Genomic DNA, 72,089 nt, shown 5'->3' on the forward strand with positions numbered 1-72,089 from the left:
TAATGCTTGATATTCCCCACCCCAATCGGGTTGGACTCTTTTGATTTTGTGGTTTAGTTGTAGTTCAACTTTGGATTTGAATTTTGTAAAGGTTTCGAACACATCGGACTTGTTTTTCAGAAAATAAATCCGAGTATAACGTGTGTGAGGATCAATAAAACTCACGTAATACTTGTACCCATTTCGTGATAAAACAGGTGATGGCCCCAAAGGTCACTGTGGATAATTTCAAGAGGGTTGTTAGTGGTGTTGTTGGCTTGGGAAAAAGGTAATTTGTGTGCTTTTCCTTGTTGACATGCAGAACGTAAATCAGAATGTTGTGGCAAGGCAATATTGCAAGAAGAAATGATTTTTTAATAATTTTGACGGTTGGGTGACCAAGCCGCCTATGCCAATGCATTACATCATTCTTGCTAGTGTTTCGAACACTTTGATTTAAAGGAAAAGACTGAGAATGTAAAAGCCTAGATGAGCCATAGACCACATTCACACATGGGTTTGAGGTTTTTAGGGAATGAGCATAAAGACTGGACTGATTGTTGTTGGTGGCCGATTTGTTGTTGAAGGTTAGGTTGAAGGGATACAGCCCGTGCTCAAGCGTTCCCCGAAGAAGTACATGCTGCGTGGTTTAATCCTTTACAAGACAAAACAAAGGGTGAAACTCAAAATAAACAGAATTGTCGGAGGCAAGTTATGATACGCTTATGAGGTTCTTGGTGGTTGATGGTAGGTGTAACAGGTTTTTAGAATGAATTGTTTTGATGATTGAGATATATGTGATGGAGAGCTAAAAGAGCAGGAAATATTAGAAATAGATAGGCTTGTACCATTACCAATTTGCACTTTGTTGTTTCCGCGATACTTAGTCCCGAGGTTGATGTTGTTCAGGTCATTGGTCACGTGATTGGATGCGCCAGAATCAGGGTACTACACGTCGTCTTCAAGCTGTTCACTTGGTGAGAATATGGTAGCCAGGGCAGTGGGGTTGTGGCCAGTATTTTGAGTATTGTTGGACCCACCATCGTTGTTGGTGTAGCTTGAGAATGAGTTGTTGAACCGGTTGAAGTAGTGAGCCGCATAGTGACCTTGTTTGCCACAGATCTGGCAAAGAATACGACTGAAGTTGTTCCTTCCTTGACCGCGTCCACCACGTCCCCCTCGTGTGTTGGTGTGCTAGTTTTGACCGGGTCTAGGCGAGAAGTTCGAGTGACGCCGTGGCGAATTGAGTGAGATTGACACTTGGGAGGTGGGAATTCGACGAAGGGGTCGTGCCACGGTCGAGACGAGCTTTAAAGCTGAGCAATGGGGAACTGACATCGTTCAGTGTGAACGGTTCAGACCTGGTGGTTATGGAGACAACCACGGGATCGTATTCACTCCTCATGTAGAATCTGGTCTTCGTCTGAGAGCGTGTGGCCGGCGGAGAACAAAACATCAATGCAAGACTTCATCTTCGAGAGGTACTCACGCATTGTCATGCCTCATTTCTTCATGGTCTGAATCAAAAGCTTGGGTTGTAGGATCTTGGCTTTGGACTGACCGGCATAGGCTTGCTCCAATGAGAACCAGATCTGGTGGGCGCTGTTTAGGCCGACGGTGGTGACGAGGACTGATTCACAGATGGAGGGGAGGAGCCATAAAGCAAGGAGTTAGTCGTGGCGTTCCCAGTGGTCAAATGCTGGGTTATGCTGGCCGTTGATTGTCTATGGTGGTAGGGGAGCAGTAGGGCTTAGGATCTCAGTGAGTCCATGGCCTCGGACAGCCGTGAGCACTTGTTGTCGCCATAGAAGGTAGTTTGTGTCGGAGAGTCATATGCAAGGATCGAAATACCGTTACCGTTTCTAGCTTTCGAATTTACTGGTAACCCCCGGTACCGTAAAGGAATACCGGAGAAAGCAGAAAAAAAAGGAAACCGATACCGTTGAACTTACCGTTACCGTAGAGGAATATCGTCTAATACCGTATTTACCGAGGGGAATTCATAAAAGAAATATACAAAAAAACATACAAAGTACGTAGGATAAAATTCATAAAATTAAAAATAGTGTAGAATGTTTCAACACAATATAAAATTACAAACACAACAAAAAGTAAGTTCAATAGTACAAACCAAAATGATAAAGTTCAACGCAATCCATCAAATATTATAGTTCAACAAATTCAACATAAAACGGATATAAATGAAATGACTACTCATAGCGACCATATGCAACGATCTTATACGCACATGCACGAAAGTACATGTCCAAGTGATAGTTGTACATCGGCCATGCGTGTAGCGACTCGAAATTTTAAGCTTAATGTTGTAAATTAAGTACGTCAAAAGGACGAGAAAATTATGTAAATTAATTTCTAAGAATTATTTTCATCATTTTGGGTTTGGAATAATGAGTTTATCGAATTAATTTGAAATATATTAAGGTAAGGAGAAATCTCGGAATAAAAAGGAAGGATTTATCGAGTTCATCTCGAATAAGAAATTATTTTCCGATGAGATATTCCGGAATTTAATTTGAGAAAATAAATTCTCAAGGACGAGAATGAATTCCGAGAAACCTTAAATAAATTTGAATAAATCGAGAACGAATGAGAAAATTCTCGGTTCAAATCATTTAATTAAAAAGTTCGATGGGTTATGGTTTTAGTCACAAAATTTTGTGACAAGGACGTGGTTGTAATATTTTTCTGGGCTCAGTTGAAATAAAATGTGGAGTTCGGGGTCAGTTTACGAGCGGTGGAGAATTGAAGATTTTCATGAGCAAATATGGAATTCTCATTTCATATAAAAGGAAATTTTTTTATCCTCTTCCTCATCTTATCTTCTTCATCTTCCCGATTCTTCTTTCTTCTTCTCCTGGTTCTCCAGCCGCGCGACAACACCTGCAAAACCAAGAAAAAAAAAATTAAACAACAACTCCACATCACCGGCCGACCATCATCAACCTCACCTCATTCACTCTTCCTTTTTTTCCTCACCCGTGCTCGGCCAACAGCTCCAGCACCGAGCCATCACCGCGGGCCTAGGCAGAAATGGTCTTCGTTGCGTCGAGAACTAGGCGGGTCGGCGGGATCCGGTCGGGAAGTGAGAAGTTTTGGTGTGGGTCGCGGCGGTTTTTGGGCGAGCTCAATCCGTCCCAAATGAATTTTTTTAAGGGAAACCGGGTATTTATACCTTTTTTTTATTTAACTGGACCGGACCGGGAAGTGGGAACCGGGTTCCTCATTGGTTCCCGGTCCGGTTCTCCCGGAACCACCGGAAACTTCCGGTTTTGTTGGTTCCGGTGTCGGGGAGTTCAAAAAGGGGGAACCGGACCGGTTCACGTCCGGTTCCCCAAGGATTTAAAACCCTGGTCGTATGGTGAGGACTTGGTGGCCAGGGTTGATTATGGGTTGAGGGATAATAGGAATGATGAGTTGAACGTTTTATGGTTCTTCAAAAGCAGGGTTGGGAATTTCTGGGTTGAAGTTTGGGTTTTGTTCGGCCATTTGGTTGATTAGGCTGATAACAGCTCTGATACCATATGGAGAAAGTGATAAAGGCTATTGAAGGCAATAAAGGTAAAATCAGCTTTATCAATTCTCATTGCTGTTCTTTCCTTCTATACACAAACATTGATATCAATATTCTAACGAGGGAATTAATAAGAGACAAAATTATTCCTCTGTGATGACAACTATTGACAGCTCTCCTTATTGTACGAGGAACCTGCCACCCAATCAGAAGTCTCCAGCCTGAATATTAGGAGTGTATTGAGATAAGACCAGCCACGTCAAGAGTTTCCACGTCATCATTTTGGAAGATGCTAGAAGATATCAGATGAGATCAGATGGGGTGACATAAACGACATTGGTTTGGTTCAATGTCGTTTATGATGGAGAAGAGAGTATGTCGTTTAACCCATCAGTTTTAACATCCCGTTCGCATGGTATACTTTTATCGCATGAGTAAATCACACAAAAAGAGTATCTCCACGAGATATGTGAGCAACAAAAATTAATATGAATTATATCTCATATATTACTTTTTATGTATTGTGAGTAAATGATATTTAATTTAATAATAATGAAAATATTAGAATTATGATGAATATAAAATATTTGTGAGTAAAAGAATAAAATAATAAATAATTATGGTATTTGCTGTATATTTGCGATATTTATGTTAAATTTGTAATTTATCATTTTTTTAGGGGGTAAATTTACAGTCCGTATTTGTGCCATTTTTAAATAGTATACCGTGTGAGGCTTATTAAGGCGGCGCAAAAAAATCTGGAAAACCGTAAACCGGACCGGGCGATTGGTTTTTAGACCGTTGGTCCGGTTTTAAACGGTTTAAAATTTCACCGGTCCGGTTTGAACTTTTAAACGGTCCGGTCCGGTCTAAAAATTTTAAACCGCGGTTTAGACCGGATCGTACCGGTTAGTATTTAAATAAAAAAAATTATTAAAAAAATATGTCTCCGGTCTAGAACGGTCCAAAACGGTCTAAAAGATAACCGGACCGAATATTATGTAAGAAAATATAAATAAAAAATATGTGTAAATAAAATACGGTCCGATTTAAAATGGTTTAAAACGGTCTAACAGTTCAAAACGGTCTAAATACAGTTTAAACCGGACCGGACCATTTTAACCGGTTTGGTCCGGTCCGATTTTTTTTTCTTATTTGGTCCGGTCCGGTTTAATTTTTTTTAAAACCGTTTAAATCGGTTCGGTTTGATTTTTGTGTTATTAAGTTATATAGCCACGCGGCTATAATGAATTGAGATATAACCCACTTTTTGTTAATTTATTGTAAATAGGCCAAGTGGACTTATTAAAGATTAGTAAAAAACTTATTTAACACAACCAAACATGTAAAAAATAGGTAGTTAATAAGCTGCCACGTATGAAAATTGGTTATTTAAAAAGTGTTTACCAAAAGTTGGCTAATTTACAATTCATATTATTTAGGTGGCTTACGTAGCCAATTTTTTGTTGATTTTTTTGACCGGTTTTAGACCGGATCGGACCGTGCACACCCTAAGGTTTATAATCCCTCACATAAACGACATCCATTTATTTTAAAAATGAGCACACGAAGAACGATATGTTTTGTAAGGGACTATTTAATTAACAAAATTAATGCCACTTAAATAAAGAAATCTATATCCGTTCCACGTTGTTAAATTTCGTGTGCAATTTAAAAACTAATCTCCCGGGTGACAGACTCACGGTGAGGCTTCGCACGAGCATGAGCTTTGTACCGTCTGGTCGCTCGAGAACAGTATTCCCAGCCTTAACGTTGAACTGGGTCCGAGCTGGCTTGTTTTCAAATGGTCTTTATTAGAGACTTAGAAGTATAAGATCGAGTGAGAATTGAATTTATGTTAGCTTATGTGGCAAAGTTATAATTGTTTTTAGAGTCTAGTCATAAATTAGCTATAACTAACTTGAGTTGGCTGTTTCATTTCTTTGTGTAATAAAGGTATGTTCTCGACCATTCTATTCATTCAATCAATGAGAAATGATCAGTCGTCTTTTAAGTTCTCATTTTCTCTCGACCAAGAAGCTCAATCGTATTAGTTGAAACCACAGCCCTAGGATTAAGAAATTTGTCAACTATTCTCTTAATTATTCCTTAATGCAAGTACAATAACCATAACCAATATTTGCAGAACAGTATTAATTAAAGGCATTTTATTGTCGAATTGTGTATTCTTACACACACGAGGTAACGATCATTTTACAATTATATACTTTCTATAAAAATTAAAACGTCTTTAGCTGAAACATGATTTCTTCGTAGCGAAAAATATAAATTAGGGTACATAGTTACTAAGATCTGAACTAAACCTAGGAGCGATATTTGTATTCAAACTAGGAATCACAAAATTCGTTAATTATTATTCCTTTGAGTTAGTTTACCGGAGTACGGACAATCCCTTGCAATAACTTAAACCTAATTAGCTTGATGCATTTTTCTTTACACCTAGCTAGATACGTAGCTGATTTCTCTCTCTCCCTCTCTCTCTCTCTCTCTCTCTCTCTCTCCATGTATATAAATATGTGTATATATATATATATATATATATATATGTATCTGTATATGAGGGTGTTTGTAGGTACAAAGCCAGGTCTATGTGAGCGGAGATATAGCCACCCTCAATTTGGAAGGAAAAATAATTAGTGGTGCATATCTTATTAATTAGTTTCACAAATAATAAATAAGTAGTATATTTCTATCTATGCACATGAGAATGTGAACACAAGTCATTTTTATGAGAGCCAAAAAAGTATTAGAAGGGGCTAGAGAATGTAAGTAGACCCCATTTTTTATATATCATATTTTGTTTGGAATCATTATGGTAATATCTAAGAAAAAAAAATATAAATTAATTTAAATAAAATAGACTGAAATAAAATAAACAAATAGAAGCAACTATGCTCGCCTTAATTTTGTTGAAACTTAATATATGCTTTTCATTTACCCATGCATATTATTTTAGGAAATCTATAACATATATGTGGAATCACAAATCTTCGTCGTTATTAATGTTTTAATATGAAAATACTTAAATTAGTTATCCAATGTTATAAATTTGTACTAATTTAAACCCCCCACCCTCTGTGTGTGATAGTAATGGTAAAAACAATAGATAATAATATGATATGTCCCTTTTTGAATATCTCTTTTGTACTGAAAGCTAAAACTAATTGTTTCATTAAATAAGTAGATAGTACACTGGTGCACATTTTTCTTCATATCATTGATTAAGCGCGCGCGCATATATATATATATATATATATATATAAAATTGCAGAAATATTCCGTTTGATCTAAGTCCTTGCAAATCTTGAAACAACTAGAATGTATATTATAGTATAAATAACCACAGTGATGACCTAGACAAAAATTATCCACATACGTATATTTATACGGCCACTTCAGATCCTGGCTTCCTTGAGTTTGACTTTGAAGGTAATATCCTGATTCTCTTTGCGACGCGTACAAAATCCCTGCCACCCCACACGTATGTATATACAGGATATATAATTAGTCTAGTAATTAATGGATGATTTTAAAACACTGCAAAAAAAAAAAAAAAACTTTAAAAAAAGAGTATTAAAATTGAATGTGTATAAAGAAGTTGATCTATAAGGGTGTTATTTTTTTTTACAGACAAGACAGCTTACAAAAATAAGACTGAAGTAATACACATATACATGCATGTTCTAATTTTTTTTTTTTTTTTTAAATATCCATGGCTTGATGATCACTTGGTGGCGTGACTTATCTGAAGCTTGTTTAAAGTCTCTCATCCATATTCCAGATATAAATGCGAGAATAAAACCATAATATAGAGAAATTAAGACAAATAAATAATTTTACAACCACTTAGTAGCCCTATAGTTAAATATCAACCCATAGAAGAGCAATTAAAGTTTAAACCTCAAATAGCTTAGCTAAAGTGACCAGACCCTGAGGTTACCTCTTCGAAATGATAGAGGCTCAAATTCTAAAAAAAAAAATGTAAATAAAAGACTTATTTTGAAGACTAATTAAAAGCTATATACTCATTTTAAATTTGAGGTTAGATATATCAAATATAATGTATTTTGTAATTCATATGATATAAGAATAAACTATTCAAGAGAGAGAGTGAGAGAGTAATAAAGTTTCATCCTTTTTCTTCGCTATAGATCTTATATGTAATATATAGTGATATTTAATACATCAATTGATGAGCTTAATAAATAAGAGACGAGACATAATAATTATATATATATAAAAAAAAAGAATAAAAACAAAACTAACAAATAATTCACCTCCAACAGAGATCACCAGCAAGAAGAAGATCATTCTCCATATCTTCATAGGCAACGAGATGGCCAGGGACGGCGTTGGAGAGATCAAGATCATCATCAGTGACGTCATCATCGTCATTATTATTATTACTATTATCAGCGTTATCTCCGGCGAACATTTCTCTTAGGGCTTTGGCGAGGCTCGCGTAGCTGTCGTGCTTGTGGAGACTGATGCGCTGGCAGATCGACCGTCCTTCGAGGACCACCGTCACCGCCGGGACCACCGCCGAAACCAGATCGTCGTTAGGGCTAAAACCGTAAATACTGCTATTACTGATACTTTTTCTCATCCCATTGAGGATGACTTCTTGTAGTGATGACTGATGTGAATGTGATGATCTCCTTTTCATGGACAGGCTGTGTTGTTGCCTTTGGGAATGGTCGAAGCCATTCATGTTTCTCTCTCTCTCTCTCTCTCTCTCTCTCTCTCTCTCTCTCTCTCTCTAAAAGCTCTCCTTTTCTTGTGTGTTTATGTGTAGCGTGACCTGAGGGAAAGGAGGGATATATATGTATGGAGATACGTGTATATATATATATATATATATATATATATATATATATATATATATATATATATATATATATTACAAGGCCGGTCCAAACTTACCGGTGACTCTAGGGGATTCAATATTTTGGGCCCTATATTACTAATAAAAATTTAAATTTTCAGGGTTAAAAATGTAAATTTTTTAGAAAATGGACCAAAAGTGTAAATTTTTAGGGTAAAAAAATGTAAATTTTTTTAAAAATTATCAAAAAGTGTAAAATAATTTTTTTTTAGGCCCATTCCAATTGAGGGCTCAAGGCATAAGTTTTGTCCGCCTTAGGTCAGGGCCGGCCCGTATATATATATATATATATACACACACGTACGTACATAGAGGAAAACTTTTGGCTTTCTGTGGGATCTACGTCACAATATAAAATAAAAATAATCTCTCTCTCTCTCTCTCTCTCTCTCTCTCTCTCTCTCTCTCCGGAGTGGAAACAGAAATGGTTTAGTACATAGATTGGATAGGCCATGGTAGAAATAGTTTACATAAGCGATAGTGGCTTTTTTTTCTTCCCTTTCAAGTACATCTTTGTATGTCATTTCATTTATAATCTCAAAAAGAACAGATCATATACATTCGCCAACTGCCATAAAAAAAATAAGATAAATAACCAATTAAAACGTTTGAAATTGCTATATAGATAACGTTTCGTAAATTTTAGGTAAATAACCATAAAGATAACGTGACCTAATAAATAAAAGTGGCTATTTACGTCTGTAAATATATGAAAGTAGCTATTTACCTAAGATTTACGAAACATTGGGTATTTAGCAATGTCAAACTATAAATGTGACTATTTATCTAATAGACCAAGAAAATATACTTTTTGCCTTTTTTTTTTTTTTTGTTATGTTCTAAAGTTTTACTTATTCTACCCAAAAAATATAGTTGAGATTTACAATTGTAAGAATACTTTACTATAAATCCTATCAACGCCAATATCGCTGAGTTTAAGTAGTGACCACATTTTCCATTGTGTAGTGTTTATCGACCACGTTCTCTAATATTTGTAAATGTGCTCAATAACTATCACCCGTACCTTACGAGTTAGGCAATTTTCGAGTCCTCGTACTTTCTACTAGGGTACTTTGAGTTATGGTTGTATAAAGAATATTGAATTAATTTTTAACCATTTGTGGGGATATTTTTCATTTATCAGCTTACACCAACACTTTATTATTGGATTCTAAGTGGACTCACTTTTAGTGGTTAGTATGCTATAATAATCATAATACTTCATATTTATATGTGCATTGTATATGTTAATATTAATATTTTGAAAGGAAAAAAGATGTTTTAAAATTTAGTTAATGATACTGAAAGTCCTAGAGTGTTGTCGGAGAGAAAAAAAAAAACGGTTCTAGAGTTTCGATTTCCATCACCACTCCCAGTCATTGAGACTAATTTTTGGCGTAGAAAAACGAAAAAATCTAGACTTGAGGGAGGTATTTATTGTCTTCTCTACATTTTATAAACTTTTTTCGAGTTCATTGTCACAACAAGATATATATATATATATATATATATATATATATATATATATATATATATATTACTTTTCACACAGTCTAAAACTCAAAGTCGTCATTTGTCCTAACCATGCAGAGCCTGTCATCACTACTACATGTTGTTAGAGATTTTCTCTCATCCGAAAAACATGAAGGCCCGACCCAAACGAAAAAGTATGCATGGTAGGTCCGGTCCAAAAAACGAATGTGAAAGATCAAAAGTCCAGCCCAAGAGGCTGAAAGATCCAATGAGGGGTGCCTCGACCTTTTCTTCCATGTAGGGGGGTCTCGATCTTTTCTTCCAAGCAGGGGTGCCTCGACCTTTTCTTACAAGGAGGGGTGCCTCGACCTTTTCTTCCAAGGAGGGGCTTCTTGACTTTTTCTTCCAAGGAGGGGCGCCTCGACCTTTTCTTACAGGGAGGGGCGCCTCGACCTTTTCTTTCCAAGGAAGGTGCCACGACTTTTTCTTCCAAGGAGGCGTTTGGCTTTGCCTCTGCAAAAAGAAAAACCCCAAGTAAATGACGAATCTACCCCAACACCCACCACCTCACTATAAATACTCAAGACAAACACATGTCAAGGGCTGACTTTTTCTCTCTATAACTAGACTGTGTCAAATCCTCTATTCAGCCATTTCTCTCACTGAAACAAATTTCAGGCCAAAATCAAGAACGAAGAGAAATCAAAGCCACTCCACTCACACAATTTCATACAAAAAAAATGGAACAATATACTTCCATTCTCTCTAGAGTGGGAGAAGAAAAACTCACTGTCTCTCAAAACCCAAGGCCCCCAAGCCAAATTATGTTCCCTTTGCAAGAGTGTCTTAAGAACTTGAGAAATTAATTCTCATGTTCTTCACTTGATAAGGGGAATATTTCACCACTAATCTCACATATTCGAAGACACGTGGTCAAGTCCGTTAATGTCACGTGTCCATAAGTGTTAATCCAAAAACGGCTTAACACTACAAATATGAAATTTAATGTCGCTTTTTAAATGGCGCTAAGCGAAAAAAGAACTGTACAAGCATTAAAATCCTTTATGATGTTTTAACTAGAGAAAAAATTGCCATATTGGTGAAAAATCCACGTCTCCATCCTTCGATCAATCGTCAGTCGACCAAGTCTTCTGTGGAGGGTTTTTTTATTCTTTTTCTATTGTTTGATATTATTGACTTAGATTAAGATGTGTTTTCGTATCACCGGATCTTCAATTGACGTGGTTTTATTTTCATTCTTTAAATCTGAAACTCAGATACAAAAAAATGATTTATATTATACAGGCATAAATCATAAACAGTGAATTTTCCAAAAATTCAACAATAGTAAAGATGTAAGTTTATGTGGTTGTACGTGTTACCTAAGATATATAAAAAAAAAATAAAAAGTACAAATTTTGTTGTAATTATGATTGGCTATTTTTTTTTCAGAAGCATACAACTTTTAATTAACGAGTACCGAAATTTAACATATCGGTTTAAAAATATCCAAAAATTCAAGAGTTAGATCAATGAACCGAGTGTTCTTTGGTCCTGTGGTCCTGAAGTCTTGCCAAAAGCAGCAAGAGAGTGGGTTCACGAATCAGAAGTTCGGTTGTAAAACAAAAGCGAAATTAAAACTAAGCTGTCAAAATCTTCCACCAAGTTCCCTGTTTCCAGTCTTAAGGAACTGTTTATGTAGGAGCTATTCTAACAAAAAAGTTGATGATGATAGAGAGATTACACTATCCTATAGCTATAGCCAATTTTTATGGCTTTTTATATGTACATCTAAAGGTGACGTTCAAGACAGCGTGACTCCTAACTTAGGCGAGACTAAAATGAATTTGTTTTTCGAGGGGCTAATTTATAAATTTTAAAGGGTAAAAATGAAAAAAAAAAAGGGTAAAAAAAAAAGAAACAAAAATTGAAAGGGGGGCTTGAGCCCTTGCTACTTCCGTCCCGGGTGACGTCCGCTGTTATATAGAGTGGAGGTCCACTAGATCAAGAAATAATATATTTCCTTTCTTATAATTATTTTTGTTGATTTTTCATCAATTTAATAGCGCTTTTATTTATATAAAAATTTTGTCTCAAAGATGCAAAATCCAGTGGGAGATTGGATTGGGAGTGAAAGAGTTTGGCATTGGAGGTGAGAAGTTTCTACGGTAGAGCAACATGCAGGAGCCAGTGGGTCTCTGCTCAATGAGGAGCATTTCCGAAAAGATGAAGGTGGGCCATAGTTTTCTCAATGGTTAGCAGCGGGGAAGATTTTGGAATCAGTTGGTGAAGGTTTTTCCATGGCTTGCTCACTAAAGACCGAGTGAGTGGTGAGCGTTTCTTTTTCTTGACAATCTCAAACTGCCATTAATTTAATTTATTTTTCTGTTGTTGAACGCATTTGATTTTTGTTGTCGCTGAAAATTGAACAATGATTGAAGACTTCGGGAGGTTTGACCCAAGGCTTGACCAATTGGCTGCAGCCGAGCCGAGTTTGTAGAAACTCGAAAGTCACGAGTTCCCTCTCCTAGATTAAGAACGTTCTTCATTCACCGCGGAGACCTGAGAGTAAGATGAAGAAGAAAGTAAAGTAAGATAGTAAGGTGCAGAGGCGTTGCCTCTGACGCGCACTCTGACGCTCAATATTAGTCTGATTGCTATGCGCGAGGTACGGGCACTGTGCGATATTCTTTGAGAGTATGTTATGAGAATCTAGCTCAATCAGAGTGAAAGCAAGTGCGGAGGATCCTCGACAACGTTTCATGATCTTGGAATCGAGTTTTTGTGTTTAGAATGAATTGTGTAATTTTTTTTCCCTCTAGATGAGGGGTCTATTTATGGTGAGGATGAAGGCTGAAAAACCTTCCCAGACGAGTGCATGGCGCACGCGGCGAGCTTCTCTCAGCGCACCGCGTGGCGTGTGCCTCATATCAAGAGGTGCACGTGGGAGGGATCGACTAGAGCGCACGGCGGGCTTCGCTCAGCGCATCAACCCGGCGTGTGTGCCTTCTGCGCGGCACGCGCTTTTGTCTACGAGCGTGGACTCAGTTTGGGTCCACATTAGGTGGGCTTTTCGATTATATGGCCCTTGTTGGATTTAATATTTTCGATTTTTCAAAAACAACCAACAACAATTCTTGTTTTTGTGTTTCTAACATTTTTATTGTGTTTTATTATTTTGAAGATCGAGCAGCCATTTTTTAGATTTTTCAATTAAATTTTTGATCGTACACTACTTAACATTCATTTTGATAGTATAATGAAAAAGCAACAAATTTCTCATATTCTAGTCTGTGCTATAAACTTCCGTTCCTCGGAAGCTTACACACGATTTGTGTGAGAAGTGTTAGCATAAATTACACTCAAAATCTAACTCGAGAGTGAAATATTATCAAGCATATATTGCTTAAATATTTGCTATCATTCTATTTCTAATTTTTTATTTTATTTGTTTTTTAGAGTATCATGCTCATCTCGTTTTGTCTTTTTTTTTTTTCCTTTTTTTTTTTAATATGTTCCAACTTGTTACTACATCTACTTGGTCTAAGCAATGTCATGAAATAAACAATCATTCTTTTTTCTTTCTAAAATATAGCATTCTATTTCTTAGAGAGTTGAGAAGCTGCTTTAAGAAAAAGCAAAGGTATAAAAACAGATTTGACATCGAAACTCTCACAATCGTCAATCGATATTTATACATTGATTAATTTATTATAAACAATATTTATAAATTGAAATGTATGGGCTGTTGGTTGTGGTGCCGACAGCGCTACGGTCGCCGAACGCTCACTACTTTGACTATTATCACATATTTATTTCTGTGAAAATAACAAAAAACAATAAATTACTATAAAGTCTCACACGAACAAATGCCGTATATAACACCGTTTTCAGCGTAATAATGACCTTACGGCTGTCATGTGTAGCTATTGTGAGATCTTATTTATATGAAGCAGTGCACAGAACTTATATAAACACATTTCATATAAGGTTTTATTTTTAGTAAGGAAAATGGAAAATAAAAAATTGATAAATTATTGAGTAAAAATCAAATTATTGGGTTTGGGAGTTGAAAAACCTGAGGCGAAAAGTGTAGATATTTATTATTTTTTCTCATTTTTATATTGGATGTCTAGAAAATTTGAAGGAATAGTCATGGAAATGAATTTATTCCTAACAAGAGCCTAAGCGCCCCTTAAAAAAAAAAATTATTTACCTTTTTTTTTATTAAAATTTACAAATTAACTCTCTTTTTTAAAAAGATTACTTAAACCCCCTATAATTTTGGAGTCTAGCTCCGTCCCATCCCATACCAAAAAAAAAAAAAAAATTACTTAACATATACTGAATATTGAATCTCTTGTCATCGATTTTACGTTTATTCTATAGATTCGTCTCTTAGCGACTAGGTATTCGGAGCAATATTAAGAAAAGCAGCTTAAATGATGAATCCCTCATTGACATGAAGTACTTGTCATTTTTTTTTATAGAAAAAAAACTAGTTGTTGTTCGAATTAAGGAATAAATATATAAAATACTATAAAATTCATGAGATACAAGATTATAATCAGTATGTGTGCCTATAATATAAATATAATAGTTGACGCAACTATTAATATTACATTTGATCAAAATACATATAAATAAAAAAGATAAACAACTAAAAACAATAATAAGAACTGGGATCACATTTTAACTAATTATAACATTTATGTAGGATCGAATGGAGAAGTCGATGATTTTATAAAAGAAGTTTTGAAATTTTGGTTACATGACGAGGATGTACAATTCGAAGATTAAGTATTCGTATTGGCTACAACTAATCGTATGTCTTATTTTATTTTATTTGTTTTTGTGAGGAATGATTGTATTTTGAAGTTTTATTTTCCTATGACTACTATGTTTGAGATATTTTTATTTTTTAAGACTTTTTTTTTATCTTATGATTATGTTTTTGATAATTTAATCACAATTAATGAAGTTCAGATGTCTAAACACAATTAAATAAACCATTAAACACAACTATTAAATGGGTTTAATTTAAACGGATATCGATCTAAAAAAGAATAAATGGTCGGATTTAGATTTAGATTTCAAACACGATTAATAAATGGTCGGATTTAGTTCTAACAATTATATTTGCAAACACAATTAACACGACACGGTTACGACACGATCACGAAAATGCCATCCTTGGTTTTCATACTCACACACTTCTTCATTTATTGGTTTATATATGGTTACCATATCTTTATTTATTTGAATTTTTTTTCTAAGAGCTCTATTTTATAATGTAAGTAATTTTTCTTCTCTTTTATTTTTTTCACAACCCGAAACATATTTATGACATTACATGATCATTTTTGTTCTAAAAGCAAATCAATACACAAAAAGAAAAAAAAAAAAAAGTACAATAACACAAAAAAGTTAAAGCCTCAAATAATCGAATTAGAAAGATAGAATCTGAAAATTCAATGAAAAATCACTGGAAGTCAATTGATGGTTGTCTTTTTCTCTTTTGTTTTCCTCATATTAGTGAATGTGATTTAATGTGTTTGTATCTAAACCTCCCAAACAATCAATAATGCTGAAGAGTAAAAAAGTTTGGGGATCATAAAAATTAACATAAAAATGGAACTTAATTTATCAAATTTCACCTCATAGTTTAAGCTTCAAACACTTTTTCAAAGGCTCAAAATTAGAAAATACTATTTCCTCAAAAAAAAAAAAAATACTACAATATGTAAAGTATATTCTCACACTCCTAGTGTAAAGTCACAATAACGTCCAATTGTTCGAGGCTTTTAGTCCCAATAATGCCTAAGTGAATTCATTACCTTTTTTTATAAGGTTTTTACAGTTTCACATTGCTATATAGCAAACGTTTCGTAAATCTTAGGTAAATAGCCACGTTCATGTATTTACACATGTAAATTGACGTAAATACTCCACCATTTTATTTCAATGAAAGGGCAAATCAGGAACGTCACGTCATGTTTGTGGCTATTTACCTAAGATTTACGTAACGTAGTGTATATAGCAATTTCAAACCTTTTAATTAGCTAATTACCGAATTTTTTATTTTTATAGTAATAATAAATGGGCTTTATTTTATTTTATATGACCAACATCAAATGGGCCAAAACCAAAGAGTAAATTGAGTCTTATTTGAATAAAATTTGATGCCTAATAATGACTAAGCGGTGATACCTAGGATAGCCTAGTGGTAATTCCACACCACCTCCTGTGTGGAGGTCGTGGGTTCAATCCCCTCTGCAGCAAAGCTGCCTTAAAAAAAAATGACTAAGCGACATTTAGCACCAATTAAACAACTTCAAAAACGTGAGAATTTCAATCTATCTAAAGTTTAAAAAATATTAAACATATAACCAAATAAATTACGTGGCATATTTTTTTTATTTTTGTCTTTTTTTAATTTTTTGGAATCAATTTAAATATATATATATATTATATATTATTTTTGTTAATTAATTTTAATTGTTTTGACTCCTAAAAATTATTTTGAGGAAGTAGTTATTCTCTTTTTCATATCTATCAAGCTCTCTCTCCTATATTTTGACTCCAAATTCTCTCTCTCTCTCTCTCTCTCTCTCTCTCTCTCTCTCTCTCTCTCTCTCTCTCTCTCTCTATATATATATATATATATATTATTTTTTTGAGGGGCTCTCTCTCTTATCTATTGATCTCTCTCTCTCTCATGAAATTTTTTTGGCCGACTTTCAGATTGTATGACACAATCAGTATAAGATATAGCAAAACAATTGTGCTAAAGTTGGTTAACTAGAAAGAAAAGAAAGGCTTGACATTATCGGCGTAGCAGTGAGATTGGAAGCCGTGCATCAATCTTCTTCCCATATTTTATGTTATTATTATACTATTTATATGTTATATAATTCTCACTCCTTTCTAAACCTTTTTATTTTGGTTTTTAATTTTTTAATAGTGTTTTGTTCAACATAGTAAATACGTGTTAATTAACATTAATAATTTACTAGATTTCAATTGTATTCGAGTTTATCTTCTTTCAAAATCGTGAATAGTTTATCACATTAATTATTGATAATGAACAGGTTACTTGTTTTCTTTGATTTTTGGGATTTTTCTTCTCAATCGTTGTACTTCAACTCAATTAATTATTGTTAATAATCGTCAATAAATTTATACATTTCCAGATTTCGGGTCATAGAAAACAAAGAGTTAAGATTTTTTTTTTTTTTTTAATTTGGAAGGGTTGTGTTTTTTTTTCTTCTTAATTTTGTGAAATAATGGTATGAGTATTAGTGCTTTTTAAATATGAGAAATAATTGATTGTGTTTATTAGGGAAGCAGTTATTTAATTTATGGGATTTTAATTATTTTTTTTTCTATTTATGAAAATAAAAAATTAAGGATATTTTGGTAAAAGGTTATCATGTCATGGCTAATTAGCTAAAATTTTCAAAACATTGGCCATATTGAAATTACAACGTTTTAAAATGGTTAGTTATCTAGATTACCCAAAAATAAAAAATAAAAAGGTTTGGGGCCTTTTGTTCCTCAAATTTCGTGGGCCTTAACCGATGGCTTAATCGGCTTCACAGTCGGGCCGACCCTAATCCATATTAGCTTCTACACTTGGATCAACCTCTTGAACGTAAAGCACTGAATACAGATGCGGAAACTAAATTATAATGCAATCGTCTCTTCCAAAACCCGATTTGTAGAGTGTAACTGTCGAATCCTCGTTCATTGCCAAAAGACATCCCTGAGAAGAGCCAGCTTTGTTGCTGCGAACTTGTTATTCGTGACGTTGTATATTCTCCTTCTTTGTCGAAGAACAGAAGTAGAATTCGCCTATGAGCTGACCTTTTGATGATTTCTTTCGTTCGATTATTAAGGTTGAGTACTGAGTGCCAATTCGAACAAAAAGCTCCAAATTGTACACAATTTTTTTATCGACTCAAACTAGGTCCAATTAATGGTATGGACATCTATCCCAGCCTATCAACAAGAGAAATTTCATTTTGTAGACCCAATAGTTATGAAAATATCTCAATTAGACTCCATAGTTGAGAAATATCCAAAATTTGACTTTTGTACCAATTTTGGATAAAATTACCCCCAACCCATTAAAACCCCTCTCTTTCTCTTTCTCATTCTCACTCACACTCACTCTTTTTTAAAAAAAAAAAAAAAAAAAAAAAACGCCCCCCTCTCCTCTCAAAATCCGACGAGACCCGACCACCACCTCCACAAATCCGACCTCAACAACCGAAACCGACCGTCTCCGACCATCATCTTCAACCTTTCTTTCTCACTCACACTCACTCTCAAAAAAAGAAAAAAAAAAAAAAAAAAAAAAAAAAAAAAGCCCCCCCCTCCCCCTCTCAAAATCCGACGAGACCCGACCACCACCTCCACAAATCCGACCTCAACAACCGAAATCCGACCGTCTCCGACCATTATCTTTAACCACCATCTTCTTCAACCTCTCAAGAACTCAACCACCACCATAAATGTCAAAAAAGTTAGTTTTTTATGGTTTTTTTTCATGGTTTTAGTTGTGTAGGATGATATAATACAAGATAATTAGTTATTTAAGTTGATTTATATGTGATTTAGAGGTAAAACTAAGTTTTAGGGTTGTCGAATTTCTGGAAATTTTGGGTACCCGACGAGATCCGACGGGATCCGACGGTCTTCAACGCCCATGTCCGACGGGATCCGATGGTCTTCAACGAGATGGGATCCGACGAGATCCGGCCGTCTCCGACTTCTGACGGGATCCGATCGTCTCCGACCTCCTACGCTGTATTTTATTTTCTTTTTTCAACGTTTAGTTGTGTTTTTAGTAGGAGACAACTGGTTCAAGATCATGAAACGTAAATTTGGTACACAACGTAAAGAAAATTAATTACGTTATAAAGAATGAATCAATGATATTTTTTTTTAATAATTTATTAGTTGATTTTTTAAAATTATTTGTTATATATTACGTGATTAATCTTGTTATAATTCGTGTTTTAGGACAAATTGACGTTTCTATGTGAGTAATTTTCCGGGTCGAATCACATATAGTGGTTCGGAAATCTTGAAGATTGTGAAAGAAAAATTCACCACTCTTGATCTACTTCAAAGGATTGCTGAGACTCCGTTCGCTCAATTCTTCGAGGCGATGACGCTAAATTTCTCTACGGTACTCTTACACTATCTTCTTCTTCGAAAGATCGAGTCAACGAAAAGGGGTGAGATTCACTTCGGATTGGGAAATAAACGCGTGAGATTCGAAAGACTCGAATACGCGTTGATCAGCGGATCCAGTATGGGAGACGGTCCGACGGCGGAGGAGCAAAACGAGCGAATGAGTGATAGGCTCGTGATCGATCAATTGAACGGCGTGCGAAACGCCAAGTTCAAAGTCTTGATGAACGCGTTCAAGACATGTCAAGATCCGGAGGACGCGTACAAACTCGGATTGTGCGTGTTTGTCTTTGGGTATCTCCTCGGAGTAGAACACAATAGAGTCATCAACGACAAGTATCTCTACATGGTTGAGGACTTGTCGTTCTTCTATTATTTGCCATTGGGGAACATCACGTAGGCAGAGACTTTGTCCGCCCTCTAGGTGGACTTGAACCGCTACTGTGTAAACCAACGGACAAATCCGCCAAGAAAAGGACAATTACCGAAAATGAGCTTCGAAAGCCCGTTTATTGAAGGCATAAGCGGCATCATACAGTTTAATGCCACAATGATCGGTCTTGAATTTATGTTGGACATTTAGTTTGAGACGATGGAAGCATGTTCCATGAGGGATAATGGGGAACACCACTTCGACGCCATGTATGATGCTACCATGTCGATCGGATATGAACACCAACTCTTCAACGTCTTCACCGATAGCTTCTCTCAACTTTCTAAAAAACCAAATCCACGAAGCATGACACTCGCTATCTACTACCCCGAATGCAAGTGGATATAACTGAGAATTAGCATCCATCGCAATTGCGCATACACTACGACAAATAAGCCTTTCTGGTGCGGAGGGGCATTAGGTGCGACAAGTCGCACCTAAATGGGCAACAGGTGCGTCTTGTCGCACCCAAAGGTCTCCAAAAAATGAAAAAAAATTCGCTGATTTTAAGTGGTATTGGGTGCGACTAGTCGCACCCAATAGTTTTGAAAACTTTCAGGTGCGACTAGTCGCACCTGAAAGTCTTAAAAAAAATAAGCGCTCAACTTCTCCCCCTCATTTTTTTCATTTGTCTGACGTGGTATTTATTTATTTTTTTTTTTTTACTTTCAGGTGCGACTAGTCGCACCTATTATCTTTTTTAGGTGTGACTAGTCGCACCTATTTGAGTATCAGGTGCGACTTGTCGCACCTGATTACTAGGGTTAGTTTTTAAAGCTGCGTCTTCTTCATCTTCTTCACAACAGCCCCAACACCCAACAGCCCCTCTCTATCTCTCTCTGCGACTCTCCTTCCCTCTCTCTCTCCCTCTGCCACTCTCCCTCCATCTCTCTCTCTCTCTCTCTGCGACTCTCCCTCCCTCTGCGACCTCGCTCCCTCTCTCCCTCTCTCTTCTCCGAGCCACCACGCGTACCGGTCTTCTCCGACGTCCAAGTCCGCGCCGGTCCTCTCCTCCGTGCCGGTCCTCCGCAGCCTCTCTTCCTTAGGCATCAGGTGCGACTTTTGTCGCACCTGATGCCCATATTTGTAGTAGATATAGCAACTGTCCACCGTATTTTGTCTTAAAAAATGCACCGTCTAATGATATGACCGGTCGACAAGACTTGAACCCTCTACGACTCGCACCAATAGAAAATAACGTGTATTTGAATCTATCGCCATCTTTCACAAACGCCGTAAGAGTCCCTGGATTCTTCTGCATCCAACATGTATAACCAAGATGGTAACTTCTGATAAGATTCTTCTGGCGTACCCCTTACGTAAGAAATTGCTTTCTCCCTTGTTCTCCAAGCTTTCAAGTACGATATGCCAACACCTCATCTTGTCTTGACTTCTTCTCTTACGTTGTGCTCTGAATATTAAGCCATGGAGCTAATGTTGTACTTATCTTTGAAGACGTGCCCAATAGCCCAAGGTACAGCTCCTCTATGACCTTCTATTCGAACCACACGTGCGCAAGAATGTCTACTCTCATACGACGTTATTTGCCACATATCAGACCACTGCACAACACCCATCAGCTTCTAAATGCACATATCATTTTTGCATATGACATACCATCTCTTTTTTTAAGACGATTTCACTCTAAACTCAAAATTATTTTTTAGAGCAAAAACATGAATCTGTTGTTTCATCTGTTTCTTTGACTCAAACTTTTTCCCAAGGTATATATCTTATGTGCTACCTATTGCATATAATCAATGGTTATAAAATATATAACATAACATTTGCCATATTATAAGTAGATCTCATTATTTTTATTACCTGTGGAAGAATATGACAAACAGACTTGGACCTTCATTACGTTCTTCTTTGACAACATCATCGGCTGTGAAGTTAGGGGCTTCCCATGAATAAGGCACGAAATCCGTTTGTGAAACATCTTTACGAGGGTCACGTGACGGTTCACCTTGTTTTGATGGTTCACCGTGTCCTGATGGTACTGCAAAATGTTTAACAAAATCTTTGTATTCTTCATGATTCGCAAATTACTCTTCAAATTCTGTTTCTTTGTCACTGTTGTGTCCATCTTCTCTCCAGTCACTTTTATCTTCGTCAACCTTGTTATTTTGTTCTTCATCATGTTCCTCGTTGTTGTGATAATAATCTCTGTCATGCACGTATACTTCATCATCTCGATCGGTGATTATCAAATTCTTTCGTCTCTTGTTGAGTTCAACACGAGGCAACTCTTCATTGATAACATTTTTTTCCTTCATCTACTTTGTTTGCACTTAACGCTATGATTTCTTTCGATATCAAAGTTACACAAAGTGTATATTTTCTACGACTTTTGCACTTCGTATAATACTTAACATCAATATTGTCCTTCAACAAAGCAGGCTCAATCGGTATATTACCCGCTTCATATGGAACTTCTAACTTTAAGTCATACTTTGATCTGTCTATATCGACTCTATTGTACACCTTGTCGACTAACCCCGTGTACGTCGTCTCTTTCGAAACTTCAAGAAGAAATGTTCTTGCGTTTTTGAACACGTATAAGTGTCCATTTCTCTCCCATGTGTCGTTAACCATCAATAAAACTGCAAGAAATATCACATAAATACATTAAATAAAAAAAATACCGGATTTTTTCATTTTCATGGGACACTGTCGGATCCCGCCGAATCCCACCAGATCTGATCGGATTTCTGGCAGCCTGTCGGATCCTGCCAGATCCTGTCGGATTTCTGGATCCTGCCAGATCATGCCAGATCCTGTCAGATCTTGTTGGAATTTGAGCTTGAATTTCATCGGAAATAGTACTTAAATTTCATCATAAACTATCGGATTTCATCGAAAATAACGTTAAATTCCGGGTTCTTTGACCTAAATCTTCCAACTTTATTTTTCTACACAAACTATATTAACATAACTATAAAAGATGAATGAAAGAGCATACTAACCCATTTCGACGGGATTGAACGAATTGGGTACTCGAAAATGATGAAAACGAGAGGAAATGAGAGAGAATGAGAGATGAAAAGAAGTAGGGAATGAAGTGAAGTGAAAATGGTTATATTACCTTGAAATGGTATTTTTGTCCAAAATTGGTACAAAAGTCTAATTTTAGATATTTCTGAAATAGTGAGTCTAATTGAGATATTTTCATAACTTTTGAGTCTACAAAATGAAATTTCTCATCAACAAATACATGAATATATAAAAAAGATTATTCCTAAACTACGACATGTTCAATATTTTTGGACCAAAATATAATGTCAAAATTAATCCAAAATTATAACTTTCTTATATTTGTTGATACAAAACTACCATCAATGAGATATTTTTTATTTTTCTTTTATATTTCATATTTCAAGTTTATTTACATGGTCATGAATAATCTATCTGATACATTACTATTTTTTTTTTTTTTTTGAAAACCTGGAAATAAATCTGAAAAAAATAACAAACAAACCAAACGAAAATAAACTACTCACATCCGAAATGAATTTCGTTTTGAGTCTTCATTTACTGACGATGATTTAAGTTTATTGGTCATGGCTTTAACTTTAGGGTTTGGATGTTTCTTTGTCATTCCAAAGCTCAAAGTAATCTAGTTCATATTAAACTCTTAACTAGAGTTCCTAATCCTAATTTTTTCTCCTAATCCTCTCTTTTCTTATTCGAATTTCCTAATCCTACTCAAGTTTTATAATATATATATTTCCAATTAAATTAAAAATATGAAATAATATATTGAGCTCAACATATAAATCTAGGTATGATCTGAAATCTATTTACTTGTTCAAGATCTGAGATCATAAAACCTAAAAATATTTTGCCCCAATATTTTTTTATAATATACCACTATTGTTAATCCAAATATATATATATTACTTTTTCATATGTTGATATAAACATTTTAGCCCGAATATTTTAAATACTAAAACGGCGCTACTTGAAGAGAAGCCAGCCTCTAACCAAAAGAACCGAAGATGCCAAACTCCAACGTTATATATAATATATATTTAGATATATATATTTATATATTATTTATATATATCATTGTAACTGTAGCATATACCAAACAAAGATCATAGTCCGTCGTCTGAACCTTAATGGTTCACACAAACAAAATTAGTGCCCAAAAGCTATTGGCCTAAAACATATAACATTATTGTTTCATAATCTATATATAAATTACAAGAACCAAAAAATTTCACATAGGAAGAGAATCAAAAGAATCACAGAACCGCTTTAATTTTGCCAATGAAGGAGCGTCATCGTAAATTAATATTCGCCCAATCAATGACGGATTTCCATCCATCCAAACACCATATTCGGCTCGGCCACGAATGGAATGAATAAGTTTATCACCAAACATCACGCAGATACCTCCCATTCATTTGCAGATTTTTAACCAAACTTTCGGCTTTCGAACTGTCGAGCGATCCCTGAAATCCCACATATATAAACACATTAGACTAGTTTATTTACTTGTTAACAAATCTAAAGGCTAAAAGTCCAAATTTCTCTTGTTATAACATAATTATCAAGGGCTTTTTCTCAAAACTACATTCTATGAAGGAAAAAAAAAATAGAAAGTAATGTTTTTATAGATATTATCAAGTATAATACAAGGGGATGAGTTGAAATTGAATTAAATAGTAAAGATAGGAGAGAAGTAAACTTAAGGGAAGTTTATGATCCGTTTTGAGAATGTAAGAGACATGTGATACATATGAAATTTTGGTCAACTATATTTATAAACGATGCGAAAGAGACATACCTGCTCTTGCGCAATAGTGTGCAAGACTCGGTGGACATCTCTGGCCATGCCCTTGGCGTCACCGCATACATAAACATACGCTCCTCGAGATATCATGTCCCATATTTCAGAAGCCTGAATTCAGAAGCATAGAAAAAAAAAATCAGAAACCGTAATCAACTGAACACAAATTCCAGCCTAGAAATATAAATTTGAACCCGGCAAGTTGTAACCTTTTGCATCATTTTATGCTGAACGTATTCCTTAGTTGATCCTTCCCGAGAGAATGCAACGACTAGATCAGAAAGGGCGCCGGTTTCCACAAAGTTGCTCAATTCGTTCTCGTAAATATAGTCCTGCAAATTATATGTATAGATTAATTAAGACATGAAGCACGCCATAAAATTTAAAGAAAAAAAAAAGTTGTAATTAATGTGATAAATGTGCGCGTACCATTCTACGGTTTCTGCATCCAAAGAACAATACAGAGTGTCCCAAATCTGCTCCAGATTCTTTGAGAGCTAATCTTTCCTGATATTTGGTCCGCAAATGGGTCAGAAACGGAGAAAAGAGACAAAATAACAAAACTCATAATACAGAACGAGTCTAGATGATATGTACCTGGAGGAATCCTCTGAAAGGAGCCAATCCGGTGCCGGGACCGATCATGATTATAGGTACACTATTATCTGCAGGAAGTTTAAAGTTTGACTGTCTAACGAATATAGGCGCCCAACTACAATCATCGCTTTTCTCACGGGGCACTGCATTCTGAAATATAATATAAAAAGTGGCATTATTTGGATTACGTCCATTGATATAAAGTTGTACTTGTTGTAGTCAATACAAACATATACATTCAAGCTGTATTCCCAAATTTGAAAACGGTTGTGTCGAAGGCAAAATGGGTACCTTCATCCATGTAGAACACACTCCTTTGTGAATACGTCCAGCAGGTGTTTTCTCATGTACTAACGCACAGGTAACGTGAATCCGAGAAGGAGCGAATCTGTTGTAATAATCGAGAACATGGTAAGAACAGAAACCGAGTACTACAACGTAAAGCAGAGAAAGAATGCAAATACTCAGATAAGGAAGACAATGACATTTGGGGCACCATGTTTCAAGTGTTCGAATATATTGCCATGGGCGTTGAAAATTTCTTGTTATGTGCTTTTTTCAGTTGTGCCTCTAATGATTTAGGTTTCAAGATCATGCAAGAGGAGAGAGTTTAAGATTAATAGCGGTCCTCTTACTTTGGCGAAGATGAAATTGAATAGTATCTGGGCTGTAACCGCGGAGCCACTGCTGCAAAGAATACACCAAGTGGAGGCTTGGCTGAAGGAAATTCAGCCAGGACTTCAAGCAAGCTTCTCTGGCTAGCAACGACCCATTGAGAATATTCATCCTGCATTAATATGTATCACGAGTTAAGGCATGTTCATAGTAAAGAAAACCGAGCTGGACTATGTGAAATGAATAGCATTAAAATTACAAACCTTCCCAGCAGGTGATGCAAGATGTCTTAATCGATCAGCTTCAGCTGGATCCGAAGCATGAGCAGCCAAAGCAAGCAGAGCCGACTGGAGCACAATTTATAAAGGAAATTAGGATGCAAATTACGTAAACGTTCGCTACTAGCAATTTATAATAATGAACAAAAATTCTGGGCCTAAAAAGTAATCAAAAGAAAAAGAGATACTAACCTTCTTAGGAGAGTTTAGAAGATCTGCATAGCGCGCCAGTGCTGTTCTTAAGGTGCATGGAGGGAAAGGAGGGGGCAAGGAACTTCCACTGGCTGGCGTACCATCCTCTTTATCAGTGTGAACCGAAAAGTATGTTTCAGGTGACAGGCCTAATAAATTCACAGCCTCTTCAACAGTTTCGCTAAGGTTTTCGCAGTAAACACCAACATGGTCACCAGTCTCGTACCTGAAAAGAATAAAGTGATAGAATTCCATAAATGTAAATATTTGTAATTATGGCTAACTCATATCTGTTAAAAAGTCGGCCAAAACAACTTACGAAACACCACTGCCAGAAATATCAAATTCCAGATGAATGCAAGAACGATCCGATTCGGGAGTGTGAAGTTCCTTTCTTATGGCGACATCAGCCCTATAAGAAACAAAACAGAGCTCACGTCAGAGTAAATATAATAAAATTTGCAGAATTAATCACGCATTCTATGCTCCTCAAAATGTATCATTTAAACTTACCGGCATGGGTGCTGAGCATCAACAACAGCGTGACCGTTTGCATTAGCCCAGCTCTTATTCTCGAGCTGTGGGTCAATAGGATCAAGAAATTCTACACGGTATTCCAGCACAGCAGCAGTGTAAGGAGTAGAAGCAGTTGTTGCGTCATCCTCGTCCCTAAGCAACTGATCCAACTCCGGCCATACCAGTTCTCGCCTATATCGCACATAAATCAGTGCGAGGAAACGTATTAGTTTTCAACAGATTGCAAAAAAGTGAACTATTTATTCCAAGTATTGGAAGTTATCTGTACCACGCAGTGAAGTCATCCTCAATGCATTGATCATCATCGCCAAGCCCCACTGGAACAAGACGCTGAGCACCTGGATATACATATATTTGAAGAAATTAAATTCCATTAATCACTGGCATTAAGTTCACCAATATGATATCATGATATCTCACTAATAGAGAGCTGTTCATCACAATCAAGCATCAAACTTACCTTGTTCGACAAGGATATCATCAACGACCTTGGCTACCTGTCGTTCACACAAGTACAGATATTTGAGCTGTGAAAAAAATGAAAAAAAAGGCAACCAGTGGATAGAGTAAAACCAAATTATTAATACAAACCTTATTAAAGTGCTCATACTGTCTGTTCCCAAGGCCAAACACTCCGTACTTCAGATTCTTAAAGCATTCGCCTCTCTCTTTACCCTATCAATGACGCCACAATCACACCTCAATAACCAACATTCATATAAACAACTACAATAGAATACCGGTTCACCAACTTCTCAAAACAGCTCTTAAGCTCAATTATTATTTTTTTTACCTCAGAGAACCATTTGTAAAATCTGGCGGCATTATCCGTTGGCTCACCATCACCATATCTACACATAAACAAGTCAAACCAAACCGAATCACTCACCAACCAACCACATAACGTTAAGAAAGATTTGATTTTTAGACAAAAAAAAAAAAAATTAAATTTCGCTATATGGAAACTCACGTAGCCAAGAAGAAGAAGGCAAAGCTCTCTTTCTTCAATTTCTCCTCATATTCATCGTCATCCGCGGCATAATCGTCCTGAATCACCCCATCAAATCACAACGAATCAGCAAAAGCCAAAAGCATCGAAATCAAAAGGCAAAAAAAAAAAAAAAAGTGAAAATTCTTCGAAACGTACCATATCAACAACTTTAAAAACAGCTTTCTCATACCGCGATTTTGCCTCGTCAGCCAAAGCCTGTCGAATTAAAGGCAGCCAATCAACATCGAATCCATAAAATTGGAATCAAAATGAATAAAAACAAAAATGAAAGAAGAAAAAATCCCCGAGACCTTAGCGAAACCCTCGGCGGTACCGGTCTGAGTGCCGAAGAATATCGTGACCTTCTTCTTCCCATCGTCGACCTCATCGTTTTCCGGTACCTTGACAATCAGCGGCTTCGGGACCTCGAGCGGCCTCGCCTTCTGAGAGCCGGATCGCCGCCACACCAGGACGACGACGCAGCCGATCAGGACCGCGACGGAGGTGGTGAGGATCGCGACGAGCTCGCGATTCTCTAGAATCAACGCCGCGATATCGCCGGCTCCCGCGCCGGCGGAGCCTCCGGCGGAGGTGTTGGAAGGGTCGAGCTTGCCGCCTCTGATCAAGGCGGCCATCAGATCCAGAGGCGAGAGCTTCATCGAGCTCGAGGACGAAGATTCCATGGCCGAGGACGGGATTTCCTGATCGCCGGATTCAGAGCAGCTTCGTATTGGCGGTGGTGATTCTTTTCTCTCGTCTCTTCGCTTCTCTTCTCTTCGCTTCGCTTCGCTTCTCTTCTCTTCTCTCTCTCCTTTGCGTCGCTGGTGGTTGGGGTAGTTGGAGAGAGAGAGAGAGTTATGTTATGAAGAGAGTGAAATTGGAAGGGAAGGCTTATATATGTGTTCGTGCGTAAGCGTCTTTGTGTGTGTGTGTGTGTTTGTCTGTGTGGGTATTGTGACCAAACCAAACGCTTACCAAACCCGACTAGTCAAACCCACCTAACACCGCGTCTAACCATGGTTAACACACACAAACACTCTCTCTCTCTCTCCGCGTATTATATTTTATCTTTTTTTTTTTTTGGAAATAACTGAGTTATTTCACTTTATCAAAATAAATAAAATCCAAAATTTAATATTTTTATTTTTAAAATCAAGAGAGAATTATTTTTTTATTAAATTACATTTTTTGTGCTCGTTTTTATTTTAAAACCGATTTATCACGTAATTTTTAACATCGGTAACAAATACAAAATTATGTGATCTATTTGTTCTACATTTTATAAGTGATTTGTCACAAAATTATAAATTATGATTGTTATACAACTTATTTAATAATAAAATTGTTCAATTTTTAATTTTTTATTTTAATCAAATACATGTATTTGATAATAGTTGTGTTAAAATCTATTTTTCTAGTAGTTACTAAAGATGCAAATTCTTTTAAACTAATCTTTTTTATTTATTTTTTAACCTAAATTAACCGGTTAAAATTAACCGAACGGTTAATTTTAACTGCGATTTCGGTTAAAATTAACCGTTCGGTTAATTTTAACCAGGTTAATTTTCGGTTAACCTAGATTATAAGACTTATTAAATAAAAAAAATAAAATATATTATTTTTCAAATTAAATTAATTAATTTAACTTTAATTATAATTAATAATATCTATTAACAAAATTTAATTTAGTTAAACTGAAATTTATTAAAATTTATATACGAATTTATAATAATTTTTTAAAAATTAATTATATCAATTTACTAATTAAATTAATTATAATGAAATTAAAGGCATTAATTTCTTAAATAAATTTAAATATTGAATAAAATATATTAAAATAATTCGGTTAATTCGGTTAATTTCGGTTAACCTAATTAAAAAAAATCGGTTAAACGGTTAACCTTTAACCTAAATTTTCGGTTAAAGGTTAACCTAAGTTAATTGAATCTCTTCTTTTAGTAGTTAGTCATTGGAGTAAATGCGGCTTGTTACACGTTTTCCTCTGACTAGCAAAACATATCTCTTCGGTTTTCTCATAATTCCTTTAATATATATATATATATATTTTTTTAAGGCTACTCTAATACTTATCATATTAAAAGTGATGAAAGCACAAATTTAGAAAATATCAGTTTAATTGAGATGTTATCCATTATATTAATGCTTATCGTTTCTAGTTAGTCAATGGAGTAAATGAGGTTTGTTACGCATTTTCCATTTTGTAGCAAACCTATCTCTTCCGTCTTCTCAAAATGCACAGCTAGTCTTAATTATAATTATACTATACTCATCTCATACAGTTTCCAAAGGTAAATATTTAATAACCATGGATTTTTTTTTGAAACATCATCTTCTAATATGAATTCTCTTGAACAGGGTCTTGCTACCAAGATTAAGCCACCGAGTATTCATTCGTAAATAAAGGTTTAATTTTTTTTCTTAGCTCAAACCAAATTAAACCATTATACTTTGTACTATAATCAAAGCTACCCATTTTGCAATATAAAAATTACAAATCTACGAACACATAAAATATCTATTTTTGAATTTTTTTTCGGAAGAAAAAGAAATAAAAGATTACAAAACTATTGTATCTAGAAATGAAAGATCTCGATCCTTTTTTTATTGAATTTTATATCATCAAGTATGGTTTCTTTAGCACATGCTTTATCGTAGTCGTCCATAGAAGACTTTAAGGTCTAAGTGAAAAAGGAGGGAAAAAATGTAGATCACCAGCAATAAATTTTAAAATATAATATATATCTAGATCCCACATTCAAAGTAGAGCAGCAAGTTTTAAGACTCTCCTAAACTATTGAATTATATGGACATCATTGACTTCCCAAGAACTAGCGGTTTCACGTTTAGATTACTTGAAGTTCTAATATAGTCGGCCATGTTTTTTAGCATTAATTTTCATGGTATTTTATAATAAAATTTAAAATGCACAGAGCAATGCATTAGAATATGTGTAAAACGTTGTAAAACATTTGAATATAAGATACAGCACTAATTTAGAGCATATTCAACATCAAAAGCTAACTACATATCAAACATTGGGCATTTCCAATGGGCATCTTTATTTTGAAGATTCTCAAACTTCAAAATATAAGAGTTTAAAAGTCATCTATTCTATCGCAAGTCCCCTTTCTCTCTCCAAACGTGAAACCAAAAGTAAAACCAGCAAACCCTTGAGTTGCTAGAGGCGCCGCCGCCGCCCCTCGAGGACCCGGCCGCCGTTGCTGCGGTGAGATCCGACCTGAAGGGAGCCTTTAGAGCATTTCTCTTTTTTTTTTTTTAGCTTTTTCTTGTTTTTTTCTTTTCCAGATCTTTTTCTGCATCCTTCCGGCTCCGCAGCTCCGACGTTCTTCATCGCCCGGGTCAGGGCCTCACGACCTCGCATCCTTCCTTCCGGAGCTTCCTCGGGCTTCCGTCTTTGGGTGGCGCGTTTTCGTCTCAATCATCGGTGTCGAAAGCTCTTCTCTGCCGCTCGTCTTGGGGTGTTGGCTGCGGTTGGGCTCTCCGCGGCGTCGATCTTGGACAATGAGAGGTCTGCTCCCCCAATCTCCTGCCTGATTTGTGTGAACAGCAATAGCAGTGTGTGGTGCGGGTCTTCGGTGATGGCGCCAACGATGCCGCTGCGTGACTCCTCGATGATGGTGTCGGTGCGGCGACAATCCTCGGCGGGGGAGCTGTGGTGTAGCTTCCCGGAGCCAGCGACGGGGACCCTGCGGTGTGGATTTGCTTTAAAAAGATTTGTGACTCTTTTATTTTGTTGTTGTGTTTTGTTTGGCTTGGTTTATTTTGGAGATAGATTAGCCGTCGTCCACTATCTCATTGTGGATTTCCTGTTAGGTTTTGTTCTATACAGGTTGAAGAGGCATGTTCTTTGTGGTCATCGGACCAAAGGTTGAGTGGATCTTTCCATCAACCACTTTTGGTCTTGTTGAAAGAGCCGTATGTGTGCTCGATTATTGTGCTCGTCGTTCTTCCTCTTGTCGGAAGCATGCACAAAACGTGCGATTACCGGAATTTAGTGTTAGTTTCACTTCGACTTAGGTTTGATGTGATCCATGTACTAAGGTGTTTTCTCCTGTATTGATGGGTTTTTGCCCAATTTTAATGAAAAATCTGTGACATTCAAAAAAAAAAAAAAAAGTCATCTATTCTGATTCTAATGGAGACTCTCAATTTTATCCTTATAATTTTTTATATATTGCATATTAGTCTTCAATATTTTATAATATTATCATTATTATACTTTAATACATAATATTATAACATACTTTAAAAAGTTTAATTAAACATAGATTAAAACATAAATTACACACAACTAATAATTTTGTTTCTATACGAGATATGAGAAATAACATGAGGGAATGTTGCGTAGTCAAAATATCTAAAGGAAATGTTATAAATTAAATGTATATTTAGCTAATAACATTTAGCCTATTTTGCTTGTCAATTATTTTATATCTTAATTATTATTATAGAACAATTAGACTAATGTCTCAATAGTCTATTTTTCTTTAAAAAAATAACATAAATTTTTATTTTATTAATAAAATAACATATTAGGTCCACAGCAAATTAATTAACTAAATAGTAAATAAATTTTTTTAATTAATTAATTTATTGCGAGTTTGATAAGTTTTTTTTTAATAAATGATGACTAGTTACAACAAATTTTTGTTATATATTATTTTTCAATATTGATAAGTAAAAAAAAAAACAAAAAAAAAACACTTTATTGAAGTCAACCTTGACCTCCTTATTTCCAAAGTATACCAGAAAAGACCGAAAAATTGTAGTATATATAATCATTATTAATAGTTTAAGGCGTAAAAAATTCAACATTTTACAATTGAAAAAAACGATAAGCACATGATGAAACATGTAAATATTATTATCCATGCATATTTTATGCTTTTTTTTTAAGTATAAATAACTAAATAAAACACTTGGGGCTTTCATTTGAATCTTGAGGGTCATTAGATTATCAGATCAAAGTTTCTAGAAGCATTGACACGATTATATAATAAAGAACCTACACATGTGCTATAAACGGTTATTAATTCACAAACCATAAAATCAACATACTAAAACTGAGCTTTTAAGAATATGGCAGATCGTTTTGATTAAAAAATTACAGTACAAGTAATAATAAAGGTGAAAAAATGTAAAGTCAATAAGGCTCATTAATTAGATTAGAATGTCGTAACAAGTGCAAACACATATTTTGAGATAACTGGTTTTACGTAATCCACGTATTGAAACTTGTAGGTATCCATAAGGTGCAATAAATCCAGGGTAGTAATCTTTAGTTGGAAAAGTTGGAAATGTGAACCAAAAAGCTCTTAAAATGTTTGAAAGGCCACACAGCCTCTCGTATGTATATATGATACGTGGGAAGATGGTTGTCGCAAAAAATAAATGGGTTGTCAAAGCTCAAATTATTTGGGATTCTGTGGGGTAATATTGAAAGCTTGGGGAGCAGTACGAAATGTCATTTTCTATCAAAATTTCTTTTTCTTGATAGCACATTTCGTTTAGCTATTTATAAATAATTTAAAAAAAACAGAATAAGGGTAGAGGGTCCGACCGAACTAGACATATAGTTTACGGGGAGCTAGATGAAATATCATATTATAAAGGAAAAATAACACATTTTTACCCTGTGTTTTAGTGAAATGTCGAGTTTAACTCTCGGTTTTCAAAAATGTCGAGTTCATACCCTCTGTTTAACTAAAATGACGAAATTGTACCTCATGTTTAACTAAAATGACGAAATTATATCCTGAAATAGACAACAGTGTCACGAATATTCTTTTTATTGACTTTTCATTGACGTTGACTATAATATGTATATATAAACACCAATTATCTTTATTCATTCGCGCCATATATGTAATTTATTTAAAAACTAAAAAATAAACAACAGTCTCTTAATCGTGAAAAACACAGAAAGATGCAAATGGGTAAACATCGATAGTTGATAGTCATCAAAATCGCATATTCGAACAGAGAATCCAGGATTTAGAGTTACAATTCGAACACGGAATGAAGTCATTTCTTAGGAGGTATGAGTTTTATTATTTAATTTCAATTTAAGGCTATTTTTATTTCAAAATTGAGAATTTGGAAGTTAGGGCACTGATTTAGATTTGATTTGGTTTTTCTTATATAAGAGTTAATATCAATGAAAGGGAGATTTGTGACGCTGTTATTCATTTCAGGGTATAATTTCGTCATTTTAGTTAAACAGAGGGTATGAACTCGACATTTTTGAAAATCGAGGGTTAAACTCGACATTTCACTAAAACACAGGGTATAAATGTGATATTTTCCCTATTATAAAAGGGGTTAATATGAAAAAAAACTATTTATAAGAAGTTGAAATTTGAGTCCCTCTTAGGCCAAAGATAATTATGTGCCAGTGTCTGACACATTGAGCCTATATATAAGTTCATAAGTCAATTTAAGACTCAAATTTTAAAAGTCAAATCAATCCTTGAATAATATAAAGAAGAGAAAAAAAACACCCTCTTTCGCATCATTGTTTGGGACGATCCGCGAATATTGATTAGTGAATTTTATACATATTTATTGTTTACTTTTAAGCTTGAATCGAAATATTTTTTTTTAATAGTTTCCTTTGTTTTTATAAGTTCTTTATGAGCTACAAGTGTTTTGAGGCTAATTGAGCAATTTTGAGATGATTCAAAGGGTTTTCGAATAAGTTAGAGCGGAACAAGAAACACGGTGTCCTCTTCTGCATAATTTTGAGATTCTCTACAAAATATTATGGATGAATTCTTCCCACCATTGGTTAGAACTTTCTCTTAGCTTTTCAAAAATATTTATCTTAAAAAATAGGACATCGGAGCAAAAATTTATGGGCATTTTAAGTATTAGAGTGCGTTACGGACATCAGAAAAAACATTCAGTGCGTTCCACGCGCCTATTTTGAGTATTACTTCCCCAAGACCCTACTTTCCGATTTTGACGAGTTTTGGACTTATTGATCATATCTAAAGGCCCAAATCGCTCCGAAAATCACTCAAAACCATGAATATACTAGTTAGAACCCCTAAAAACACAACTTTACTTTATTATAGGTTTTAGTTTTCTTGTTTGGTTAATTGAGAGAGAAGGATAAACAAAGAAGGAGACTCGTTCCACCATCATTCATCACTGCCACAACCACCACAATTCAGCGTTTTTTTTTTCTTTCTTCTAGTCTATTCTTTGAAACTCTCGTTTACGTTTAATTGTTTTAATTACTTTTCATGGAGTTTGTTTACTTACTTTCTTCTTAAGTTACTCTCGTCGCCATGATCTATTCCCCTTAAGGGTGATGGATAGCTTTGCTTGATTATGGTTCTGGATTTCATATTTATTTTATTGAAGTGTTTTTCGTGTTCATCTTCTCTTTTGCTTTAATTAATTATAGCTACTGTCGTTCATGAATTTAAGGATTGTTTAACTTCTCGAGAGAGATAGAATAATCGTGCCAGTGATTTAGATAACTGTATTATATTCCTATGACTAGAGAGAGCTAGGATGCTACAGAGTCGTGTGTACGGTCTTGATTGTAATGCTTGATGAGTTTTTAGGAATTAAGATCGAAAGATGAATGTTTCAGATATTGACATAGGTTGTTAGATGTTCGAGAGATATCTAGCGATATTATTATGTGAACGTGATTAGTAAAGAGAGAGAACAGAAAGATCGTGCTTAATTTTAGGAATACCGATCATTGGAGAGTTTAGTGAAGCCATTGCCTTTGCCTTCCTCATATCTGTTCACCCATCAATTATTTTGTGTTTTGTTTATTTTCTCATTTTTTAGTTAATAATGACTCTTGTTCTCTTTGATTTCAATTCGTTTCTAACTCATTTAATTTTTTGTTACATAGTACTTGTGGGATAGATTCGTACTTATGATTATATTATTTATGCGACTACTTGCACTTGTGTATGAAAATACTGCAACATATATCCACTGATCCTCTCCTCAATTTTATACGCCTGTCTAAACCGTCCATCACGAGAGCCGACACATAAACCAACCTCGACCCATCTAAGGGACTGACACAGAAGGCCAGCCCTGCTTATCCATGGGGATGGCACAAAAATTGACCCTGCCTAACCATGAGGGCCAAAACAAAGGCCAGCCCTAGCTTGTCCAAGTGTCAGTGCAGAAGATAGGCCATGTCCGTACAAAAATAAGAAACCAAGGTCGACCCCCGAATGTTTAATCTTATTTGTTTGAATTTAAGTTTGGTATTGAAATTTTATTATTACTTAGTTAATTTAGCTATTTTCGTAATATTCGTCACTTTTACAACTACTTTGGAATTAATTAAAGTCTTGCTAATATTCACGAGTATTAAGTTAGTCCCCGTGTGATCTACACTGTTTATTTACAAATCTATATTACATGAGCGATCCTTATACTTGTGTCGTAAAAATTGCAACAACTGTCCATCCACACAGTTCCCATGATACAATTTAAGAAAATTTTCATCGGTTATCATGGGCCTACGATGCGATCAGCCATCAATGACGGAATGTAAACACACGAATAAATATTTGAATCGGTCACGAAGATATGTGACTATGTCAATTATAGTTTCAAGATTTGTTGTATTGATCATGTACTTCAATATAGACAAGGTTGGATAGATTTTGGCATCGGTACCATATGAAGACTCCAATGCCTTCGCATTCAAGCACAAATCCCTTTTCCATGCTTACACCTTATTCTAAGACATGAATTCCTTGATGTCAGCTGGTCTACATATTGACCTTGCATTGTCAATAAAATTGTGTTTTACGCAATATACAAAGAAAGCCTATGTATCTTGAGGATGGTTGTATAGTCTTGAATTCGTAGAACACTCAAGGATATAATCAAGCTTGTAAATATTTGACGACTATGACTACAATGTGCATTATAAAAAAAATCACATCTTTATTTGACGCATATGCGCTCGTTCGATTAATTAAGTAGCTCAAAGTGTCAAATGACATTTATCATCCTCAACACATAATATTACAAGTTTGTCGAATTAGAGATTATCACTTTAAAATTACGTTAGTTTGAGTTACATACAAGTGTTAGTATACGATTTTGATGAAGTATGACATAGTAGGACTCACGTGTCAATAAAGTGTGCAATGTCGTATGCACAATACCAACATACAAAGAGTATTTGACTAGTCTAGCTCGCTATTCTTCAATTCCAAATATGTCGACATGGGATGATTGCTACAAATATATGCGGTTGCTACAAATATTTGATGGAAGGATATTACTAACTCACTCTGTCGTGTAAGCAATATTTGATGTATACTTGAAGGTTTATATTTTTTTTAGTTCATCACACAACAATTTTAAGAGTTCAAGGTACGTAGTGTATCTAAGGAGAACCATAATACACATTGCACCATTAATCTTTATATGGGGTCTACCCTTGCAATGAAGAAATATAAACACACTTTTCATATCTGCAATAGAAAGAAATTTTATCATTAAAATAAAATATGAACTATATCCTTAGGAAATTTGCGTATTGTCCTAACAACTCGATGTATCCATCCAGACCAACAAAATTATGATAAACACTAAAATTATTGAAAGAAAAGATGACGTTAAAGCATTGTGATGAAGAATCCGAAGGATAATAACGAGATTTGTACTGCTGTCTAGATTTTGGATATCAATTTATTCTAATTTTGGGAGTATTTTTGTCTTCGAATATTTTTTCTCTCCTAAAAACTCCTACAAATATAAAAAAAATCATTACCAGAAATGTCTTTTTGAAAAAGCAGTGCCAAAAACACTTTTACTCAAGTTCATTCTTGTTTTCTTTTAAATACTAGTTTAAAAAACACGCTACGCGCGAGTCAGCAATATTTTAAAAAAAAAGTGAAAAAGAAAAATAAGTAAAATAAAGTAAGTTTAGACTTTTAATTGTATTAAATATAATATACATTAAAAAATTATACAAAATATATTGATAAGAGAGGGAGGAAAAAAATGAATATACATACAAAATTATACAAAATATATTTATGAAAGAAGGAAAAAAAAATCAAAATCGGAAGTAAAAAAAATCAAAACCGGAAGGGAAAAAAAATGGCTCCACGTGTCGGTGCCTGGCGGCACCAGAATTCAAGTTGAAATAAAAATATATACAAAATATATTGATGAGAGAGGGGAAAAAAATTAAAGGTCGGGAAAAAAAATAAATGATAATATATGTTATTGATATAGTTTAATATAGTATTAGTAATTATGATTATAATATACATAAAAAAAGTGAAATTTGTTGTAACTAGCCAAGTTTGTCATTCTTATTGGGGGAATAGCCCAAGTTTCATTTTATTAAGCAAATAGCCCATATTTTCGGCTCAGACCATAACGCCATTGGTAAATTTGCGAATAGGTTAATTTAATTAACCTACTGGAGTGAGTTAGGTTAATTAATTAACTTATTGGTTGAGTATTAGTTTAGGTTCTGATTTTTTTGTGAGTAAAGTTAATTTACTAAATGATTGAATTCGGAATTAGGTTAATTAATTGAATGCTTTGAATATCAATTGACTTAAGTTATGATTTTTGTAAATTTTTGGTGAATTTCAAATCATTCACGAATCAGTTAATTAATTAACCTAACTCACTCCAGTAGGTTAATTCAATTAACTTACCGCGAATTTGGGGGTTCTAGGGTTCGTTCCTGGAAATTTCAACGCAGACCACGTGCTCGCCGGAAAAACCAGAAGAAAATGGTGGCGAAGCTTGAGAGTCGCAAGGAACCCCACCGTGCGAGACCGACGCCGGATCTGGAAGATCCCGAGCTCGAATTGGAGGCCGTTCGACTCCGATTCCGACGGAGCGGATATTGGGAGGTCGAGATTCTTCATCTTCTTGAATCGCCGGCTGTCCCAGGTGTTCTCGAGCGCTGGTATTACGACAGCGGGCTTGGAAGCCGGGGCTTGATCGCCGGCGTTGAACTCGGTGACGAAGCTTCTGGAATTCTGATCCGTGCCTTTGCCGTCGTCGTCGTCGAAAGTCTGAGAACGTTTGATTGGGTCTGGTAACATGTGTGTGTTCTGTGAGAGAGAGAGAGAGAGTTGTGTGAAAGGGTAATTTAGGTAGTTTAGATTAGTTGGGCTATTCCCTTAATTAAATGAAACTTTGGCTATTCTCTTAATATTAATAGGTTGATTTGGCTAGTTAGCAAAATAGCCCTAAAAAAAATACAAATATATTGATGTTTGGAAGGGAAAAAAATCAAAATTGGAAAGCAAAAAAAAAAAAAATCAAAATCGGAAGTAAAAAAAATATCAAAATTGGAAGGAAAAAAAATGGCTTCCACGTGTCGCTGCCTGGCGGATCAAGATTCAAGTTGGAAAAAAAAATATATACAAAATATATTGATGAGAGAGGGAAAAAAATTAAAGGTCGGGAAAAAAATAAATGATAATATATGTTATTGATATAGTATAATATGTTATTAGTAATTATGATTATAATATACATAAAAAAAATATAAAAAAAATCAAATTGGAAAGAAAAAAAAAATCAAAATCGGAAGTAAAAAAAAAATCAAAATCGGAAGGAAAAAAAATAGCTTCTACTGTCGCTGCCTGGCGACACCAGGATTCAAGTTGAAATAAAAATATATACAAAATATATTGATGAGAGATGGAAATAAATTAAAGATCGGGAAAAAAAATGATAATATATATTATTGATATAGTATTAGTAATTATGATTATAATATACATAAAAAATTATACAAAATATATTGATATTTGGAAGGGAAAAAAAATCAAAATAGAAAAAAAAAAACTGGAAGGCAAAACGCAAAAAAAAAAACTGGAAGGCAAATAAAAATATATACAAAATATATTGATGAGAGAGGGAAAAAAAAATTAAAGATCGGGAAAAAAATGATAATATATGTTATTGATATAGTATTAGTAATTATGATTATAATATACATAAAAAATTATACAAAATATATTGATATTTGGAAGGGAAAAAAATCAAAATAGAAAAAAAAAAAAAACTGGAAGGCAAAACGCAAAAAAAAAAAAAGGAAGTTGAAATAAAAATATATACAAAATATATTGATGAGAGAGGGAAAAAAATTAAAGATAGGGAAAAAAAATGATAATATATGTTATTGATATAGTATTAGTAATTATGATTATAATATACATAAAAAATTATACAAAATATATTGATATTTGGAAGGGAAAAAAAATCAAAAAAAAAAAAACTGGAAGGCAAAACGCAAAAAAAAAAAAAAAAAAAAGGAAGGCTCACTGGAAGGCAAAAGGAAAAAAAAATGCCACGTGTCGTCTCGTGGCGCTGCCACGTGGCGGCACGAGAATAAAAGTTAGAGAGGCATTGCCTCTTATTAACTATGGTAAGGATGAGTTGCGCTTCGCATGACTTATTAAGCTTGTTTAGTTTTTAGTTTTTTTTTTTTTTTTTTTTTTTTTTTGTAAAAGCTAAATCATGTTCAAGTATTTGTTAAAATTGCTTTTTTTTTTTTTTTTTTTTTTTTTTTAACTTGAAAAGTGATTTTAAATATTTTAACTAAAAATCTAAAAATTACATTTTGAAAATTTTGTACATAAGACCAACTCCACCCGATAACACCATTTTCTACTCTATTTTATAGTACATGTCACATCAAACACTATCTCATCTCCAACCGAACTCTATTTTTTACACCAAATTGAAATATTAATTTTATATTCAACTTTTTCTTATTTATTTATATACCCTTATATTTATTTAATATATTTCAATTATACCACTTATTCATTATTTAATAATAAAGTATTACTCCATAAAATTATTCAAAATAAAAATTAACACAAAGTAAACTTAATATTTATTAAACACAAAATACAATACAAAACAAATAACATAAAATAAAATAAAAAGTACAATTACACATTCGAATTAGAATATCCCTCCCACAATGAAAATGAATTTAAATAGAGTATCAGATCCTCATGTTCGTGCATTTTGGGAAGCTGAACAAGCCAAGGTTTTACAAAAGAGAGTCGAACAACAACAATCTCAAACACCACTTCCTAATTCCGATTCATATTCGCAATATTTCACCGGTCTTGGAGGATTCGACGCTAATCTTCCCGAGTATTAGTTTATGTATTGTAATTTTATTTTGTTGTATTGTGTGTTTTTTTTTAATGTCTTTTTTTTTTTTGCATTTCGATGTCGTTGTAATGTTATTTCGTTTCGGTATTAATATTAATGCCATTTTAGTTTTTCCAAAACTCCAAATTTCAATGTTGTATTTTAAAATATTGTAGTATTTTAAAATATTTAATATATAAAAATAATTTTTGAGATAAATATGAAATAATTTTATAAAACAGTGACAATTGAGTAAATAATAAATTTTGCAAGGACTAAATAACAAATAAAAATTGTTTTTGGCGTAATGAATAGTACTGCGTCAAATATAGCGCATCACAATAAATCAAATGCACTTCACGCTATTGTGGCGTCTTGTTTGACGTTCAGTTGGAGTGATTCATCACACCAAATCAAAGTTATACCGTTCGGTTGGACATGGTCTAACTTTTGCTTTTGAATTTTACTTTCTCTTTCCTAACTCATTTTTTTTTTTAGATTTGTAAGTAATTTTAATTCTAATTATCTTTATATTATCTTATCAAATAATTTCTTTTATATAACAAAAAATTATAATTTATTTATTACAAGCTATAGACACACACTTTAATATATTTTTTATGTATAATTTTATTATTATTATTATTAATTACATTTTATATAAATAATTATTATTTATAAATGTTGATATATATTTTATCAAACACTAAATCTGCTTTCGTTGATAACTACAGCTATTTTATAATAGTTTACGAAACATTTATCTGCTTTTAAAAACAATATTTTTTCTAACATCATATCTAAAAACATTTAAAAATGGACAAGTTAAGCCAAACGGAGCCATGGTGGAACGTGGAGGAGGGTATTCTTTTAATGTTTAGAAATGTCAATTTTTTTTTACTGATATGTCATTTTTTTAAAAAGCGACATTTATGTCAATTGCCATTGTGTACATTTTCCTTGGTCGTATATGCTTATTGGGCCAAATATCATCAACTTGGTCCATGTTTCGTTAAGGTATTGAGCAAAGGATCTCATTGAGTAAACAACCTTAATATTATAAGTGCAAAATACCAGAGATACCTCATTTTATAGAAATTTTCCGAGAATATTTTCTCTCTTGTTCATATTATGAGAATAAATTATTTTTACAGTATTTTTGTTTATAGTTTTATTTGACCTTTTTTTTATAGTTTTATTTAAAGTTTTCTTAGCTCTTTATGAGTTCATTTAAAATGATGATAAAAAAAATCATCTAAAAGCTATAGAGAAATATATTTTTGAGATCTTTAATTTTTTTTTTTTAAATATTCAGGAAATTACCATATCTAAAAAATCGATATTAATATTTTTGAAATTTCCCTGTCATAAATGAACATTTATGCTTTTAAGTTTCCTTGGCCGAATATTATTAGAGAAAATTACGAAAATAACAATTTTAGTGTACAACATTTACAAAATAGCAACTATTTTAAATCTTAGAAAAAATAGTGTGTTATCAAACGCTAAATCATTATTTTTCCTATAAAGTTAAATATAACAAAAAAAAAAGAAGTAAACAGAGTTTTTAAAAACAATTGTAAACATCAACAAAAATGATAATTTGCAACTTAGAAATATACTATTTTCACTTTAAAAATCTTAAGCACGCTATTGTTGCGATAAAATACAAAAAATGGATACTAGAAACGAAGACTGCATTTTTTTTTTCTGACAATAATACCACATATTATTAAGGGCTTGAATGAAATAGCTAAATGGGTCACAACGAATTGCTGGACAGAAATTATCTTCTTAAGCTGAACGAAGAGAGTTTTGATCTAGGCTCAATTTGGAGGTAGTGTTTATTTTATTTTATTTTAAAGGGCAATTTGGAGGTAGTTGTCTAGTACTACATCTATTATCACCCGTAGCAACTTCACTAGTCCATGGTGTTTGATTTTGGAGCAACAGAAAAAAAAATGCATTACTCTTTTGCACTTTATTTTAATATAGAGTTTTTTTTTTTTTTTTTTTTTTTTTTTTTTTTTTTTATATATGTAATTTTGCAATTGCCTTTTGGTTTTTTTTTTTAATTTCTTTTAACTTATTTATATTTATTATTTAGTTCATACATTATAGTTTTTTTTTTATATTTTATTTTAACGTATTGACAATGAGAAAAGAAGAAGATTGACATAGCAGGGGAAGGAGAACAGAAGAACACGGACAACACTAATAAATGCAGTTGTGAATGTGGTGGCCAAGATTCGAAATGCCATTTTTCATGTCATTTCGAACCTCTTCATATACGGAAATCCGACACGTCGACGAAAAATCGAATGAAAAAAATGTGAAAAGACAAATAAAATATAATTTTCGATGAAAATCGAACGAAAATATTGTTTTGAATATGTTAATATACATATACATATATATATATATATACACATATACATATATATATATATATACACACACACACACACACACGAGATACATATATCTTTTAATTTTTAAACTTAAGCTTTTTTGCAATATATTTTATAATCTTCAATACGTAATTGTTTTAACACCAAACTAATATCCAATATTCCAATTCCCACAACTTGTTAATTTCTAGAGAAATTGTCATATCTATCACCATTTCAATAACATTTTCCAATAATCCACTAAAACATAATTTTGGCCAAAAATACTACTTGGCTTTGTGTGGAAAACCCAAAATACCCCTCACTTTAATATTCCTTACATTTTGACCAAAATCCAAAACAATTAATATTTATCTATATTTTGAGAAATCGGTGAAGGTGAGATTTTGAATAAACTCGGTTAGGAGAGAGAAAGAGAAATAAAATCAATTAAATGAAAAAATAATTAATAAAGATAAATATTAATTGAGTTTTGGTTTTTGATCAAAATGTAAGGAATATTAAAGTGAAAGATATTTTGGGTTTTCCACAAAAAACCAAGTAGTATTTTTGGCCAAAATTAGTTTTTAGTGGATTATTGGAAAATATTATTGAAATGGTAGTATATGTGACAATTTCTCTAATTTCTATCCCATATAACGTATTTATACATAATATACAAATTTATACATATATATATATGTGTATATATCTATGTATTATATATATAATAAATATTTCTTAAATCTAGATGAGATTTTTAAGTTTCTGTGTGATATATTTTTTATAACATTAATTTATAATGTTTTATAAATTTATTATTTATTATTTTTTTTATTAAATTTATGATAGTATAAGATTTTTTATTTACAAACTTATATTAAACTTATACATAGTATAACAAAGTGAAAATGTAATTGAGTCGTAATTTTTGAGCGCCCTATGCGAGTGCAAAGAGTTCGAATCTAGGAGTTGCAATTCTCACCTTAAATTTTTAAGCGAAAGACAATGGTAAAGTGAAAAAATTTGTACTTCGTCGGCCGTTTATGTTCCAGCATGGCGCCACCGTCGAATTCCGCCGAATTTTGTCGGCATTTAAAACACTGGTGTCGACTGAAAGTAAAATAATAATATTCATGATAAAAAGAGGTAGATATCTAAATTTTCTTTTTTTAAAAACATGGCTTCCACAATGTTAAAAGTTTAGAAGAATTTTGAATACTTCTGCAAATAATAATAAGTTATTTGTAATTAACTAGACTACTTTAAACATGTGATTTTGAATCTAGCCTACGTTTGACAATTTTTAGGGATATAGCCAAATGACTTATGCGACAATAATAAAGGTCTGATTTGCCCTTATTTATTAACAAATTCGTCACTTTCTCTCTCCTATTTTTTCAAATATTATTTTTTTACATAAAAAAATTCGTATCTTTCTCATACGAACTCGAAATTGAGTGATTTCAGATCCTACAAATTTGTGGCGTCGAGATCTTCAAAAATAGACTCATTGTGTTTGATGAAAAATTATGTTTAATGTATCATATTTACGTTTCTATTGATTTTTTTGATAATTTCAAAAAATTTGAGTTATTTCCATATTTATGATAGTAACGTGATTTTTCTACATCTATGGTATTAAATATGATTTTTCATCAAATACAATGGATCTATTTTTGAAGATCTCGACGTCACGAATCCGTAGGATTTGGAGTCACTCAATTTCGAGTTCATATGAGATAGATATGATTTTTTGAAGTTTTTATGTAAAAAAAAAAGTGTCAGAAAAAAATAGGAGAGATAAAATTACGAATTTGTTAATAAATAATGGCGAATCAGATCTTAATTATTGCCACATAAACCTGTTGAATAGTTCCCTAAAAGTTGTGAAACGTAAGCTAAAAATAAATTTCATAGTTTTATTTTGACTATTTTGCTACACTGCCCTAATAATAATCTAAAGACTAATTTATATTTTGATTATTACGTATTTTGCCTCCTCTTTGGGAGTATATATTTTTTGTTCTCTCCTTTATATATTATTATTATTATTTTTTTTTTAGAAGTCTCCTTTATATATTATTCTAAAAGCCAACCTTCTCTAATGTAGTTCTCATTACATTGACTTCGAAAAGTAAAGCGAAGAAAAGTAAAACATCACAAATTCACATCTTCCCGTACGACAAATAGTATTTAAAAATAAAAATATAAAAAAAAGCTTATGATTTTATTTTTAGTACTTGAAAAAAAAAAAAAAATTCTAGGCATTTATTCATTCAATAAAAATTCTCTCTACACCAACACATCCATACAAACAAACAAACAAACATTTTTATACATTTGAGCAAACCTTATATGTCTCTCACGTCGCTCCAACAACTAAATTTATAATAAACGAAAAAAAATGAAGATGGAAAACAACGATGACCAAGCATTCGAACCCTTCCCTCTCCCCCGGCGATCCTCCTCTGAGCCTCAGGAGTTTTTCGAGTTCTTACACGCCGGAGGAGAAAAACACGCCGTCTCCTCCGCGGAAGACATAATCTTCCGCGGCAGACTCGTCCCTTTCCGGGAGCTTCCTCCGCCGCCGGGAACTTCTTTTCCGAGCCTCCGGCGGAGATCAGAGTCGCTCTCGGCGATCCAGAGCGGCTCCGCTTATTCCGCCGCGGAGGCTGTCGTGATGAGGGCAAGCAGGTCTCTGGACTACCAGAGGCTCCGGCGATGCGACCGAGCCTCCGCCGCCGATAAGGCGTCGCCGTCGCCGAAGAAGCCGCCGGCGAGGCTGAGGTGGCCGGCGATGCTGATGTTTGGCGCAGTGAAGGTTCCGGCGGAGATGGAGCTCGGTGATATCAAGAGCCGCCAGGCTCGCCGGAGAAATTCCTCCGCCGCCGTGGCCTCCGGCGGAGCGTCGTGGAGGCTGCTCAAGGCGCTGAGCTGTAAGGACCATGCAAGCGTGGCTGTAACGGCGTCCAAGTCGCTGCGTATTTGAAGGGGCTAAATTGTCATAATAATTTATTTTTGGGTAGTTTTTGGATTTGGAGTTTGGGTGGGTTGTGTCGGGGCATTATGGTTATCTGAGGTAATTATTTGTTACTTGAAGTAGAAGTTATATAAGGATTTTTGTACAGTGCAGTACTGTTTAGTATTTTGGAGGATGTATAATTATAATTATTTATATATATGTTTCAAAAACGAGTATGAATATGGATCACGATATGCATATAATATTTTGTAATGATAAGTCGCTCTCTTCTTCAGGGTCTTTTTATTTTATTTTTTTGGGTGTATTTCTCTCTATCCAACTTTTAATTTAAAGTCAATTCCTTATGTTTTTGTTGGTTGGACTCTGTAAATGAATTCACGAGAAATGTGAGAGTTCCATATCATATATATCATTCAGATTTATAAATTCTTCTGAATGATGTGACATTTTATTTATACAAAAATTTAGGTACCAAACATGACGTCTTGATAGTTTTTGTTTGTCATTTCATTTTATTTACGTCAACTTAAACGTGTAAATATGTGAAAGTGACTATTTATCAAATATTAATTAAATAACAATTTTAAAATGTAAATCGGACTAAAACTTAATGAATCCTTCTTTATATTGTGAGCATACTATTATATGACTTGGCTAGTTTTTATGTGTATTTCATTTCTCACAGAATTCTCATTCGCTTTATTATCGACTTACTTTACTTGTGATTAGTTTGGTTCTTCAACAGTTATGCTTCTCCTCAAAATCCTTTTGATCATAATAATGCGATCATAGCATGTGCTTTTTCTTTGACATGGACTAGAATCAAGTACGGTATAATTGAGACTTAGGCTATAAGTTAATGTCCAATAATGCTTATCATTTTGTATAGCATGCGGATCAAATGAATGCGAATTAAAATCATTGCTTCAAATATCACAATACCTAGAATCATACTGAGTGCCGGGTCTTATATAATTAATTAATTACAATAGTGAATATAGACACGATAGTTGTTAATAGTCCATGCAAATTAAAGTCGAGAGCTGAGGTGGAAAGTATTTTCGTTGAATTTGTGTTTTCATTAAAACCCTTGCACTTGCTTAGATCACTATGACTCGAGTTCTCTTGAAATTTTCTTTACAGAGGCAGTGTTTGGAAACTAGGTTGGTTGATATTTTACACTCTATATTTCTACGACAGTTGATAGGAAGCTGGAATATGTATTTGTGTAACCGTACCTATTTATTACAAGTGGGTCCAGGGGTTTGATTCTTCTAATCTCGTGGAGGACTTTGAAAGAGTAGCTAGGATTGGTCAATTTGATTTATTTATATAGTAACTATTATTAGCTAAGGCTTTGTGTTATTCTATGGTGCTGCAACTATTTTTAATTTTTTTTTTTAATTTTTAATTTTTATTTATTTTTTATATTTCTTTGGTTACACATCATCACATCATGTAGCGTAAATACATGACTTTTTTGTTTGGATAACAATCGTTCCAAGGTTTTTATATTAGAAGAAGGGCATAACATTCAATATATTACGTATACAAATATCGTACTTTTAACAACGAAGGATGATATTTTAAGATAATGATGATTCAAGACTAAAATCGTATGAACGCACATCATGTGTGAACTTCAATGTGACGGAAGATTTATATCACACTAAACTTCGAGCGACATAATTGCTCTTCTAACATACCATCAAAGGTTAATGGATGAAGAAAAATGCTCGAGCACCACCGACGCAAAGATGTTCGAGTACAAACGTACATCCATAACTAAGAATCAAATATATCGAACAGAACAATGACGTACAAATTACAAATAGAACTTATAAACTTCACAATATAAAATAAATTTACATTCGTGAGCGGCAATTGCACACAGCAGTTTAATTATCTACGACGTTGATTCACACTTGTTCATTTATCTTTAGGCTCATCGAATTTAGTTTCGTAATAAACCCCATTAAATATTTCTTATCGTTCAAGAGGTGCTATGCAAGTTGCCACGAAAGTGTTTTGCAAGTTGCCACGAAAGTGTTTCGTGAATATAACAAGAAATTTTAGTAAAATGTCTTATTGCTCATGGAGAAAATTACATATATATATATATATATATATATATATATATATATATATATATATATATCCGTTGTTTTAACTTAAAACTTTTGTATGAAATCTCCGTCACTGTTTTTCTATTGTTTGAATGTTAGGCACACGCAATGATATGACCAATCTCACAAAACCATCAGTGATACACAACAGCGGAGTTAGGAATTTTAATAAAGGAGATAAATTTTGATTTTTTTTTTCAGATGAGCAAATGTAGAAAAATTATATAAATTTCGAGTAAAATTATAAAAATTTTAAAGTAAAAATTGCTATTTTCATAAATTGAGGCGGGGCATTGGACTTCCTAGGGCCCAAGACAGCTCCGCCTTTGAGGATACACAATGAGATCAACATTAGTGTTGTCGGTCATTTATAGAAAATAAAAATATCAACATCTTCACGGCTTGCGAAAATTTTTGTATCAAAAAACCTAACGGGACAAGTCCCAAAAAAGTCCAACAAAGACCCAGAGAGTCAAAAAGCCTATCTAAAATGAGCCCAAACTCGTACGCGCCGCGACCGCGCATGCTACGGCAGCGCGCGCAAGGACAATTGCGCACCGCCAAAAGGCATACAAAGATGTAAGGCGCGAAGTCCGCTGCGCGCGCCTTGCGATGTTCGCCACGTGCGTAAGGTTCATCGCGCACGTGATGCACTGTCATGGAGGTTTTATTCACCCTTCTTTCACCTATATATATACCCCTCACCCAGAGGGAAGTGGTAATCAACTCTAAACACTCTTTACGCTTGATTCCAGAGTTTCGAAACGCTGCTGAAAAACCCCCCCGCAGTTTCCTATGATCGAGTCACAGATCTCTTAAAATATCCTCAAAGAATATCGGTCCCCTCACCTCACTCATAGCAATCAAACTAATATTGAGCATCGAAGCGTGCGCCAGAGGCATCGTCTATGCGCCCTTCTAGCTTATTTTGCTTCTTGTTATTATTTTTATTCTTATTCTCATATCTCCGCGACGAACGAAGAATGTTTGTGAGCTAAAAGAGTGACACTCGAGACTTTCCAGTTCCACACACCGGCTCGGGCGTGACCACTTGGTCCGGCCTTGGATCGACCCGCCCAAAGTGTTCAATCGTTTATAGATTTTAGCGACAACAACTAGGACATGCACGGTCTCACCCGTGATTCACAGGGAGGCCGACTAAAAAAAAATGGCCGCGGTCGATGTGATATTTAGCCTCGATGTAGACCTATATGTAGTTTTTCGAAGAGCACTTTGGATACACTTCTCTTTTCCCACACTGAAGGTTTTGGTTTCGGTTTCGGTTTTCTTCGGCATGATTTAAGAAGAATCCTTTTTTTTTTTTTTTTGCTTGTGGTCTTATATGGAATTTTTTTTCTTTATTCACAGGGCATTAAGATGGTGGCTGAGGAGTTTGATACAAAGCAGTTGAGTCTATGATATGGAGGTTACTGTGGTTAGTTTGGATTTATAAACTGTGGCATTTAAGGTGTATTTTTTTTAGTTATATTCTTTTAAATGATAATGTTTCAATTTTTCTAGAAAAACAATCATTGAAAAAAAAGCTGAGGTATAATAAAATAGCACACCATCAATTTTTTTTTTTTTTTTTTTTTTTTTTTTTTTTTTAATGGATATTAGAAATTAGATAATGGATCTGTAGGCCTTCATGAGACTTATTGATGATTTATTTTAATTTAATTTATTTTTTTTCTTCTTTGGATTGGTGTGGTGTAGGGGTATGAGCAGTCTTCCCGTGTGCCCGGTAGAAAGGCAAGCCATCCCAATCGGCCACCTACGAACCACCGCCGCCATGTCATCACCAGTGAGGCTTTGAGCTCGAGCGGCGGATCGGAGCCAGGCTCGACGAGGCCGCTCTGGTCTAGGACGCTTCACGACGGTCTCTGTCGAGCCATCGACATTTAGCTAAGTAAAGCTGTGTGTATGTTATTATTATATTATGTGTATATACATCAATTCAGTTTGGTTAGAAGATGTGTCTTAAAATTTTATTGGGGGAAAATGGACAAACAAAAGCAGATCATGAGGTTTTAATTGGCAATTCAAGACCTCTAAAATCATCAATTTAGGATAGAAAAAAAAAATGAAAGTTATTCAAGAGTGATGGGTTTTAGGTCTTTATTTATTTATAATAGCCATTTCAATCTACTAATTAACTAATATAATAGTAAAAAAAATTAAGTTTTTAATAAAATAGCAAAAATTATTACGTTGTCCAAATTTTTTTGGACGACGTAAATAAAAATACTAACGTGTAGGGTCAAAAAATTCATTAAGACCTAATATTTAAACATTTTTGTGAATCTTTTGCTATATCTCACTAATTTCAGATAAATCCCCACTATTTTGTGAATCTATTGCTTTCAATTGAAAAAAAAAATGTAATTTTATTTTCCAAAACATTGTGTTATAATTAATTCTCTAGACGATGTAAAGCTTGTGTGACCCTTATACTACAGATTTAGGTAAAGAAAGAAAGAATAAAAGCACTAGAAATCATATAATAATCTGTTACACTTACATAAATAGCCAAGATTTTTAAAAAAATTACGTTTATTATACATGTGTGAATCTATTGCTTTCAATTGGTTAAAAAAAATGTAATTTATTTTCCGAAACACTGTGATATAATTAATTCTCTAAACGATGTAAAACTTGTATGAGAAAAAGGAAAAAAAAAAAAAAAAAAAAAGGCACTAGAAGATCATAAAATAATCTGTTACACATACATAAATCGCGCCAATATTAAAAAAAAAAAAAAACAGGCACACGGGAACAAGGTAACAGAGGCGGAGAGATAAGAAGCTGATCGACTTTCAGAGACTGTCCCACTCTGACGAAGCTGATCACTCTTTCTGAAGAAGATGATATAGTTCAGAGCATCTCACATTTGGCAAAGAACTTCAAAAGGTACATGACGAAGCTGAAAAACAATTCCAAGACTAGTGTTACAGAAACCGTCTCAGACTGTACCAAGAACAGTTGAGGGTTGTGTAGTTGCAGAACCTGAAAAGAAGAATATATATATATATACGTATGTAGTAATATATATAGAGCAACAGAGAGTTTGTTTTGGTGCTGTCAAATGTACAGCTTTTCTGATATTTCATTGCTCAATTTATAAAAGGGAAAAAACAAGCGTTGAGGGAAAAAAGAAAAACATGGGTTAGTGGCCTACATTCTCGGTTACGATACTAAAAACCTGGTCAAGCAACGTTCACAAGTTGAACATGTTATTTGCTGAAAATAAAAATAACTAAAATTAATAAGGCTACGTGTACGAGATTAAAGCTAACAAATCACCCCCTTAAGCTCGCTACACGCCATTAATTTGTTTGACGCCGAGATTTTGACGCATCTCGATGAACTTGTTCCGAGCTAATGCCTTTGTCAGAATGTCTGCTAGTTGGCCATCAGTACCAATGTGGTCAACCTCCATCCTTCCGCCCTCGATGCACTCCCGAATGTAATGGAATTTGGTGTCGATGTGCTTGCTCCTCTCATGATGCACCGGGTTTTTGCAAAGAGCAATGGCCGACTTGTTATCCACCAAAAGTTTGAACTTCAGTTCCTCGCCCGACTAGCTCGCCGATGAGACGGCCGAGCCAAATGCCTTGACACGCCGCGGTCGCCGCTGCGACGTACTCTGCCTCGTAGGAAGACAGAGCCACGATCTTCTGCTTCTGCGAGGTCCATGACACGATGCTGCTCCCGACGAAGAAAGCTATCCCGGAAGTGCTCTTTCGGTCGTCGACATCGCCGGCGAGGTCACTGTCGCTGTAGCCGATCAAAGCAGCTTCTCCTCCTCCCGACTTGTAACAACACCCATAACTCAGCGTACCTTGTATGTACCTGAGTATTTGCTTGATCGCAGCCCAATGTTGCGTACTTGGCGCCTCCATGTATCGGCTGGCAATGCCCACCGCGTGAGCAATATCTGGCCGTGTGTTGACCAGGTAGCGGAGGCTGCCGATCACGCTCCGGTACTTTGTTGTGTCCACAGCCGCGCTCCCGTCATGTTTGCTTAAACGAAGTCGATTCTCCATCGGCGTGTGACATGGGTTGCAGCCACCCATGCCAGCATGCTCCAAGATCTTTGCCGCGTACGCTCCCTGGCACACCGTGATATCTCCATCTCCTTGACACACCTCGATCCCCAAGTAATAACTAAGGAGACCGAGGTCGCTCATCTTGAACATTTGCTGCATCTGTGCTTTGAACTTGACGATGTCTTGAACACTTGTGCCCGTAATGATTAAATCGTCCACATAAACACCCACAAGCAAAAAAGAATGAGAATCACCTCTCCGATAGATGGCGTGCTCGAGCGGACATCTTGTGAAACCGAGAGAGGCAAGGGAGGCGTCCAACTTTGAGTTCCACGCACGCGGCGCTTGTCGGAGCCCGTACAATGCCTTGCGTAGCCTGAGAACCTTGCGATCGTTGTCGGTGTCGATGAAGCCCGGTGGTTGTTGAACGTAGACCTCCTCCGCGAGATCGCCGTTCAAGAACGCTGACTTCACGTCCATGTGGTGCACCTGCCACTTGTCGTGCGCCACGAGAGCGAGTAGCAAGCGCACCGTCTCCATCCTCGCCACTGGAGCGAAAACTTCCTCGAAGTCCACCCCCTGGCGCTGTGCGTACCCTTTGGCAACGAGTCTCGCCTTGTGCTTCACGATGTTTCCGGCGGGGTCCTTTTTTACTTTGAACAGCCACTTGAGCCCGATGGCGCGGTGGCCGGCTGGAAGTGACGCGAACTCCCATGTCTTGTTGTCGATGATCGCCTTCATCTCGTCCTCCATGGCATTTCTCCAGGATGCGTTGGCGAGCGCGTCTCCGACACTTGTCGGTTCTTCAGCGGCCAAGAAGCATAGGCCGCTCTCTTCGATGTCGGTGCTTTCACTAGTGACGTTGTACAATTCCTTGATGAGTCGGTAACGTCGAGGCTCTGAGTCGGTGTCACGGGCATCGTCGTGCGTGGGCGGCGTAGCCCACTGACTCTGCACTGGCATGGGGGCAGGTGTTCGCGGCTCGGCTTCCGGCGTGACGAGCTCGGGAGTTGGAGAAGTTGTCGCCGTGCTGGTCTCCGTGGTGTGGACCACCTTGAACGAGGTCGGGGCTGATGTTGTCTCTGCTCTGCCCGATGTCTCCCAGCTCCAAGCACGGCCTTCCTCGAAGGTGATGTCCCTTGTCACGTACAACCGCTTTCCTACCGGATCGTATACTCGATAAGCTTTCGCACCATCCTCGTAGCCCACGAACACCCCCGGCGTCGAGCGATCTGCAAGCTTGTGTATGCCCGGCCCGAGGTTCTTGACGTGTGCAACGCATCCGAAAGTTCGTAGATGGTGCACGCTTGGCTTCTTCTTGTGCCACGCCTCGTAAGGTGTCATGCCTTCCACGCTCCTCGTCGGTGCGCGATTGAGGAGATAAACAGCTGTCTTCACCGCCTCTCCCCAGAACATCCCCGGCACAGCCATCGGCTTCATGAGATAGCGCGCCATCTCGACCACCGTCTGGTTGCGCCTCTCTACCACGCCGTTTTGCTGCGACGAATAAGGCGCCGTAGTGTTGTGCTTGATGCCGTTATCCTCGCAGAACTTCACAAATTCACCGGAGTTGAACTCGCCGCCGCGGTCGGAACGGAACGCGAGCAATTTGCACTCACGCTCTGCCTCGGCTGCCGCCTTGATCTTCTTGAAATAATGAAACGCCTCGTCCTTTGTCCTGAGCATCTCGAGCCACATAAATCGACTAAAGTCATCGACTATGAGTAAGAAATACCTTTTGCCTCCTGCGGTGGTCGGTGTGATCGGGCCGCATAGATCGATGTGCACCAATTCCAGCGGCCGTCGTGCTCGAAATGTCGTAGCTTGCGAAAACGGATTTCGGTGTTGCTTCCCGAGCGCACACCCATCACAAAATTCCTCCACGTGCTCGATATTGGGAATGCCTCGTGCCATCTCTTTGTGTGAGAGGTTTCGTAGAGCACGAAAGTGTAGATGCCCGAAGCGGGCGTGCCACAGCCAAGCAACGTCGTTCTTCTGAGTCAGCAAACTCACCGGCACCGCAAGGCTCAAATTCAGCGTGTAGAGCCGGTTGCGATTGCGTGAAACCCGAGCGAGTAACTTGCGTGCAAGATAAGGATGCAGAGCATCCCTCCTTCGATGACGATCTTGCATCCGTTCTCATCAAGCTGCCCAAGCGAGATGATGTTGCTTCGCAGGCTTGGGGTGTAGTACACGTCGGAGAGGATGGGGTGGTCACCGGTGGGGCACTGGAACATGACTGTGCCTCTGCCACGTATCGTCACCACCGAGTCATCGCCGAAACGCACCTTGCCATGTATTGTCTTGTCAAGGACCGTGAATGCTTTCTCGTCGCCCGTCATGTGACTACTCGCGCCGGTGTCGAGATACCAGATGCCATCAGCTGCATCCACGGGCACCACCTTCTCCTCGTTCAAGTACACCGTCTCGGACCCGTCGTGGGCAGCCTTTGCGAATGTACAGATCTGCGCCATGAGCAGAGCTGGTTCATCTTCCCCCGACTCGGCGCGCGCGAGGTTGGCTTGCTCCTGCTGCTCCTGATCGCGTTTCGCCTTGCGACACTCCTTAGCCCAATGGCCGGCTTTGCCGCAATAGCGGAAATTACCTTTCCTGCGCTCGTTGTTGTCGCCGCCGCTCGATGAAGACTTCGCCTTGTCCCCACCCGGAGACTTTGCTTTTGACAAAGCTTTGCCCTTTTTGTCGCCGCTGCTGGACGAGCTTTGCCCACGCTCGCGCTGTCGCTGCCGTGCTTGCCATTCTTCTTCTGTGAGGAGTACGCGTCCACCGGAAGGTGGATGATCGTCAAGTTCGCCGTGCTCCTCTACGACTAGGAGCCTACCCGTGAGCTCTTCGATGGATAAAGTCTTGAGATCCACAAGCGACTCGATCGCCATTGCCATCTGCTTGTATGCACGTGGCACGCTGCGAAGGAATTTGAGCACCGCCTTGTGCTCGGTCACTGGATCGCCCAACACCTCGAGGTCGTTGACGATCGCTGTGAGTCGAATGCCGAAGGACTCCACTCCATCGCCGTCCTTGAATGCGAGGTTCTCGAATTCAGTCCAGCGTGTCTGCGTCTTGGCCTCTCGGACGCGCTCGACGCCGACTCGCATGATCTTGAGTGTGTCCCATGCTTCCTTCGCCGTCTCCTTGCTCCCAAGCGTACGGATCAGTTCTGGCGGCACTGCCCGGAGCAGCACCGACATGGCTCGCCGGTCTTCACGGAGATCACCGGGGCCATCTTCGACGACATCCCACAAGCCTTACGCTTGTAGTTGCACCTTTATGAGGATCGCCCAGTCCGCGTAGTTGGTCCGCGTAAGGGCCGGAAAGTGCGCTGCACCGTCGCTCTCCCTGACGACTCGCTCCACGATGCGCAGTTCGCCGCTGCCACCGCTGCTCAGCCGTGCCTTCGGCGGAGATGAAATCGCCGCCTCGCTGTTGTTGCCTTCTTCTCCTCATCCTGCCATTGCCGAAGCGGATCGAACACCGAACAGCTACAAAGGTTTGGATCGAACACCAAAAGCTCTGATACCACTTGTAGTTGCAGAACCTGAAAAGAAGAATATATATATATATATATATATATATATATATATATATATATACGTATGTAGTAATATATATAGAACAACAGAGAGTTTGTTTTGGTGCTGTCAAATGTACAACTTTTCTGATATTTCATTGCTCAATTTATAAAAGGGAAAAAACAAGCGTTGAGGGAAAAAAGAAAAACATGGGTTAGTGGCCTACATTCTCGGTTACGATCCTAAAAACCTGGTCAAGCAACGTTCACAAGTTGAACGTGTTATTTGCTGAAAATAAAAATAACTGAAATTAATAAGGCTACGTGTACGAGATTAAAGCTAACAGGTTGAACTTCCAGAAGAAATCCAAAGCCGGCAAAACCTCCACAAATCATAAGGGCAAAGCTAAGAGGATTCAGTGCCAAGAATGCCATGGTTTCGTTGACATCCAATTCACTAGTACAAAAAAGACCTTTGGGTGCGACTTTTTTCGCTCCAAAAAGTCAATTTTCGCACCCAAAGATATCTTTAGGTGCGACTTTGGGTACGACTTTTCCGCACCCGAAAGTCCGCACTTAAAAGTCTTGGGTGCGAAAAGTTGCATAAAAAAGTCTTGACTTTCGGGTGCGACATTTAGGTGCGACTTTCCGCACCTAAAGTCGCACCTAAAAAGTCACCAAAAAAAATGACAACAATTAGCTGCGTCCTCATCGTCCCGAACCGCCGCTGTGGGCTCTGCGTAGCCCGTCCTAATCGAGTCGTGTCTAGACCCTCGATAACAAAACTCACAATCGAAACAAAACTCATTAACCACTTAACATAAGAAATTAAAACCAACATCACACGGCCAAGAACACATACACGGCCAAAATAACAACCTCACGGCCAAGTCCAAAATTCACGTCCAATTTATCCAAAAAAATCAAACAATCCATCTTACACATAATCTCAAGCATACCATCAATCCAAGAACACCAAAACCATCTCAAAATCACTAAATCACGTCCAGAATATTAAAACCCCCAAAATGAATTTCAAACCCTAGATTCACAAATCTAACTCGGGTAAGATCATCTCTCACCTTGTTGCTATGAAATTCGGCCTGCACGATGAGTTCTCGCTCTTTCCTGGCGTCTCTTCCTCGGGCGGCGGCCACAGCGAGCTCGCGGCGGTCCTCGTCTCCTCGGCCACGACGCGCGGTGCTCGGGTTTGATGGCTGGATAGCGCGCGCTCAAGGAAGGAGAAGATGAGAAGAAGATGAAGAAGGAGAGGTGGATGATCGGCCGATTCTCTTGTTGATTGTTGCTGTTTGTTTTTTTTTCTTCTCTCTTGCAGGTGCCGCTCGAGCGAAATGAAGAGGAAGAAAGAAGAGAAGAAAAAAAAAGTAGAGAGTTTTGGTGTTTAAATGACCTAGGGTGCCACTTGGAGGAGTGAGGATTCTGAAGAAGGAGACAACATCAACAATTTTGGAGCATTTACTACTAGTAATGTGCATCACGGTGATCCCATCCAGAGTGTTGCAAGGAGTATCAGAAACAAAAGTTGCGACCGTGACTCGGACCTTGATAGCGACAAATCCCATCACGGTGTTAACAAACTTCCTACTCCGATAAATCCTCCAGAAGTCAGACGTCTCCGGAAGACTCATGAAGTGGTCAATAGAGCTAACTCAATAAGAAATCAGATTCAAACCTCGATCAGCCAATAAGGGGCAGGTCGTGGCGGATTTTATTGCCGAGTTTACTTATATGGCAATCGAATACCCCACCTGAAAAATGCACGTAGACGGAGCATCAAATGAAAAAGCGCCGGGGTAGGAATTGCTCTCACCGGACCAAATGAATACAAGGTAAAATTTGCTTTAAAATTAGTTTTTAATGCATCTAATAATGAGGCTGAGTACGAAACCATGATCCATGGATTAGAAATAGCAAAAGATTTAGAAATCAAAAGGCTCAAAGTGTACTCGGACTCTCAATTAATAATTAACCAAATAAAAAGCGAATTTCAGGCAAAGGACGAAAAGATGTCGCAGTATGCCGAGAAAACACGCAGCCTCATACAAGAATTTGAAAGCTGCGAGATCGCTCAAATCCCCGAGCCATGAATGAAGAGGCAGACGCCTTGACAAAGCTAGCCACTCAAGGATCCGCCTCTGGCTCTATCCTCGTCATCCAAATCCAACATCCGAGAATTGAGGAAGGGAACCCAGTCATTCAAATAAGCCAACACAAATCTTGGCAAGTTCCGATCAAGGAATGTATGACAGACGGGACCCTAACATAAGGCAAGTCCGAGGCACGGAGTCTAAAGTTCCAAGCAGCATGATACGTCTTGGACTAGGAAACACTCTACAAACGAGGATTCTCCAGTCCCCTACTGAAATGCCTAGACGAGGACGAAAGGGAATATACATTCCGATAAGTCCACGAGGGAATCTGCAAGAGTCACGTCGGAGTCGAAGCACTGGCACAAAAAATAATATGGCAATGATTATACTGGCCCACCTTGAAAAATGATGCTCGGAGTATGGTACAAAATGTTGAAAGTGCCAAAAGTTCTCCAACATCCCACGTCACCCCCATCTCCTCTCATTTGTCTTAGCTGCCCGGTACCATTCGCAGAATGGAGGACAGATCTCATTGGAGCACTTCCAACAAGAAAGGGAGGTTGTAGGTACGCCATTGTAGCTATTGATTATTTTGTCAAAATGGATCGAAGTCGAACCCCTGAATAAAATCACTACCCACAATATGGAAAAAAAATTCTTCTGGAAAAATATCATAACAAGATTTAGAATCCCAATCAAAATTATATCCGACCACAGAACCCAGTTTGATAACGATGCTTTTCAAAAATTTTGTAAAATGGTATTAACAAAGTATTCTCTAACCCAGTCCGACCACAAAGCAATGGACTAGTGGAAGCTGTCAACAAAACCATCAAGCATGGTCTGAAGAAAAAGTTAGACATCCACAAAAGAGCCTGGGTAGAGATGCTTCCATAAGTAATATGGTCGTACCGAACAACCAACCACTCTACAACTGGAGAAACGCATTTCTCTCTCATATACGGTTCGACGCTCTGATCCCAACAGACGTCATGATCCCAACAATACAAAGGGAAAACTAATCCACAGAGGTAAACACTTAAACCTTTGTTCAAATCTTGACTTACTACAAGAAAGCCGAGAGAAAGTTCGATTAAAAAATTTAGCTAACCAACAAAGAGTTGCTCGATACTTTAACAAAAAGGTCCGATCCCGCAAATTTGCAATTGGTGACAAAGTCCTCCAAAATATTTTTCTCCATACCAAAGTCCTACAAGATAGAGCACTTGGTGCAAACCGAAAAGGACCGTACATCATCAAAGAAGACTTCGGGAATGAGCCATACCGACTACAACATTTGAACGGGAACATGGAAGTAAATCCATGGAATGTCGAGCGCCTTCGTCACTTCTTTGTTTGATTCATGCTTTCACAAATTCAAAAAGCGGCTTGGTCGGAAAGCTTTGTACCCTTAAATTTCAAAAAGCAGCATGGCCGTATTCATACATTATGATGTATTTTGACAAGGTTAATACATCGGGTTTTTCCTTTCTTATGAAAATTTTCATTACATGTTTTCTCGGGCTTACACCCCAAATGATAGAATCACAATGTTTTACTTCCTAAACAAATGTTTCTTGAAAAAGTAAAACAAGTGGGGAAGAGCCAAATAGCTGAAAAGCACCGGACCACCGAGCAGATCTAGTTTATTTTAAGTGTAATCATAAGTCTAGGTCCCGAACAGGTCTATTTTAAATTTTTTTAAAAAAATTCCACATGGAATCCCTCTTCGGATGCGAGAAGGTCAATTTTTTCTTAACTGATAGTTTAGTTTTTTGCTTAAATTATTTCCAAGCTTTTTATTTTAAAAAACATGCAAATTCGCTTACTCGTGAATATATAAATATCAAGATCGAGCAAAGATATATATATATATATATATATATATATATATATATATATATATATATATCAGAGTAAAAGAAAATAAAAGTCAAGCATTGTTCAAAACAAAGATCCAACCATGGATCAATTTTACCAAACCCAAGCGGGTTAAACTTAGAAATAATAATATTATAATAAATAGATCCAACCACGGATCAATAATTCAAAACCCTTTTGGGTTAAAACAAAATTAAACAAAAAGAAAAATCTCTCGATAATCAAACGGCTTCAGTCTTGATCTCGGCCTCCTCGTCGGCTCCGTGAGAGAGGGGTTCCTTGTCAAGGGCTTTCTCAGTTGACTCCGAGTCATCATCCAATCCGTAGTATCCAAATTAGGATTCCTCGGACCGATAATCTTCACCGCTTAGATAAGGCCGACATTGTAAAGATCGTCCCGCATGATGCGGTAATCTTTAAAAGCTCTGTATGCCTCAACGCCCTCCGCACGAGCCGTGATACGAGCAGCCTCAAGATCAGCACAATGTTTCTCCTCGAGCTCCAACTTGACCTTCTCCACCTCAGCCCTCGCCGCATCTCTCTCCTTAAGAAAACGATCGTTTCTCTTCTTGAGCAAATGGAGCTCGGCGCCAACAATATCAACCAAGCTCACAGCACTAACGAGAGCCTGCACAAAACCAAAAAACAAATGAGAGACCGAGCAGTCAAAGTAAAAGCCGATAAGAAGATGCACATACCAAAGTATTGGCCTCGGCAACCGAAACAAGACGATCCACGGCCGTCTTCGTCCTCATAGCACCAACATCATCAATTGTCAGGTGCTCCTGAAGGAAATTGAAAGTCGGGGCCAGGTGGTCCCAATCGCTGGAAGGCTTCGTGGCCTCAGTCGCGGACTGCGATTTCGGCGGCTCCACGACTTTAGGCGGAGCTGGAGCTGAGGACTTGCTCGGTGTGGTCGACTTGGACGCAACATGTTGATGCATGGGATTGGCAGGGGCGTCGGCATGAACTGCTCTTTTTTCTCTCAATCTCTGTGAGGGATCAGGTAAACCTCACTGACTTAATAAGGTTAATAAAACGAAAAATATGACAACAAACGCGAATACACTTACTCGAGTAAGGATAGAAGTAATAACGTTCTAAAAAGTCTGGGTCCGACACGATATAAATTGAACGGTCAGACTCTGAATGGTAGAAAATCTGGGACCGACCAGGAAGGTCTTTTTCTTCGTACTGAGGCAGGGGACCTGAAATCAAACATCATAAATTAGATAGCGTAATGGAAATAAAACAAACAAAGCATGCAAAAGGCCGAGCCGCACCAAGTTCCAAGAACTCGGAAGCAATCACGCATTTATCAAAATAAAAGCCCCCATCGACCCAGAAAAAGCAATCTTTCCCCTTTTTTAGACTGGTCAGGAGACGAGTAACTATCTTCTCGGAGGTGTTGTGCGCACAGGTGTAGTAAAAACCATGTTGGTCCGGGGACTACTTTAGACTATAAAATTGAGCAAAACAAGAGTTTTGAGCCTTTGGACTCCGAAACAAGCACCCTAAGCCTATTTAAAAGGTCCCTGTAACCTCAAAACATTAATTCATTCATCTTTCCATTTTCCTTAATTCCCATATAGTTTTTGGCTGTTTTTTAGAGCTTTTGGAAGATGAAAAAATGTTCTTCGTTAGAATTGACAACCGACGAGTCTCCGAACCTCAACTTCAATCGTTCTTTCTTCTTCTTGTCTTTTATTTATTTTATTGCTTTGAATTATTGTTGAACATCGTTATTTAATTAATATGAGCTCCCTTTTGCTGTCATTATTCATTTTAAAGCTTTTGTTTGTGACTTCTTCTTCTTCTTCCTGTTCTCCTCGACGCCATGAACTAATCTTCTTAAGGGCTATGGCGTAGCGAGTCTTAGATACGGTTATGGATTTCTATTAATATATTGAAGTATTTATTTTCATTATCTATTGCTTTGCTTAATTCAATTATATGCTTAATGCTTGTATGAGATTTGCGACCTTGTGCATGACTTTTAAATTCGACTTGATGCTTGAGAAAGATTAGATTGAATGTGTTTTTGGATTTAATTACTGTAATACATTCCTAGGCTAGACATAGCTAGGCTGTTATAAAATCGTGTGTATGTTCTTGATTTTAATGCTTACCGTGTTTTTAGGAGTTGAGATCGAGAGATGATATTTCCCTTAGGTATAGATTGCTAGATGCTCGAGAGAGATTTAGTGATATTAGCATTGTGAACATGATAAGCAAAGTATGAATGAAATTAATCGTGCGTGAATTCGGTGAATCCAAACCATTAGATAGACTCGTGAAACCATAGTCCGTACCTTCGCATAACCGTAAACCGTTTCTTTTAGATTTGTTTATTTAATTTACTTGTCAAAAAGTTTTGTGACAGCTCTTCACCTTTCTCTTAAGTTCCATTCGTTCTAGTGAAATTTGAGTTCTTAATATAGCTTAGTCCTCATGGGATCGACTCGCTCTTGCAAATTATTATTTTTTACGATCACGTGCACTTGCATGTGCGAGAATTACGCAACAAATGTGTGTAACCTTGCGGACGACAAGTACTAGTTAGAGTATACGCGCATTAGTCATGCTCTATAACTAGTTAGAATTGCATCATGCATTCTTATGTGCTTGTTTACCGGTCATATGTTATCACATGGTATTAATTTGCTTTTCTTTCTTAAGTTAGACTCCCACTTGCTGAGTCAATCGACTCATAGTTTTATAACCCTTGATAATGTAGAGAAGGGCAAGACGGCGATATGAATGAAGAAACCGAAGACGGATATTGGACGTGTATCTCTCGACCTATGGGTTAATGAGATCTCACCCGAGTTCAAAACTATTATATAATAGTATCTCGTCGAACTCTTTCTTAATCTACCCTAAACTATCCCTTGTATATATAAGAGAGTCGTTAAGACTCAAGGTTCGGAAATGAAAACGACAAATTCATCGGATTTTCATATAACCACTTTTATACTTATGCATTATCGCACTTAAAATTATGTTTAACATAAGTATTTATGGTTATTATGTTTGTTTACTTATTTATCTGCTTTATATTACATATGATGTGGTGATTATATGATATGCGACTTGACCAGGTCGCGGTTCGTGAGCGAGCGGGTCGTGACACGTCTTTTATACCAGACTGACTTAGGCTGGAAGCGACATTAGAAGCGACTAGTCGGTTCTACGTGATCTATAACGGCGTCGTTTTGTTAAAAAGTCAAAAAATTTGGTCACGTGGAAGCGATAAGTTGCTTCTAAATGGAAAAAAATATTTAAAAGCGACATATGTCGCTTCTAATATTAAAAGATGTACTTTTTCAAGGCTGAATATTTTATTTTTTGTTGATTATGCTGGAAGCGACAAGTTTGATGTCGCAGGACAGTGAGGTTATTACTACAAGGCTTGATGTTTACAAACATTATTCATTGACACTGTGAAGAAGAGATGCTCGAGTTATTGATTCTTTCTGTTTGCTTTTTATTATTTTGCATATGTATCACTTGAAGAAAATCACTTCCTGTACCAAAGGCCGTGGGAGCGCCAGACATTCCTAAAGTTGCTCGCTTCCTTTTATTTATATATATAAAAAAAAAAAACTTAATTGAGAATTGTGTACCAAAATATTATCAAAACTCACGAAATTCTGAATATCTCTCGAGTTCCCTTTTTACCTCTTTTAATCATGTAGTACTCTTTGACCTCACATTATTTTTCGTGACCTCACTTTTTATTCGAGTCGAGTCACAATTAAGAAAGAGCTTTTTGAGGCATTACGAAGGGGGTTCTTGGTGCACGGTGGTGGAATCACTGAATGACTCTTGGTGTTGAACGGCGTGGTCTTGAATTTTTTTGTTATTAGGTAAATCTATACAATAGAGCTTATCCTTTGAAAGAGATATTTTTGATGATGTAGTTTAGTATATTTTTGTGTATGAGATATTTGAATATGATTTTGGATATAAATATTGAATGATGGAAGATATGAATATAGATTTATGAATTTGAATAGAGATTTTTGAATATTTGCAGATTTTTGGTAACCGCAAAACAATGGGTATTATTGCATGAAAACATAAAAAAATAAAATAAAAAAAGAGTGGGGGTCTTAGCCTCGCCTCTAAATTTTAGATAGAGAAGCGGGGAGAAACACAAAGAGAGGTCTTGAGAAACTATTTTGACAATGTTTTTCCAATTTTTAACGTTTTATTGAAAACTAGAAATCAAACATTCTTTTTATAACTAAATTGTCATGTCATCAAATTGGACAACTTCCACTCTTATTATCACTTGTCATGTAATTTTTTTTTTAATTTTACATCATACATCGTATCGTAAATTACATTGAACATTTAAGCGCAAATTACAAAATATAATCTTCAAACGTCAATATTACGTTTTTTAGAGATTGAACATTCGCCCTCTCACAGAGGTCACTTCACATGCAAGAAGTCTAGTCACCCACACTAAGCTCTTGGGGGTCACTTGTCATGTAATTAAATTTGTTATATTTTAATTATTAACTAAACGTGGACTAAAATGTAATTGACAAATTTAGTTAATAAGTGACATAAAATTTATTCAAACAATAAGTTAGTCAAAGTTTAATTATTTTAATTAAAAAAATATATTTCATAATATTTCGCTTTCTCGCCAAAAAAACTGATTTATTGTAATGCTTGTGAAAGCCTCGCCGTGGAAGATCAAATCACGGGTGACACAGTGTGCACTAACTGTGGTCGAGTCGTTATGAACCGTTAAGTCTGCATGCATCAAGACAGACATGAATTCGACACCATGGCGTCGTCGATCTCGGGTGTCGACTCTGACTACTCTTGTTCGTCGACTCATCTTCTAATCGTTGGTTTGGACGAGTGTGGTGACTCTGGTTCGACACCCAGTCAACTCATTGACGATTCTGGTTCAACGCAGACCATCATCTCGACGATGCCGGAGAGTACAACGATGCCACATGACGTTCTTGTGGTCGAAAGGGAAGATCTAGCCTGGAAGACGTCAACTTTGGAAATAGAAATCTGCATCAAGTTAGTAACTATATCACCATTCTTTATGAATCTTTATATATGAAAACCCGTTCTTTGTAGTTCTTGACAGCGATTCATCATTTAGGGTCTTCTTAGGCTTATATCAACTTGGTATCATGTCTATAATGTTGGGATGGTTCACTTCCAATGCGAAAGTTACATGTTTACAATATATACTTAGCTTAAAGTGTTTATTGTTGGGATGAATACAATACACCCTATTGACCCCTATTTATACACTTTTGGAGTTCATAAAGTTGCTCTTCCTTTCCCATGTGAGACTTTTTTCACTCATTATTTTAGGCTTTACACATCTAACAATCGCCCACTTCAAGACTAATCGCATCACGTGTCTCCATTAATTTGCAGCGGCAACTCAACTCATCAGGCGAGGAGTCTAACTGAAGTCGAGTACAACTTCAGTTTGTCATATGGCACTGAATTCGTCAACATGTCAGCTGGATTCTGACTTCCTGCGATCTTCTCGAGTACTAGCACCCCATCTTCCAATGCCGATCTGATGAAGTGCTATCGCAACTGTATGATAGCTGCTGTATATGCTTCGTCCGAACATGATACACTGGGTTTTTTGCCAAGTAAATAGCACTCTGGCTATCGCCGTATAACACACTCTCGCCGTGGTCTTGATCCAGCTCGCGCAGAAACGTCTGTAGCCATATCATCTCCTTCGTGGCCTCGGTGATGGCCACGTACTACGTCTCGCAGCTCGACAAGGTAACGATCTTTAGCAACCTCGACACCCAGCAGATTTTCGTCCCTCCGAACGTGCAGGCGTACTCGGACGTATTCTTCCTGCTGTCGACGTCGCCTTCATTGTTAGCATCGACGTAGCCTTGAAGTCCCAATTCAGACTTCCTGAATATCAACGCCGAGCTCGAGCTGCCTTAGATATCGGAGGATCCAATTCACACCTTCCCAGTGCTCTCTCCTCGGGTTACTCATAAACCTGCTCACAACTCTCACTGCATGAGCAATGTCCGGCCTCGTACACACCATTGCGTACATCAAGCTTCTGATGGCCGAAGCATAAAGGATCTTGTCCATGTATGCCAGCTCATCCTCCATCTCCGACGATTGGTTCTTGGAGAGTTTGACAAATCATTGCCTTTTTGAATCATTGCCTTTTTTACATAAAAAATTGAAACATTGCCTTTTTTGAATCATGGACCCTGGACATATAATATATATATTTTGAATCATTGCCTTTTTTACATAAAAAAATATTGACAAATCTCCCTCTTGCAATCTCTCATTGTTTTCTTCAGAGTACTCACCAAGTGAAAAAAAAAACAAAAAATTGGCTACATAAGCCACCTAAACTATAGGAATTGTAAATTAGCCAACCTTTGGTAAATACTTTGTAAATAGCCAACTTGCATATGTGGCAGCCTATTAATTACCTAAAATATATGTTTGACTGTGTTAAATAAGTCTTTTATTAATCTGTTAATAAGTTTACTTGGCTATTTACAAGAAATTAACTAAAGGTGGGCTATATCTCAATCCACTATATCCGTGTGGCTATATAGCTTAATAACCCTAAAAAAAATGGTGATTTCCAGACGGAAAACTATGACAATCATTGGCTGGGCTTTGACGGAAGAAACAAAAAGCATTTTCTTGGTAAATCCTCAAATTTCGGAGACATTTCAATTCTTGACTGACAGTTAATAATAGCTATATATTACTAGATAGCTCGAGGAACAAGAAGAACACGCTGAACATAGCCAATGATCACACCACCAATCAATCATAAAACCAAAACTCGCGGTTTTGTTTTCTTCCCTTTTTCATTGTTTTCTTTCTCCTTTGAAGTTGATCATGGAACAAAAACTCTGCTATTAGTAGGATGAAAAATAAATGACCAAACAGAAGATTATCATTCATCTTCAGAGCAGTAAACTTCTCAATTACCAGATGTTCCTACTTTGCTTAATTGTTTTTATTGATCATGTATAGAAACTATAACCCGTGCCAATCAGCATTGCCAGACCATATCGAATTTGTAAACCTAACTCTTAACTAGTATGAAAAAGAGCAACAGATGCAACTCGGAAATTCAACCAAAGACAATGATCTCTAAACAAACAGATTTCAGAGAAACAGTTGAGATAAGATAACAGAAAGGATTGTTTTGTAAACATGAGTTAGAGAAGCTAATGATTTTGTGTATTGACTTGACATTGAATGAAAGATTATTACAAGGTGAGTGGACAAATCTCAGCCATTGAAAGTAACATTAAGGTTTCATAACATTCTTACAGTGATGAAACCTTGACTAATCTTGCTGATTCAATATGCACCGAGTTTTTGGTCTTAAATGAATTATAGTCGAAAGCAATTACAAAATAACGATATCGGACTTTTGAGAGGTTCGCACTCTCCAAATCAGGATCTCTTCCTCAATCTATTCTTTCATCTATTTCCATGCTATTTTTCTTCTTAATCTCCCTTATAAGCTAATATAAGTATTTCCCTAGCGTATCTACTAATTATTATAATACCCTGAATATCTAGTTCTTGACATTAAACCCCTATAATTCAATCTATGCTGCATAGTTGCTCAAAGCCCAGAATTGTATGTAACAGTAATGCTCAAAACTGTAATATTGGCGATAATCAAGATTCAAAAAAAAAAAATGTCATTATTGAAATGACACAAACCGGGTCAACAAGCTCAAAGACAAAAGAGATCGAAACTCTACAAACAATCACACGACTAAGCAGAAAAAAAAAATGGAGCTTGAAAATAACATGAGACTCTAGAACGAGAAACAATCATTACTCGATCAGCAAATCAATTACACATATACACGCCAGTCTCGTACCTATGCAGGGTCTCGTAAACATTACTTTGTAACAGAAAGATTAATTTGTAAACATATGTTACAGAAGATAATGATTGTGCATCGACTTGAAATGGAATGAAAGATCATTTAAAAGGTTTACATATTAAGCTGAGTAGACTTATATCAGTCATTGAAAGTAAAACTGTCTATACACTCTTACAGGATATCACCTTGACTAATCTTACTGATTCGATACGCACCGACTTTTTGAGAGGTTCGCATTCTCCAAATCAGAATCTCTTCCTCAATCTATTCTTTCATACTATTTCCATGCGTTTTTTTTCTTCTTCTTAATCTTTATATTAACCCCTAACTTATCTACTACTTAGTATAATACCCTCAATATTTAGCCCCTAACATTAAGCCCCCATAATTCAATTTTACGCAGCTAGTCGTTCAAAGCCTAGATTCGTATGTAACAGTAAGGTAATATTGGCGAGAATCAAGATTCAAAAATAAAAAAAAAATGTCATCTTGAAACGACATAAAACCGGGTACAACAAGCTCCAAGACATAAGAGATTGTCTCGGCGGGCAATTCGAACCGGCGTTGGAGAAAACCTCGACGCACGCCAGGTGTTCGACGGAATTCCCCTCGGCGTTGGCGATCCAGCTCTCGGCCCCGCGGACCTTGTTCTCGGTGTCCGCGGCGGAGTGGACCATCTTGGCGATGCTCTCGCCGTGCATCGAGCCGAGCATGGCGGCGAGTCTGATGTTGCTGACCCCTTTGAGGACGATGTCGAGAGCCATGTAGACCTCGGCGTATTTCCGGCCGAGCTTCCACTTCGGCGATTAGACTCAATAAAATAAATTAGGTATATCGGTACTAGATCTCAATTCCATACGAATCCGACATTAACTGAATCCGACTATGCTTGTGTATGGCCATTAATATAAATATCAACCACAGATACCAAATATGCTGTTACTTTTCTTTTACGCGGACTAGAAACATATATTCTAATACTCAAATCACGAAATCAAATCCACTCTTGTTTAAAAAAAACAAATCCTCCAGACTCCACAGCCGACGAAAACCCCTTCCTTCTTTATTTTTTGCGTGAAAAACTAACCCTAATATAAGGTAACACATAACCTTCCTTGCTGTAGTCAGGCCCGGCCCACTTTCAAGGGAGGTAAAGCTTTGACTTTAGGCCCGGCCCAAAAAAAAATTAGTTATGTAATAATTAATAAAATAAATGCTCAATATGTTGAAATATCCCTTCAACAAAAAAGAGTCAGACCCACTTTATTCCAATCATCTGTGCCGTGTAAAAGTAATATTCCAATCAATCTGTGGCACGTCTAACGTAGACCCCACAACCATATTTTATTGGCTTCTTGATTATATTTTTATACGTCATGTGTCAAATTGAGTTTTGTCTATTGAGTTTTGTCTTCTTATGCATTCGATTGTTATTTGCAAAACTACTTGGGCTTAAGTCCTACTAGATGTCTTTTTTTCTTTTTGAAAAATGAGTCTCACGACTCACCCTCTCACTCACGTGTATTTATTATATCATATACCCACAATTTTATGTTTTTAATTTATAATAACAATTTATTTTCTCCTTTCTCTATATATTTAATAATAAAAAATAATTGTGACAACCGAACCACCAAAATACGATAACAATGTGTCCCATAATTTTTATTTATCTCGCAAACGAAGTGTTTCATTTGTTTAATATTTTCTTCCCAGCCAAAGCAGGCAATTACTATGATAAGTGATATTGGCCTTTAATTATTCACATACGTGGTATAGAGTTTAATATATGTTCCAACTCAATATATATATATATATATATATATATATATATATATATATATTAATTGTTTTCAATTTTATAATTCTTACAATAATAGTTTGAAATATAATATATTGTTCCTAAAAAAGATATAGTTAAACCAAAGTTTTTGAGATATACATTATCACAAATTTAATATTTTTGTAAAATGAAACTCCACCTTTATAGTGTTTGAAATTCACTCATTCATACGTGCGTATACGCATAAATATGAATATATTATATAATATTTTTATGGATTTTGTTATATGTATAAACTATAAAGTCAATTGTTACTATTTTTATGAATTCATCTTCCCAGACTTAAAAAATCAACTACCACGCTAAATTGCTGACGATGGACCCCAGCAATAAAAAATATTTACCCATTTGAAGAAGTAAAATTTTTATTAAATTCTATATTTTATCCATCTTAACTTTTTTTTTTTTCATTTTTATTGTGTATTGCTTTGATTTTTTTTTTATAGATTCAAGTTCGTTTTTGTAAACGTAGTGTGCATTTTTTTTCTTGGAATATAAGGATTAATTATCAATTTTTTTTAATTTGGTTTAAATATGTTTGGAAAAAAAATATCAATTGGGATATGATAGAATTTGCAAAATATATATATATATATATATATATATATATATATATATATATATATATATTATGAGTAATGTTATTCGGCACGGTTCACGATTTGCAACGATCCACTCACAAATTGACACGTGGATGTTCGGTGCCACGTGTCAACTTGTGAGTGGATCGTTGCAAATCGTGAAACGTGCCAAAAATCATTTCCCATATATTATTAAATATGAAAAAGCGCACTTTAAAAATTTATAGCAAAGAAACATGTAAAAGCAAAAATAAGAAATTTTGTTTACATAATTCAAAAAGTGACAAAGTGGTGGTATAAAAAAGGCTAAAGACATATACTAATATTAATGAAATATGTGATAATGTAATATTATAAGAGCATGTATGACATATTAAAAACGATGAGATTAATAATCATTACTTGAGATATGGAGTTCAAAATGAGTTCATACAAATATCACATGTCTTTACTTTGCGTGTATTTGACAAAGGCCTTATTTTTTACTCTCGCTTTAGGCCTCCAATTCCGTTTAGCCGGCCCTGGCTGTAGTTTAATCATAGATGTGTTTTTTGTTTTCTTCTTCTCCTCCTTCGAAACTTATCTGCAATTTTTAATTTTTATATACTCTCACTGGTATTTTCTTCTAATAATTTTAATCAGGGTCTCTGCCTCTCAAACAACGTGAGTCGATAGTATTTTTATCTTTATCGAGTTGTTAACGCTTACTTTAGTAAGCTATAACTTGAAAATATAGGGTACGTATTATAGACTATTTTATTTCTTTTCTATTTTTCATCACAAAATATTAATTTGCAGTGCCCTAATTTTATAAATTTTTTCTTTACTAGAGATAGAAGAACGCAATGGCACAGCTGTCGGACTTGCCGGACGATGTGATAGCGAAAATTTGCTCATTATTACCGGCAAAGACGGTGTTGAGGCTAAAGGGCGTCCAAAAGTCATGGAATATTCTGGTCAAGGCTCTCGTGAAGACTCCGAGTTTCGCGGCTGATCATCTCCGCAACAACAACAGGCATACCTCGTCGTCCTTCGTCTTGAGCGCGACGTCAAAGTCGGGTCCTAATTACGAAAAGAAGCTGACAATACTCACACTCCACCACGACAAGGACAAAGAGGAAGTCAGAGACGACCCCAAAAAAGTCAACCCGGCCGCGCAACGAAGCCAGATGACCCTCGCCCACTGCGACGGCATGGTTTGCATAGTCAACCCGTTTGCGACGGCCATCGAGCTTCGAAACCCAACGACCGGAGAGCTCAAGCTTCTCCCGGGCCTGGGGTGCAACAACAAACACCCCGACAGCGTGGCGAGTACTCTCTGCGTCGGGTTCGGGTACGACGCTGTTTCCGGGGCCCACAAGATCGCGGTGGTGTACCGCCAGTTCAGCGCCAACGTCGCGAAAGTCTGTACCTTGGGAGAGGACACGTGGAGAGATGTGAAGCTATCCACGAAGAACCAGTCAGCGCGTCTGACATCACAGTCCGGCGTGTGTTGCGGTGGATTCAGTCATTGGGTAGCCAAGTTCGGTGCCACTCACAAGGTTCTGTGTTTTGATATCCACCGCGAGAGATTCAAGGCCGTGACGCTGCCGAGAGATCTCCAAGACAAGGCGTGGGAAACGCTGGGACGACGAAGGCTCTTTCGGCGGTGTGACTCCGTAGCGTGTTACTCTGAACGGTGTTTGCGTAAAATCACAACCCCGATCTCTGTTTGGGTAATGTCGAGGAGGAAAAATTATTGGATAAAGTTCAACTTCGGCCAGCTGGACCGGGTCGGGACGGTGAGGGGGTTTACGAACAGTGGTCACGAGATACTTTTGGTCGGTCGAGCTAAGGAAAAACGCTGCTTGGTGGCCTATGACGTTGCCCAGAAGAAGAAAAGGCGTATCGAGTACGGCGCCGGAACAATCGACGACGCTGAGCTTCTTCCTTATGTTGACAGCTTTCTTGCACTACCCTGAGAACCATC

The 72,089-nt window shown here is 36.3% G+C and overlaps 4 protein-coding genes across 4 annotated transcripts in view; 2 read left to right on the forward strand and 2 right to left on the reverse strand.

The window, feature by feature from the left end:
• Positions 1-6,732: 6,732 nt before the first annotated feature.
• IAA33 (indole-3-acetic acid inducible 33) lies at positions 6,733-8,345 on the reverse strand. Its single transcript, XM_089615681.1, has 2 exons — positions 7,810-8,345; positions 6,733-6,999 (listed from the first exon to the last, which is right to left on the reverse strand). Exons 1-2 carry the CDS (start codon positions 8,241-8,243, stop codon positions 6,915-6,917), a joined length of 519 nt encoding a protein of 172 aa, XP_089471807.1. The 5' UTR covers positions 8,244-8,345; the 3' UTR covers positions 6,733-6,914.
• A 15,247-nt stretch (positions 8,346-23,592) lies between these two features.
• ATR2 (P450 reductase 2) lies at positions 23,593-28,460 on the reverse strand. The gene is made up of 18 exons (XM_089615943.1): positions 27,844-28,460; positions 27,689-27,748; positions 27,512-27,588; positions 27,335-27,392; positions 27,133-27,216; positions 27,002-27,038; positions 26,810-26,879; positions 26,518-26,712; positions 26,324-26,416; positions 26,005-26,230; positions 25,798-25,881; positions 25,555-25,706; positions 25,211-25,307; positions 24,920-25,069; positions 24,752-24,829; positions 24,532-24,654; positions 24,320-24,433; positions 23,593-23,984 (listed from the first exon to the last, which is right to left on the reverse strand). Exons 1-18 carry the CDS (start codon positions 28,213-28,215, stop codon positions 23,904-23,906), a joined length of 2,151 nt encoding a protein of 716 aa, XP_089472069.1. The 5' UTR covers positions 28,216-28,460; the 3' UTR covers positions 23,593-23,903.
• A 16,846-nt stretch (positions 28,461-45,306) lies between these two features.
• Positions 45,307-46,516, forward strand: LOC149394901 (uncharacterized). The gene has a single exon (XM_089615646.1). It carries the CDS (start codon positions 45,518-45,520, stop codon positions 46,100-46,102), a length of 585 nt encoding a protein of 194 aa, XP_089471772.1. The 5' UTR covers positions 45,307-45,517; the 3' UTR covers positions 46,103-46,516.
• Positions 46,517-67,631: 21,115 nt separating this feature from the next.
• LOC149394902 (F-box protein At1g52495-like) overlaps positions 67,632-72,089 on the forward strand; it is a 4,573-nt gene continuing 115 nt past the window's right edge. Inside the window, exons 1-3 of the mRNA XM_089614711.1 lie at positions 67,632-67,925; positions 70,763-70,857; positions 70,951-72,089. The exon at positions 70,951-72,089 is cut by the window's right edge and continues 115 nt beyond it. Of these exons, the coding sequence (XP_089470837.1) occupies positions 70,966-72,081 (1,116 nt within the window). The 5' untranslated portion in view covers positions 67,632-67,925; positions 70,763-70,857; positions 70,951-70,965 and the 3' untranslated portion in view covers positions 72,082-72,089. The remainder of the gene's footprint in view (positions 67,926-70,762; positions 70,858-70,950) is intronic.

The sequence above is a fragment of the Urtica dioica genome, chromosome 5 (assembly GCF_054948205.1).
Source record: "Urtica dioica subsp. dioica isolate 48M chromosome 5, U.dioica_male_clone48M_v1_H2, whole genome shotgun sequence".
NCBI classification, from domain to species: Eukaryota; Viridiplantae; Streptophyta; class Magnoliopsida; order Rosales; family Urticaceae; genus Urtica; species Urtica dioica.

Coding starts and splice junctions, on each gene's coding strand:
- ATR2 (XM_089615943.1), bottom strand. CDS start 28,215: ATGGAATCTTCGTCCTCGAGCTCGATGAAGCTCTCGCCTCTGGATCTG. Junction 25,070..25,210: donor TGTGTTCTACATGGATGAAG/GTACCCATTTTG, acceptor ATTATATTTCAG/AATGCAGTGCCCCGTGAGAA. Junction 24,655..24,751: donor GATGCAGAAACCGTAGAATG/GTACGCGCACAT, acceptor TATAATTTGCAG/GACTATATTTACGAGAACGA.
- LOC149394901 (XM_089615646.1), top strand. CDS start 45,518: ATGAAGATGGAAAACAACGATGACCAAGCATTCGAACCCTTCCCTCTC.
- IAA33 (XM_089615681.1), bottom strand. CDS start 8,243: ATGAATGGCTTCGACCATTCCCAAAGGCAACAACACAGCCTGTCCATG. Junction 7,000..7,809: donor GCTGGTGATCTCTGTTGGAG/GTGAATTATTTG, acceptor GTGGGGTGGCAG/GGATTTTGTACGCGTCGCAA.